General features: G+C 40.8%; 5 protein-coding genes across 11 annotated transcripts in view; 4 read left to right on the top strand and 1 right to left on the bottom strand.

Annotated features, from left to right (window-relative positions):
* Positions 1-3,259, top strand: part of LOC103473848 (inactive phospholipid phosphatase 7) — an 8,408-nt gene extending 5,149 nt beyond the window's left edge. Inside the window, exon 3 of the mRNA XM_008424418.3 lies at positions 2,017-3,259. Coding sequence (XP_008422640.1) covers positions 2,017-2,405 — 389 coding nt within the window. The 3' untranslated portion in view covers positions 2,406-3,259. The remainder of the gene's footprint in view (positions 1-2,016) is intronic.
* Positions 3,260-7,472: 4,213 nt separating this feature from the next.
* prrc2b (proline-rich coiled-coil 2B) lies at positions 7,473-31,268 on the top strand. Of its 4 annotated transcripts, none has more exons than XM_017307909.2 (31): positions 7,473-7,680; positions 11,827-12,004; positions 12,104-12,281; positions 12,743-12,845; positions 13,298-13,361; positions 13,535-13,678; positions 14,579-14,892; positions 14,999-15,123; positions 15,215-15,378; positions 15,911-15,992; positions 16,082-16,250; positions 16,604-16,937; positions 17,017-17,195; positions 17,345-17,540; positions 17,718-17,922; positions 18,257-20,269; positions 20,389-20,552; positions 20,731-20,846; positions 21,247-21,391; positions 21,544-21,620; positions 21,772-22,059; positions 22,210-22,308; positions 22,782-22,971; positions 23,056-23,153; positions 23,245-23,372; positions 23,496-23,736; positions 24,132-24,299; positions 24,383-24,462; positions 26,797-26,878; positions 27,132-27,341; positions 28,873-31,268. In XM_017307909.2, the coding sequence occupies exons 2-31, from the start codon at positions 11,890-11,892 to the stop codon at positions 29,038-29,040; spliced, it is 6,639 nt and encodes a 2,212-aa protein (XP_017163398.2). In that variant the 5' UTR covers positions 7,473-7,680; positions 11,827-11,889; the 3' UTR covers positions 29,041-31,268. The 4 variants fall into 4 exon arrangements, with proteins under 4 accessions (XP_017163398.2, XP_017163397.2, XP_008422641.2 ...); XM_017307908.2 differs by having other exon boundaries at positions 7,475-7,680; positions 12,107-12,281; positions 20,386-20,552; XM_008424419.3 differs by having other exon boundaries at positions 7,475-7,680; positions 20,386-20,552.
* A 483-nt stretch (positions 31,269-31,751) lies between these two features.
* Positions 31,752-34,250, top strand: LOC145554411 (uncharacterized). Its single transcript, XM_081614077.1, has 4 exons — positions 31,752-32,187; positions 33,121-33,265; positions 33,364-33,468; positions 33,605-34,250. The coding sequence occupies exons 1-4, from the start codon at positions 32,057-32,059 to the stop codon at positions 33,764-33,766; spliced, it is 543 nt and encodes a 180-aa protein (XP_081470203.1). The 5' UTR covers positions 31,752-32,056; the 3' UTR covers positions 33,767-34,250.
* Positions 34,251-35,017: 767 nt separating this feature from the next.
* edf1 (endothelial differentiation-related factor 1) lies at positions 35,018-37,937 on the top strand. Of its 2 annotated transcripts, XM_008424423.2 has the most exons (6): positions 35,018-35,129; positions 35,211-35,320; positions 36,285-36,336; positions 36,496-36,656; positions 36,816-36,909; positions 37,312-37,937. In XM_008424423.2, exons 2-6 carry the CDS (start codon positions 35,243-35,245, stop codon positions 37,371-37,373), a joined length of 447 nt encoding a protein of 148 aa, XP_008422645.1. In that variant the 5' UTR covers positions 35,018-35,129; positions 35,211-35,242; the 3' UTR covers positions 37,374-37,937. The 2 variants fall into 2 exon arrangements, with proteins under 2 accessions (XP_008422645.1, XP_081470204.1); XM_081614078.1 differs by lacking the exons at positions 35,018-35,129; positions 35,211-35,320 and adding an exon at positions 35,832-35,905.
* Positions 37,938-40,795: 2,858 nt separating this feature from the next.
* Positions 40,796-63,575, bottom strand: prag1 (PEAK1 related, kinase-activating pseudokinase 1). 3 transcript variants are annotated; one of them, XM_008424426.3, is made up of 6 exons: positions 62,135-63,575; positions 59,324-59,668; positions 57,505-59,231; positions 50,236-50,381; positions 48,535-49,301; positions 40,796-43,692 (listed from the first exon to the last, which is right to left on the bottom strand). In XM_008424426.3, exons 2-6 carry the CDS (start codon positions 59,585-59,587, stop codon positions 42,532-42,534), a joined length of 4,065 nt encoding a protein of 1,354 aa, XP_008422648.2. In that variant the 5' UTR covers positions 59,588-59,668; positions 62,135-63,575; the 3' UTR covers positions 40,796-42,531. The 3 variants fall into 3 exon arrangements, with proteins under 3 accessions (XP_008422648.2, XP_008422646.2, XP_008422647.2); XM_008424424.3 differs by having other exon boundaries at positions 57,505-59,234; positions 62,135-63,574; XM_008424425.3 differs by having other exon boundaries at positions 57,505-59,234; positions 59,324-59,664; positions 62,135-63,574.
* Positions 63,576-66,923: the final 3,348 nt, after the last annotated feature.

Below are 66,923 nucleotides of genomic sequence, written 5' to 3'. Positions count from 1 at the left end.
GTGCCGATCGTATTTAATTTTAATACATCAGAAATGTGCCGTTGTAATAAACAATGCCACAGATTAAACATGTTCTTATTGTGTTTATTCTCTAACAGTTTAGACTTAGATATGCGATTCTATGAATCATAATTTCAGGGATGGAAACATCTTGTCTCCTGTCCTAACATAGCATGAACTTTATTAGTGGCATTTATTTAGAAAGAAATCCAACTGAAAGGGGATGTAAAGAAGGTGTGGGCGGGGTGGAGGACATGCAACCAAGGAGCCATGTAGCAGAGTTGTAGTCAAGACCACCGAACCCGAGACCAAGAGCAGCGCCCCGCGCTAAATGACACAATAAAATTAAGCTTACCAATCAAAATTGGTTCTCAGATTGATCTGAAAGATCCACATTCCCATAAGAACACCTAGATATTAAATACTTAGAGCTGACCAGTAACAATTAAAACTCATTTCATTCCGTTTTGCTTTCATCGCTGAGCTACAATCCGCAGAGGTCTCCTGGCATCCCTATAAAATTAACGCCCTGGGCGGTTGCCCATATTGCTCATGTCAGAAACCTCAACTGCCTGTACCATTAAACCATGAAACATAGCAATTAACGATAAACAACGTTCAACTATGAACACTGTCCAATGGCGCAACAAGCAAGAAGTAACCAAGCAGAAGGAGCATCGTGACTGTTCTCATCCTCCCTCCTGCTGCAACGTTTGCCACCATGACAGGAGACGAAATCAATCAATGAGCAATGAGCATGCTCTGTGTTCATACATTCAACTTTTACTTATTCCGCGAATAAATAAATGTGTGTATGTACACACACACACACACACACACATATATATATATATATATATATATATATATATATATATATATATATATATATATATATATATATATATATATATACTGCAGTATACACAATAACAAAGAACGGCTCTCAGTGAGGCTTCAGTCCCATCAATCTTAGTAAATATCCGTCCAGAAGAATCGGATCGTTCCTATATTGCAGACTTTGGTCACAGCGTTGACCCATATATGCGACACCTCAGTCAACACACAATAATTCAGCGCATGAGTGACAACTTTTTTTCATGCAGATGCAACATGTGTCTCTGTACAGCTAGCTTTGCTAGCATCACGTCCACAGATCTTACTTTTCTTTAAGCTTTCCTTCCAAGTGACGCTAAAAGTTGGACCAAGTCCCACCGTCTGTGAAAGCGAAGCGCTGCTGATTTTACATGTCGCCATATCTATGATTTATGCAGCGCTATTATATTACTGACGCTCAGAGGAAACCACTGCGCATGTCTGGAGCTCCGCATGCAAGTAAAGGTGGAGGCGATGGGTGACAACAGACACTAAGTCACGTTATTGCTCGGATTTTACGGCGCCGCCTTAAATCCCTGAACTTCACATTTTAACGGACAAAAAACTCAACGTGACTTGGATGTAACGAGTAACGCGACAGTTTTGTAGAAATGTAGTGAAGTAGAAAGTACAGATACTTACTGTAAAATGTAGTGGAGTAAAAGTAGAAAGTATCCATTATTAAATCTACTTAAGTAAAGTACAGATACACAAAAATTGTACTTAAGTACAGTAACAAAGTATTTGTACTTCGTTACTTCCCACCACTGGATCTGCCATCTATGTCGTGGATATATACTGCTCAAAAAAGTAAAGGGAACACTTAAACAACACAATATAACTCCAAGTAAATCAAACTTCTGTGAAATCAAACTGTCCATTTAGGAAGCAACACTGATTGACAACGGGGACCCTCGTCGGGTCAATCAGTGTTGCTTCCTAAATGGACAGTTTGATTTCACAGAAGTTTGATTTACTTGGAGTTATATTGTGTTGTTTAAGTGTTCCCTTTATTTTTTTTGAGCAGTATATATAAACTAACGACTCCCTTTAGTGGAAACCTTTATGCAGTGAAAATCTTTGAACACTTTATGCACAGCATTAAGATTTTGATTCTTCCACTCTCGTTTGTTCTCATAGCCCTCATCCTTGATGTCATGACGGTTGCTGGAGTCCAGAGACTGGTGAAGCGCAGAGGACCGTGGGAGATGGCGCCAGGCTTCCTGGATTGCGTCGCCATGGACGTGTACTCTTTCCCTGCCGCTCACGCCAGCCGGGCCGCCATGGTCTCCAAATTCCTGCTGTCTCACCTGGTTCTGGCCGTGCCGCTGCGCATCCTGCTGGTGCTGTGGGCCTTCCTGGTGGGCATTTCTCGAGTGCTCCTGGGTAAACACCACCTAACTGACATGGTGTGCGGCTTTGCTCTGGGCATGTTTCACTTTAGTCTGATGGAGACAGTGTGGCTGTCCTCAAACACCTGTCAGACTCTTATATCCATAAGTACACTCAGCTGGAGCCCTTTTTATTGAGCTTTGCTCAGCTTACATGACGTTGCAACTGATATTTCAACTGTGCAATACTGCAGACTTTGATCTTTGGTCTCAAGGAGCTATTTATGCAGCAGTAGGGAGGTTTTACTAAGCTGTGACCACAGAAAGCTGATATTTTGGATGCAGATGCTGACTTGCATGCAATAAGCAAAAAAGAAGAAAAAAAAGTCACACGGGCCCCTGGGACCTTCAGGATTTTCATACAGCTTCATAAGCTCTAGATTTTATCTTTAATCCCCAGTTTTAACAAATATTGAAGACAAAAGAAAATGAAAATTTTTATCCTGTTTTTTGGTTGTATCTTGCCTCCATTCAGTTTTGCTATGACTCACTCTTCCTCTTCTTTTCTTTGATTTTTTTTTTTAACTGACATCGTGTTGAACAGTGTAGGGAGTTGGTTGTAGAACGTATCCTACATTTCATTATTCTTATTTGGCACTGATGTAATATTTGTATATTTTTGATGGATTTTTTGCACTTTTTATTGTGAAGTTCCACTCTTTACCCTTTTTTATGCAGCTGATTTGAACCATTTATACACAGATGCCAAGGAGAATTCAACACTTTTCTTGTACTTTCAAAAACTAACCTTACAAATGGTATTGGTTTGTCATTAAAGGCTCTCTGCCTCACTGAAAAGCTGCAGCGTATGCGTGAATATGAAGGGGGTTTTGTTTATTTTCTTTCTTATTTTTTGGTGGAACTTGTTTGACATCTGAAATGAACAATGTATAGTGTACATGAGTTAGCTTTGTACTGTGCAGAAATCTGTGTACAATGTTTACACTTTGTTGCTGCATCTCAAAAATAAAACCAGATATACAGTTGCAAAATATGTCTTTGGGTTTTATCAATTCTGTGGTACAAAATTTCCAATAACAAAAACTGTTTGTTTTTTTTGTTTGTTTGTTTGGGTTTTTTTATGTAGAAATGATAGTGACTTGAGTTTCTTGAGGTTTTACCAATCCTATCCAGGAATAAATATGATTAATGAGATGTTTACCTGAATCCTAGGGGTTCATTCGAATACATTCATTGGCTTCAAGCATCACATGCACTTCACTGTATCACATGTGGTTCAACAGGGTCAGCAAAAAGACAAAAAAAAGATGTGTGGTTCATTGAAATCCTAAGTTACAATACCTTCTCAAAGCTTTCACACAACTTGAAATGTATGTGCCGGAGAAACAAGCACATACATTTTTCTGTGTAGCTGTTTAAACTTCTCACTGAATTACTGCACATGCAACGAGATCTCTCTACCATGTGGAATGTCGGACATGAGCAAAATTGTATTCATCCATACTAACTTCCAAAGGGGAAAATTATTTGTTGACCTTTGAACCGTATGTATGAGGGGTTCTGCTGACGTATAGCTACACTGACTTCTTATCAACAGTGAATTTCAATCTGTTGTTTCTTCACACCTCAATTATACTTGTGACCCAAATATTCACAAACTAAACAGGGCCTGGACAGAAAGCTGTATTATTTCACAATCACACAAAAAGAAGCAGCACTAATGCAAGGCTTTGTGGTTTTTAGCACAGTTATAATCAGGAACTGAAACTACTTATTCTACTTCCTGAACCTTTACAGAAATTATTGCATTACAAAGTTGTCTGCCAAGTTGGTCTATTAACAAAGAAAAAATTCCAATGTAAAATTGTTAGGTTTTGTTGTTGCAACATGATAAAAAGTGAAAAAGGTTCACATCCTGTTGAAAATGTTTGTAAGGTTCTGTTGTTATGTTGAGTCAAAAGAGACAGAGTGTTTCCTCGTATGTTTTACAGCAAAAACTTTTCTGAAAAATCTTTTCAAAAAATAGTTGAGGGGATCCATCATTGTACAAAGATGATCCATCAGTGTCCAACAACTGAGAACATTTCATAGATAAACCAGAACAACAAACAGTTTCTTCCAAACTAAAACATAAAAAGATAAGGAATTTCTAAACAACTTGTTAAAATTCAAATTCAAATTTGCTCTAAAATGGCAGAATTTTTGCAGCTCTGTATGAACAGAATGGTTTGTTTCTGAACATGTGTAAGAGTTGTTGCTTCAAAATCAAGGCCTTTCGGCTTGCCTGGTGTGATACCAAAATATTGTGCCTCTGGACTATATCTGCCCTGCTCATGCAGTTGGTGTTCACAGACCCCACATGTCCCTCTATTGTGTCTTTCTCCTAATTTTGAGCTGTGTTTCAGTTAGATTAAGGTAAAGTCAGACTCAACAACCTTTAGGTGCCTCATACCTTTGAGCATATCACATCTGAAGTTCTATGCATGTTATTATGTTTACTATTAAATTATTTAGCCATATTTTCACAATATGGCTACAGTCATATTGTGAAAATATATGGATGATAACATCATCCTCAATAATATTATCATTGGGGATGATAACATTATTGAGGATGATGTTATCATCCCCAGTGATAAAATCATCCCCAATGATAGGATGTGAGCATCTCCAATGTGATTTACAAAAGCTGTTTTGAGTTTTAGATACCGATACAGCTTCCAGATAAATTATTATTTTGCTGGTTGGAGGAGAGTGCCCTCTGGAGGACAGTGACAGCTCTCACTTGGCATTTTTGGAGTAGTTGTTTTTGTGTCATAAAAATATTGTCAGTGCTGACTGAAAAAAAAAAACATCCAAAAATAATAATAATAAAAAAAGATTTTGGTAAAGCTGTCTGAATGCAATGTTGTCAGACAGTTCTCTATTCCAGACTGCAGAAAATGGAAAAATAAACAAATAATAATAAAAGAAAAGTAGCAATAAAGCTATGCCTTATTATGTGATGTCACCCAAGGACTGGTTGCATAAAACTTGTTTTCGGATAGTTAGCTTTAATCTAAATTAAATTATTTAAAGCAAAATAGCAAAACAAATAGAAAAACTCACCATGACGTTTTTCTTTATCAAAGACAAACTAAATCTATGAGTTTGATTTTACAGCAAAGTCAGCTATGGAGTGAAAATAGTCTCAAACTTTTCACTCCATAGTCTGTTCATTAAATTAATATATATTTATCTCATGTTGCACATGATAAGAAAGTAATAGCTACTCTTACTCTTCAAACTACCAGCACTTCTGCACAAACATGTATGTGTTTAAGCTTAGTTTGGCATCTAAGCTTAAACACATCTACTTTAGTAGATAATAATAATAATAATAATAATAATAATAATAATAATAATAATAATAATAATAATAATAATAATAATAATAATAATAATAATAATAATAATAATACATTTTATTTGTAGGCGCCTTTCTGGACACCCAAGGTCACCTTGACATAAAAACAAGCAAATTATAAAAAAACATACCGGTAATAAAAAAAACATAAAAACACAAACAAGATTTATAAGATAATTAAAAGCTATATGCTAGTTCAAACAAATGGGTTTTGAGTTTGGACTTAAAATATTGCAAAGACTCGATGTTACGGAGATCAGGTGGGAGTGAGTTCCAGAGTTTGGAAGCAGAGCGGCTGAATGCGCTGCTCCCCGTAGTGACAAGACGAGCAGGGGGGACGGTGAGATGGACCAAAGAAGAGGATCTGAGGAGACGGATGGGTGTGGCAATGTGAAGAGGAGGTCTGAGAGATATGAAGGTGTGAGGTTGTGAATTACTTTAAAAGTTAGAAGAAGTATTTTATAGTTGATGCGATATGTGATTGGAAGCCAATGGAGCTGTTGTAAAATAGGTGTGATGTGATGAATTAAAGGGGTCTGTGTAATGATATGAGCAGCTGAATTTTGAACCAATTGTAATTTATGCAGAGTTTTCTGTGGCAGACCAAAAAGTAGAGAATTACAATAGTCTAAACGAGATGTGACCAAACTGTGGGCCAGAACAGCAGTGGAGTGCGGAGTGAGAGAAGGACGGAGACGGTGAATATTTCGGAGATGAAAATAAGCTGATGATATTATTGACATGGGAGGCAAAAGAGAGGGTGCTATCGAGGATGACACCCAGACTCTTCACCTGAGGGGAGGGAAAAATGGAGGAATTATCAACTGAAATGGAGAAATTATCAAGGTTACTCAGTACTGAATTAATACCAATTAAGAGAAGTTCAGTTGCCAAACAATCAATTTTATTATTTGTGCAGTTAAAGACAAATAAAAATAAAAACAGTAGTATTTCAGGGAGTGACAAATCATCTTTGGAAGTTCTTAAGGATTCCATTAAGAAAGCAAAATGGTAAAATTGAAGCATCTGTGTGTTTAATACAAAGTTGAATTTAGTAATATTCAGTTTTATCTTTGCTAATTTCATTGCATGGTAAATAGAAATCAAACATTGAGTTTCTAGAAAAAAACATAAGACCAAATAAGACAAACTCACAAAAACAAACAAAAAAGTTGATTTTCACACCATGGAAATCTCCTCAAAAACGTTTTAAAGTCAGCGTCATCCATTCAAGATATCTGTTTCCTTGTGCAACTTTTTCTAACACACCTTTCCTTCCACTTAACTTTCAGTCAACATGATTAAATACACTTATCTCTCAATGACCATGAGGGTACCATTGACTGCATCCGTGACATCTGTAAAGTTAGTAGTCTTCCCCATAAATATGTAAACAATAAAATGCATAAAATAACTTCCCTGCATTAAAAGTCTTTTTTTATTGGTCTAATGTTTTGTTGAACTTTTTTTGCCTATAAGCCATAATCATCATTAACAAAATAAATACTTAAGCATAAGTATATCTGTCTGCGTGTAATGAATCTGTCTAATATAAAAGTTTCACTTTTTGAGTTGATTTACTGAAAAAAAAATTGCTACAATTCTAATTCATTCGTTTTTGTAAAAATGTATTAGCTTCAGAGAGTTTGTGCTGTTAAATGGAGGTCGCAGTAGTGCTTGACTTTACTTAAAAGGTGTTTTCATCAAGTGTTTTATCATTTTATCAAACATGAAGTTTTAATTTTGATCCTTACTATTGTTTTTTCTAATAATTCAAGTTGGGTGTTTGTGTAACGATTAAAATTGACCAGCAGGTGGCAGCCGCTGAACTCGCTTCGTTTACGTACGCCGATGTTAGCCGAGTCAATCCAGCCTACACCGTGTTCTTCATTCTCAGGCCGGGTAGGACCCCAGCAACAACTCTACGGTCGGTTCAATCTATGAAGATTGAGCTTTATAATCGCAACCCATCCTCCGAATAGACAACGTTTTGTGGAACTATATCACTGTCACTGAGCAGAAGACATTCTTAAATTGTTTAATCCGGTGAGTCCTAAATGCACAGCTGTGTCGGATTGTCTGCCTCGTATTTTTCTCGGCTGCTCAGTTTTATGGTTGCTTTGTTCTGGGCAGCAGCCATTTTTAATCGCCTTGTCCTACATTCCCCGTCGCCGTCTACAGCCCGTTCAAAAAGCCCAGCAAAGGTTGAAAATTATTGCTTGGATACAAGGGCTTTACAGCGATTAAAACAAAAAATCCACATTAAATTATATGTTCTTGAACTGAAATGCACTGTCAAATTTCTGGCCTGTATGGGGTTGGATTTGCAGCAGTACGCTGGAAGTTTAACGGGATTGTCGTTTCGCTAGTTTTCCTCCAACAAGCTTCGACTGTCGAAGGCAATTAGCCGAAGCAAAATTTCAGCTCTTTTCGTCTTTATAAAAATAAATACAACAAAAGACAATAGAGTTACAGTAAAATTGATGGATCTGCAATAATAGTTAAAGTTACAAGGGACACTCGCTAGCATTTGATGTTTACATAGCGTTTCTGATTTAGCCGTCAAAATAGCATATCCAAGGTTAGAGGTTTAACATTTAAATATTCTTATCGATTTTAAGTGTCATATTTAGATATCATACTAGCTTGTCTATTACGGTTATAATTCAACATAATATTGTCCTTTGAAAAATAATTGTTCGGGTTTTTTCCAGCTAAGTGTTTCAGATTTCAATGCTAACATTAGCATTAGTGCTAGCTTTCAGCTAAACAACTGACAAGTCGATACGAATTGCTTAAGTGGAGTTATTATGATTAATTATGCCATACTATATTCTGGTATGTGCTTACGTGATTTTTAAATGTGAAACCTATATGTTTTTAGATCTAAAGCGTTAGCTGTGAAGTTTCTAACTTACAAAAATGAAGCAGCTGCTAGCTTGAAATTTGGTATTTGTAGATATTTTTTGTAAAATAAAATTTACAAAATTACTTGGGAGAAATAACCGCCATTTAACCATTTTAAATATACATTTGAAATTCTTTGTTAATGGATGTACTTCGTTTTAAGTCCCAGTGAAACGCCTATGCGGAGTCTAGTCTCGGGTGGCCTCCAACACGTTATTGACTAATTCTCGGATTAAATGCCATCGTGTCCCGTTATGTTTACAGCTGAATAAGGAATATTTTAGTCTCCTATAAAGGGCCAGTCTGTTGGCGACTTGCTACCTGTGTTTATATTAGCATTTGATATTATCACAAATCTCCCAATTTTTTTTCTGGTGCATTTCATGATGTAATGCATGTAGTTTGTGTTCCCGAGTTTTATTGTAGGTAAAGGTAAATACTAGTTGCTGAAAGGTATCAGGATTCTTGCTTTGCTCACACCACATATTGAAATTGTACATTGATTAATAGTTTGTATTTTTCTAACAAAAGTAAAGATATGTCTTTATAGTGAATAGTCTGTATGTCACTGCTCTTCTAGACAGATCAAGTTTTTAATATATGCTGAGTCTGTTTTTGATAAGTGTGATGTCTGTGAACCTGTATGGTTTGTTCTGATTGGAAGTCAGTGTTTGCTTTGTCTTACTTTTATAGTTCATTTAAACATGTTGCAATGACTTTTGTGACACATGTTCGGTAGGTCTCTAGATATTTTATTTCAAAGCAATATTTTGATACTTTGGTATGCCAAATAGATAATTCTGTTTTCGGGGAAATGTTCAGGACAGTCTTATCTCTCTGGATGATAAAAAGTTAAATTGAGCAGTTGAAAATTAATACTGTGAGTGTGGCTGTTTCAAAATGTGCATTTTGTTAACTCTGCAAAAAAAATAAATCAACACATTTAAAAACTACACAAAACAATTATTTTTGCCCAATAATAAGTTTCTGATTGACAAATCATTTGCAAATTATTTGTGTCACCCTTAATGCACAAAAACTAAAAAGAACATGTTTGCAGAGATTAAATGTAACACAATAATGGGAATAATAGGCTTTCTTTGTTGTTTTCTTTGCTGATTTCTTGTCTAGAAGTGGAATCTGAGTTGAGACGAATGCCTGGGCCTTAGAACAATTTTCAGGGGAAAAGACGTGTTTACAATCGGTGTGATAAATCCTATACTTGTTCTCGGGGTATATCTACTATTTGGCAGTATTCCAAAAGAATGAAAGCTCATGTGGTTCCAGATACATGGCAAATTGTTGTGTTGCAGTCAATTGCAGCACATCTTGTGTGTCGTGTTCAAAGCTGCACATTATCAGGAGAACGTGCTTTTGATACTATTGTGGAAAACTATATTGATTAAAATGTACCTAGATTTTCTGACTCTTTCCATTCTTTTCCATCACTGCAATTTCTCCAACCTTCTTGAGAAAATTTTTAAATATGTCAGCCATTAAATCTGGTGTGGGTGTAACAAAGGCATTCAACTGGCCAAATTCACTATTGGCATGCAAAGTTTGAATGCATGGCATTTAAAATTTGCTATCAAACCACTTACTGAATGCACTTAGTCCTGTTTGATTGCAATAATGCAGAGATAATTGCAATTTGACATGCTATGGAGCTGTAGACAGACACATCACTTATGTCTGTGTTCTTTCAATACCTGCGATTTACACTGATTCAGTAATATTTAAAACAGGCTGAGTACAGTTTTCTTTAATTTTTTTTTACAGAAGGTAGAAGTAAGTTTTTGGTATGATTTCCTTGTTTATTTTGATTCAAAACAGTCCTGAACAGTGAAATCATTGCAATAATTTGAACAATGAACTGAACTCTGTTTGATAATTAGGATTAATCGGAATGTGATTGAAAGTGTGATTGAAACTGAATTGAAATGAAATGTTTGCAAAGAGCCTTGAGAAAAAGTTTGTTGTGAATTGGTGCCATATAACTAAACTGAATTGAATTAAAACTTCATTAAGTTTAACGTCATGACATTGAGTTTGCTTTTAATATCTGTAACCCAAGGTTAATGTTCTGCTGCTAGTTAGGACAGCACAATATTAGAAAACCATGCAATCTTGATAATATTTCGATAATATCAGTTGCGATAAATGCTAATTTTCTTCTTTCTCGTCCTTATCATCGGACACTCCATCTCTCTGTGAGCTTTAGCATTTTGGTTGTTGTGTCCACTGTTAGCATTCTCTGCCAGGAGATTTTTTTAGTTTACCAGGAAAATCCAAATGAAATTAAAAATCTCTTTTGCACAAGATGGCTGTCCAACTGTCTAAATGTTACTTCAGCATGTAATATGAAAATTTATAACACTTGGAACATATTAGCCAACAAATATTGCACTCCAACAGTCCTTTGGGGGAATTAATATCGTACATACTGATATTGTGATGTCGATATATTGAGCAGCCTTACTTCCAGTTCAGTTGTCCTGCTCCATTTTTGTATTGTTTTGTTTTGGGGTTCTGTTCTGATACTGCTAAAAAGTCTGGAATCTTGAGTTTGTAACACAGGTGCTGCTATTTGTAATGCTATTGAGTAGTTTTGTGTAGTTCTGAAGTGTCTGTACAGGAATTCTGCGTCATTATTTTTGTTATGGGATTCAAGGGATGCACTCTTTCCTACTTGGGTGTTTTTCTTTTTTTTTTTTTTTACACTCTGTGTTTCTTATACTTTTTCAAAATGGCTTCAATCGGACACCAACTATGTGTCAAACATGATGGCCCGGCGAATACAAACTGGAGTCAAAGGTCGTGTTCACACTGCAGACTGAAATGACCCAATTCCTATTTTTTATTTATTTTATTTAATTTTTTTGACGTAATGCGACCTGTATCTGATCTTTTCATGACAGTCTGAACAACGCAGGTCGGATTTTTTTGAATGCGACCCAGGCCACTTGGATATCCGATGCGTGTCCTTTTCAAATGCGACCTAACGTCCAGGTCGCATTCATCCGACCTGAACGTCACCGATACTCGACAAACATCACTATTCTGTGTCCTGTTACGCACGAGAGGGAAGAAAAATAACAACCATGATAGATTATAATGAGGATTAAGTTGTTAATACGCTGGCTCTGGTCGGACAACAACTTCGAATGTGTAAACTGTGCTCCACCTTTAGCATCCAGGTTTACTTGAAAATCTGACTTTTAAATAAACGCTGAAAAAGAAATTGTATAAATTTCTTTATATGATTTACACTGTTTCTCTCTGCAGAATCAGAAGGCACTGGAAAGAGGCGCAAAGAAAAATTTTCATACTCGATGACATTACATCGAAATGTCCGATCGTTTGGGGCAATTAACCAAGTCCAAGGATGGGAAAAGCAAGTATTCCTCACTCAGCCTATTTGACAAGTACAAGGGAAAATCAATAGAATCTCAGAAAAATACAGGTGGGTTTGTGTGCACGTTTTTTTGTTGTTTTTTTTTTACTCTCAGCGCTGCTCTCTTTAATCTTATATTTCTTAATCGGGTCCCGCTCTGTCTCCCAGTAGTTACGCGACATGGCTTGCAAAGTCTTGGCAAAGTGGCAGCAGCCCGGCGTATGCCCCCACCCGCTCACCTGCCTAGTCTAAAGTCTGAAAACAAAGGAAACGATCCCAACGTGATTATAGTGCCCAAAGACGGTACAGGATGGGCGAACAAGCAGGAACAAACCGATCAAAAGAGGTACATGGGCAAAAATTTACCAGCATCTCAAATCACCATGTGTCAAGCAAATCATAAGCAGTAGTTTTATTTCTGATTGTTTCAATAATGCATTTAAGCGGCTTTCTGATTTGTAATTTGAAAACAGAATTTTACAATTTCCAAATTTCTAATATTTAGGTACATCCATTTATTGAAAGAGATTAATACTTCCTAACAAAGAAGTATTAAAAAATGGGTTTAGATCGAGCCAAGAAAACCCTACAGAAAAATATATCTTGGTAAGCAAGGACATCTCTCCTAAAACGGCATCACTTAAACCAAGATTTCTTAAGAAGAAAAATCTGAATAGACGAGGTTTGAATTTTACCCTGGTTACTTTGTAACTGGGCCCAGTACACCAGTCCAAAGACTTTTGACTCTTTCTGTCTGTTCTGTCACCTTGAATTTTAACACTGTGCTTTTCTATTTTTGCCTTTTAGTTCCAGTGCATCTACGCCACTGCTGCCGGAGTCGCAGCCGCAGCTGGCTTTACAGAAATCTGTCTCCAATCTTCAGAAGTCCTCACCAGTAACCAACCAGGAGGTGCGTGTGTACCTATGGCTGATTATCTTTCTTTTAAACTGATACCAACTGCTTTAGCTTCTACCTTGGTTTTTTTTGTTGTTGTTTTTTTCTTTTACACGGTTTGATTCTCTGAGTTCATTTGTACTTAGGAACTTTGACGTTTTGAGTTCAATATCAGAAAAAACAATTGGAATATCTTCATTAACCGTAATTTCAACAATCCTCCTCGTAAAGCGCCTGTAAAATGTAGCCATAATGTCATTTTCAAGCTCCTAGTTCTTGGAAAAATGAGATGCAGTATAGAAGAAGTTGATATTTAGACTCAACTTCTAAACATCAAGTTGAGATGTTGAGATGAACATCTTTGCCTCCAAAGATGGCAAAGGTCTTTGCCAGGCAAAGATGTTCATTCTTTGCCTCCAAAGTCAACAGAACCTGGGCTAAAAGCTTCTTTTCATTCTTTTTCACAGAACACAAACACAGGTGGACCAAAGCAATGGGCCCAGCTAAATGGAAAGGCAGTAGAGCAAGATGGTGAGCAGTGTAATTTTACTTGGTCATATGTGTAAATTAAAGTGACGTGCTTTAATTTAATTCTGGTGTGAAGAACAATCTGTAGTTGATTTATGTCACATTTCCTATTAAACATTCCTCCACGAAATCTATAAAGCTGAGTTATGCTAACATGTTTTTTGGAATAACTTCAGGTTCAAGGGCCTTAAACCGACTTCAGCCCTTCTCTCACGAGGAATTTCCCACCCTGAAGGCAGCTGGAGAACAGGACAGAGTTGGCAAGGAAAGAAGCGGCTTCGATCCGTCGTATGGGCCCGGACCAAGCCTCCGCCCTCAGAGTAGGTTTAGCTCGTACTTACAAAGCTCATGTATTGAGGAAAGCAATGCTTTGGATTACCATTTTCAAAACTTGGGACATTTTTGCCTGTAGACACTCTTAAGATCTGCATTTAAAACTCCAAATTATGAGCCCATATAATTCTGCTAAATAGCAGAATTATGTAACTTATTATTGGGAAAAAAATGGGTTTAGATCGAGCCAATAAAACCCTACAGAAAAATATATCTTGGTAAGCAAGGACATCTCTCCTAAAACGGCATCACTTGAACCAAGATTCTAGACCTGCAGAAAGAAAATATCTTGATCAGACTATTATTTCAACTTGATGTATAGAAGCTTCTTTTTGAAGACGACTTCTACATGAAGACTCAAAAGCATAACGTAGAAGCTCATGAGTCTAATGAGGGATCTAAGGAGGTTTTAAAATAAGTTTGAAGAGAACATTCATTTACCAACATTCCCATGTCTGACGGTTAAAAACAAACCGCAAGATTCTAAAATAAGTTTCCAATAACCCTAAAAATGTTTCCATGAGACCTACAGCAGGATTTGGTCATCCAAATGCTAATTATAAAGGAGGTTGGGTGTAATAATTTGTAATAAAATGCACATCTGTGTTTTTTTTTTTAAATCTTCTGCGTAAGGACAAGGTAATTTTCTTTGTTTACCTGTAAATAAATGACAACTTTTTCCACAAATAAAAGGGTTAGGGTTAGGGTTATCTGAAATGTTCACATCGATATGTGAACATTTCAGAAACAATTTGAATATTTAATTTTGTCAGATGACTGTATGTAACAAGATTATCCTAAGGAGTCACATCAGAAACATGTTGTTTTTGACTTTGAGGGTGAAGCGCGACTACCTAAAAACCTCTGGTTTTTATCTTGCTTTGAAGATGTGACGAGTTGGAGGGAAGGTGGCGGCAGGAACCTTCAGCCCTCCTCCCTGACCCTCAGCCTGCCAGCGGATCCTGAGGGTAAGACCACTGCCCTGGGTGAGACTGGCTCTCCTCCAGCCTCATCGCACCCTTCCTCTGCCACCGGCATCACCTCTGCTGCCGCGGTGACCGCTCCGTCACCGAGCCTCGAACCTAAGGAGCCCTCCCTCAGACCCGCCCAGCCAGTCCGCAGACCAGCCGTCCCCACTGCCCTCCAGTATCAGCTTCATCACACTTCAACCGCCGTCTACCACGACATGCTGCCTGCATTTGTAAGTACTTTTTCTTTTTTGTCCTTGACTCTCTAGGCCTTCGTGGACAGACTCGCAGAGAACTTGGTTTACAGCTGACGCCATATATTCCATTTGACATTTTCAGATGTGCGCTAAAGAGACGCGTGAAACGCCAACCGCTGACAATGTCACTACCACCGCAGCAACCACAGCACGATTTGACAGCAAACCCACTTTTAGACCAAGCTATGCCAAACCTGAACTTGTCAAGTAAGTACAATATGTAAACTGTAAAGATTATTTCTTTCAACTAGGTGAGCTGTTGTTAATTAATTATTATTTTTTCAATCTGTGATTACAGCGGCGACTTAAGAAGAGAGAACCGTTTTGTCCGTGCTCCACCTCGTCTTTCTTCTCAGCCCATCCGCAGGCCCAGCGACAGACCAGCGCGTCCAGCCATCATTAACCCAGAGGACTTGAAGGATCTGGATGACCTCGACAACGACTGTGAGGACGGATGGGCCGGTCAGTATTTCTTCTGCTAATATAATACTGTTGTTTTTTCTATTATTGGAGGTGTAATTATCCTCTCTGTGAAACCACTCGTTGGTCTTATCCTGAATTAAGAGCAATCATCTGGACAAAACGAAAAGTTGGATACTGTATAAAATCATCCTCTCTTTTATTCTAACTGCTTCACATTAATTCAGACCATTCTTTTCCTGTTTTAGGTCATAAGATTTATAAGATTTTTATTATTCTGGGATTTACCCAAAAATATGTTTTGTAGTCTTAATAGACATAAAGTTATATGACATTGCCTTGTACATTGTAAATGCATTATGTTATTGGTTTAAACAACAGCCGGCAGTTTTGTGAATTTTGTCTTTCTTTACTTTGTTTTTGTTATTTTTATAGCTATTAGTTTAGACGCCCTTGTTTTAAATAAGTAATTTATACTTAATATAAATTAAAATCATTGACGTATCATGAATTAGGTGACGTTGCCTTTTTTTTTCTGACATTGCTTTTTTTCTGGTTTTACTTTTCCCTTCAGGTCTTCATGAAGAAGTTGACTACAGCGAGAAGCTCAAGTTCAGTGACGATGAAGAAGATCGTAGTGATAAAAATAAAATGTGGTATGAGCTCTTGCTCCGTTGCTTAGCGTTGCTCTGATGTGCAGCCACAATCTTATTCAGAAGTTTTTGGTTCAACTTTTGTATCTTAGGGTTGAGTGGGAGAGAGAGAAAGAGAACCAGCGAGACTGCCAGTCCTCTCTTAGTTCTGGAGAAGCACCTTATTCTCAGGAGGGCGCAGATGACAATTATTCTTCCCAACATCATCACCATGAGTCCCACAGGAAACCCATCAGCAGATATCTCTCTACTGACAGTCAGGTAACAACTCACAATACAGCATTCCCCCTACTTTGATGTAACTCTTTTGAGATTAATTCTGTGTGATCTTATTTAAAAAAAAAAAAAAAGTTTCTATTATTAGTTCCTTTCTAATGACTGAATGATGGAGAACTATAAAGCTTAAGGAAAAAAAAAATGTTAGCTATAATTGTGAAATAAGAGATGATGTTTGGTTAGTTGCTGGGTACAGTAATTTCAAAAACGCAGAATTAAAAAGGTTTGTCACTTAATCATAACCAGTTTTGTATACACTTGAGAAATGTGTCAAATGTAGAAAATTCAAACAAGGAAGCCACAAATTGTCTGCTTTCAACTGTGTTTTTGCCCTGCAGAAAAACCACAGCGAACCGCCAACTGACTCAGACGATCACCAGCGGTCTCAGAGTCAAGCACCAGCCAGGGCAAAATACGTGTCCCCCGAAGTATCCGAGGCTGTCGAGAGAGCCCGGAGGCGGCGAGAGGAGGAGGAGAGGCGTGCTCGGGAAGAGCGACTAGCTGCCTGTGCTGAGAAACTCAAAAAGTTAGATGAGAAGTTTGGGAAGTCTGAAAGACCTGCGTCAAAGACAGAAGATATTCCGAAGGAGGCCGAGGGGAAAGAAGCCCCACTTTCTCCTAACCGGGAACACAGTAAAGGCCATAATGAAAACTGGCAGTATAGCACAAAAGGTGGAATAAACAAAAAAAATAAAATCATTTAAGGTTACCAGGTGTTGAGGATTGTCTTTTGTCATTTGATAATCTGCAGAAGGAAGTGAATGTCTGCCGGTCAACTCCGTTGGCCATAGTTATCGTGAAGAGCACCATCGTAGCAGTGATGATGATGGCCTGGAACCTTCCTCCCCTTCAGACGATTACAGTGGACGCCAAGCCTCCAAACCAGTTCCACCCCGCTTTCAAAAGCAACTACAACACCACCAGCAGCAGGTCCGAACCAGATTTATCTCCATTGAATAATAATAATAAAGAGATTTTTTTTTTCTGAGTCTTACTTTGGCAGAGAATTCATCAGACTTTGAAAAGCTTTAGTGCTTGGAACATTTCTCAACTTTTTTTGTGTTCTGCACACTCTGTAGGAACAAACCCCCAAAATGCAGCATTGGCAGCAGTCCAGTCATCCTTCAAGCTCAAGTCATAGCCAGCGGGGCTATTATCCCCAGCATGTGCTCGGGTTTGATCCCCGCTGGATGATGATGCCACCTTTCATGGATCCACGCATGACACAAGGCCGCTCTCCGGTGGACTACTACGCTGGTTCGATTCAGTCTTCAGGTAAACAAATAAAGTGGTTTAAAAATCTATGTTATGTGATGGATTAGCAATGTCGTAAAATTAGCTATTGGACTCTGAACGTTAGAAGAATCTCACAAGCAATCGAAGTTGACCTCATGAATATATTGCAACTGTACTAAAAACGCATTTTTAAACTTTTTTTCATTGCCTTTTCAGGAATGGTAAAACCCATTGTGCATCAAGACCACCTGAACAGTCCTACTTCTGATGAGGGATGCCATTCCAACCTTCACCAAGAGAGACGGGCCCCGTCTACTGAGCCTTACCCAGTTTGGAATCAAGATGGCTACCCTCTACGCAGCTTCACTCCACCCTATCAGAGACAGCATGAAACTTCTGATAGTGACCTGTCAGGGGAAAGGTTAGTTCCCCTGAGGGATGTGTTTAAAAAAAATTAATTTAAATTTAAATCCTTTAAATCGGAAAATGCTTAAATTAATATGTGAGGACTGTGCAATTTCCAGAAAACTGTCAAGGTAGAAATAACTTGTCTTCTATGTTTAATCGGGGTTAAAAAAATAAATCAAATTTCAAAGAAGACTGCTACACAGTTTTGAAATGGATTAGATTTAAGTATTTTCAACTACTAAAAAGCTAAATACTATATCACAGTGAGAACCTTGTTTCTAATTGAAAAGAAAAAAAGTGATAATTGATTTTGCTTGCTTTTGTCTCCCCCTTTTTTTATTTTATAGAGGTCATATTGCCCCTTCACAGCGGGACTCTTTTGAAGATGGGACCAATCAGAGCTTGACGCATAATAGTGACGATCATCCCCATAATGCTTACTATAGCCGAGACGCTGATAAAGAACGCAAACACCATGACACCGGCCTTCTCACCACCGCTCAAAACCTCTGCCAGAAGAGTGAAGGCACAAAGCAGGACCCAAGAGACAAACACCTGAAAGATGCTCTTGACTCTTATGACACCTTAGACGGGTCCAAGGACAACTGGAAAAGAGATGGAGGAGGCCTCAGTCCCCCAAGCCAGTGGCCCGAAGCTAGTTCTAGCAATAGTGTCAACCAGACATCTGAGACTAGTGGCCGGACATTGATTCGTAGAACCGGACCCATCAAGAAGCCGGTCCTTAAGGCGCTCAAATTGGAAGACAAGGAAAATGAAAAGCCTAAACCTGAACCAGAAGAGAAGCCTGTCCCCTATCGTCTGGAGAAGGAAGTTCTCACTAATGTTTATGATTTGAAGAAAGATAACCAGCCTGCCAGTAACAGGCGTCCAGCATCACCTGTCGTTGAGAAACAGCCTGAGGAGAGGCTGCGGCAGTCACCGGCTCTTAGCAAAACGGACCGGCCTCTTAGCACCCACAGTGACGACTTCCCTAAGGAAACCCACCTGGGCAGTGGCAGGAGCCAGTTACTTAGAGAGGGCCAGGAAAATAACCGAGATCCTCAGGCCCCCCGGCGCAATAACTGGATATTCATCGATGAAGAACAAGCGTTTAGTTCCGTCAGAGGAGGAGGAGGAGGAGGTAGAGGTCGCAGCCGAGGCTTCAGGGAATTTAGCTCCAGAGGTGGAACCCGTGGTGGCCGAGGTGGGGATAACCTCAGAGGAGCGTATAACACCAACAGTGGTGGCGCTCTGAGACCTGCTAGAGGTCGAGGACCACCCAGAGACCTCTTGAAGGTTGACGAGTTCCAGAGAGGCAAACCTCGCAGGCGAAATGTCAGTGAGACCTTGAGCGAAGCATCGGAGTACGAAGAACTTCCCAAGAGGCGGCGCCAGAAGGAAGCGGAAAACAGAGAAGGTTACACGGAGGCCGGCGAGGTTCGTAAGGCCGATAGAGACTCTTGGAGGTCCAACAAGGTGTACACTGATGACCAGACAGCCTCAGATAACAGAGAAAAGGCAAGGATGAGGGGCTTCGGAGGTCGCGTTCTGCCCCCCAGGCTGAATACAACCAACAGTTACAATCGAACCTTTGGAGGGTCGAGGGACGCGTCTTCCTGGAGGGGCCGGGGACCCCAGTTCAACAGCAACAGCAGCTCGATGCAAGAGAACGGTTACGCACCTGGAGCTGAGGTCGCTTATTCCCGCAGACCTCCAGTGGAACGCGATGCTCTCAAGTATGCTCCGAAATTTTCAGGCTCTTTCACAGAAAATGGTGGCGAGGACCGTGAAGGAGAATACTACTTTGAGAACGACAACCCCGACAGACAGATGCTGAGACGGCGGCGTCCCCCGCGTCAAGACAAGCCTCCCCGTTTCCGACGCTTACGACAAGAACGGGAACCCGGTTCGAATCAGTGGACGAGCGATGAGTACGTCAACGGAGACTTTGCGAATCCCTGGCCCACTCGCTCCAAAGGCAGCGGAGATGACCACTGGCCCGGTGGTCACTTCTCAGGACGCTCCAGCCAGCATGGTCAGACTGAAGAATGGGAGACGGGATCAGAGAACAGCGACTTTGGTGACTGGAGAGGGAAGCAAGGTGGCAGCGGGAATCTAGGTGTGCAGGGACACGTTGACATTCCCTCAGACTCTGGTCACAGTGAACCCGGCTCTGGTGAGAAGAGGGAGCTTTCAAAGAGAAGCTTCTCTAGTCAGAGGCCGCTGGTCGAGCGACAGAACAGAAAAGGAGAGCCTTCCCTGCTAGAGGCAAGCAAGATGGTACGCACACCTGAAAATCTCTCCACTTCCTCGTCTAACAGGAGTGACGGTTGGCAGAACGGAGGGACATCTTGCAAGAGGTGAGGCGAATTCTAGTTATGCCATCTTTTGTTTGGGTTTATGTAATGCTTTTACATTTTTGATCGTCACTGGCATCAGTTAAAATACTTCTTTATTGCCTCTGTTTATACATCAGCAGGAGCCCAGATGAGACCGGGGCAGTCTATAGCTTAGAACCCCCAACAGAGGACAGGGTGCCCGGTGAGCTAACAGGAAAGAAATTAGACAAAGAAATGAAACCTGGATCAGTCAAGACGGACATTGTTGAACCGCTCACGCAATACGAACTCAGCAGCTACCCCAGTGAGTTTTTTTTGTTGTTTTTTTGTCTTATGTTAATTGAAATAAAGCTGCGCTTCAGGTCAGATCCATGGTCCACTTTTGCTTTGTTTCTTACATACAGAAAGCATAGGTGTTAATGAACAGAAGTAGTTTCTTGTCCTCGGATAACTTTGCATTGACTGCCAGCCTCTTTTAATAGTTGATGCAGATGCAGTGGGACAAAACGTGGACCCAGACGGATACCAGGATGCCTTGTCAAAAAAGCAACGACGCCCTCAGGAGGATGAGAGGCGGAGAAAAGAACAGGGACCTTCTGTAAGTTAAACATATTTATGCTAAAAAGAATGGTTGGAGACGATACTTTATTTATTTAGAGAAAAGGGTCACTGGTTAATAAATATTTCAGTGAATTAGGCTACAATGTTGGATTTTTTCCACAACCCAACTGTAAAGCCCACTCTTGCATACTTTACTGCTCACCCTGACAGGCTGCTGGGAAGGAAAAGTCTGTTAGGCTTTTTCATAATAACTTCAAGAACTGTTTTCTGCATTCTAGCCTCTGAAAAATTGGCGGGCTTATTTGTGCCTACAATAGAGGTCTGTGAAAAGTCAAACAAGCAGAATAAATTAGTTTGGCTGCAATAGTTATGCTGAAATTTAGTATATTGTCTAGCTTAAAACAATTTCCTCTGTTTCTTTCTTTTTTTTTTGTTAGGTGCAGGTCAAGAACAGAACGGCTTCTTCCAAGATGCCACCGCGCTTCGTCAAAAAGCAGGGAAGCATGAGCCTCGAGCAAACGGAGGAAGCAATTTCTTCACCGAACAATCTAGGAACAGAAATCTGGGAGACCAACAGTTCAGGTAATATTTATTTGTTTGTTTGCCGTTATAATGACATATTTTCGTTTGATCGGCAAATATTATACTAAACGAGGAAACAAAAACAATGTCAGAATGTGATTGCGTTTTGTGTCCGTAACCAATAATTTCCTGTGTTCTTGTTTCTTTTGTAGCTCTCTCTGTGCAGTCTTCAGGGGGAGACTCATGGACTAAACAGGTGTCTTACACTGGGAGTGAACCCAACTCTGAGGTAGCATGCATGTAGCTCTGTGTTTTGAATACAGTTATTAGAATGTTAATTAGGTGTTTCTGGTGTTTGTGGCTGATTATCAACTAATAGATCGCTTTTAGGATAAATCTCACTCAAAGAAATGTAAATATAACGTCCCCTCCTCCACCAGGATTCTGATGCTGGTCCAGAACAGAGTAAAGAACAGCACAAACCAGGACCCATCGGGAACGAGCGCTCCCTGAAGAACCGCAAGGGCTCAGAAGGTGTGGACAGACTGGAAGGTGGCCCGATAACATCAGTCAACGGTGTGGACCTCCACGTGGACAGTGTACTTCCCGTGCCTCCAATCGAGTTCGGTGTCAGTGCCAAAGACTCTGATTTCAGCCTGCCGCCGGGCTCCACCCCAGTACCTGTCTCCAATCCTGTTAACAAGCTTCAGGATACGCTTAGCACTGATGTGAGTAACGTGACACATTACATGTCAAAGAGTGAGAAATTCAGGAAAAATCAAATATGCAACTGTTATTTTTTTATTTTATTTATTTTTGTGTGTGTGTGTGTTTTTATGAAGGTGCAAATTAATTAAATCTAAACTTTTCCAAAACAGACATCTCTAAATCAGAGCATCCCAATGCTGCGTTCCAACCACCTGCAGCCTGGCATCAGCCTGAATACCATCTTCCCCACTGCTGACCTCACTCTCAAGGTATCCGAGTTTGATTTGTGTAAAGACAAAGCAGCGTGTATATTTTGTGGGGCTGAAACAACTCATCGGAATAATTGTGATGAATCGATTATTGAAGCAACCACTTTTTTAAATGATTAACTGGAGTATACACACTCAAAAAAAGCTCTTTTCTGTAGGAACAACATACTCAGAGCAGTAATTTTCTACCAATGTTGGCAGTATTTCTGCTACTAATGATCAAGTGTGCGCTGAAGGAATGCTGCGTTATTACATTTTAGGCAATAAAATATGTATTTTCTTATTTTAAAAAAGGGATAACTTGTTTATTTGGGTCTTTTAATTTTTTCTAATATTGTATAGGACAATCTGAAGTGGTTGCATTAAAAAAATCTGCAGAACGTGACAATTTATTTATCTGATTAATCAGCGTACTGATACATATTAGAGTACTTATTAGGTGTGAAATTCCACTTCGCTTCTTTTCTCCGCAGATGGAGTCGGCGCGTAAAGCCTGGGAGAATTCTCAATCTCTTCCGGAGCAGGGCTCCCCCGGTGGTAGTGCCTCAGGTGGTCAGCCTCCCTGCAGTGGTGGGTCATCCACCGGAGTCAGCTACAGCTCTTTTGGGGTTTCCATGCCTCCAATGCCGGTTGCTTCAGTGGCACCTTCGATGTCCATGCAAGGTATGATTTTTCTAAGCTTAATTATCCACCAGTGGCTCAGTCAGAACTGAACTCAGAACTGTTTGCTTCCTAACCTTGATGTAGGTAATCCCATTCCTCCGTTGTATATGGACGGTCATGTGTTTCCGAGTCAGCCACGCCTCGTTCCTCCCTCTATGACCCAGCAGCAGACCTATCCACAGGTAAAAAAAATATATATATAAAAACAAACCCACACACACACACCTGTGCGTCAACACGCTGCTGTAATGTTGCACTTTCTCACCCATCCAGGCGGCAGCAGCTCAGCAGATTCCCATCTCTTTGCACACATCTCTTCAGGCTCAGGCTCAGCTGGGGCTTCGTGGAGGTCTGCCTGTCTCTCAGTCACAGGAGATGTTTAACTCCATCCCCCCCTTCAGGTATTGGAAGCTGAAGCGTTTCATTGACCACCACTCATTCATTTATCATAAACCTTCTCTCTGGTATGCCATGCAAGTTCACAGTCCAGTTTGACGATGGTCCATCTTCCTTCCTCGGTTCAGGTCCCAGGTTTACATGCACCCCAACCTGTCGCAGCCCAACCCAATGGTGCTGTCTGGTGGGGCCCCCCTCAAGGGTCCTTACTCTGCTTTTCCTGGCATGCAGCCGTCGGACATGGTGAAATCCCAGTCGGGCTCACACTACCAGCCTATGAACGGCAACCAGCAGCTTGTTTACGACGGTCAGATGAACCAGGGGCCTGGTATGGGTTCCTCACAACTGATGGACTCCCAACTCATCCAGGTGAACTCGGTTTGGTAACACCTCAGCAAACAGATATGAATTCATGATGAATTTAAGATTTCAACATAACCTGGATTTGTATTCACCTACTTTTATTCTGATACTTTTAACCAGTTGCCTTCAGATCTTTAGATAGTAAAAATTGTCCACCTATGTTTTACTTAATCTCAGTATAATTATAGAGGTTTTTTGGACTTTTACTTTGAAATAAAAAAAAAATATATATATATATATATATCAAAATTTCCTTCCATTTTATCATTATGCACTACTTGTGTCGGATAAAATGCATTGCGTTTTGTGATTGTAAGCTGAAAACGTGTACAAGGTGTTGCAGCGTTACTTTAAACAACATTGCTTTGTTGTTAATGAAGTGGCCCGTTTTATGTCACCAGGTGACGATGCCCCTTCCTGGCTCACAGCTGCGTTACGGCTCAGCTCAGCAGCACCTCATCCTTCCCCAGTCCATCCAGTTGCAACAGGGACAGAACCTGTCGGTGGGAGGGCCGCGCCGGATGCTGCCACCAGGCTCCCAGGCCGCAGTCATGACAGGAAGCAGAGAGGCGGGTTTTTCTTGATTCTTGTTTTGCATCCTTCCGTTCTTTACTTTTTTTAAAAAAAATTATTGTTGTGTTGTTTTCATCAGGGCTCACAGATGGAAATGAAAGGATTCCAGTTCTCCGAGAAGCCCAATCATTCCCCAGGTTTATCTGGAGGTTCCTACAGGTGATTAGAAGTTTATTATTATTATTATTATTATTATTGGGGCCTGCCATGCAATGAATGGAGGCAGTGAAGGCCTTGCAAGGCTTAGTCAGTCACTGCCTCCATGTATTGCATGGCAGGCACCTACTGTTCTACACCCAATAGAACGTCTGGATATTATTTTTCTTTCGTCAACCTTGATGCGGCTTGTACTGCTGCGTGCACCCCCACAAATGTGGTATTAAAAAATGCGGCTCGATCATGGGAGGGTAGCTATTACTTCTGGTGGGATTCGGATTTACCATGGCAACAGAAATTGCAAACAAAGACCCCCAAAAATCCCATTCAAGTCAATGAAGTGAGGGGAAAGAAAATCTGAAAAATACCCTATTTTTGACTAATTGCTATTCGTCAAAATTCGTCATGAATTCACATAGAAGTGCCATTCAAACTTCAGTTTGTAGATACATCTAAAGTGAAGACGTATCTGCAAACGTCTTCACTCTCTCCTAAAGTGAAGACAGTACGTTGATACAAATTGCGGTTTTTCCACAACGTCTCTCCAAGGGACCCAAAGTTTTTGATTTTTCGGAAAGTTAGAGTGCGAGTGCCGCTCCGCTAGAGTAGATTTCTGACCCCAAAATAATTTCTAACTCGCCCTCACGCCCACAAATATAGCTCGATTGGCCTCAAAGTCGGTCAGGACATAGATACCCATGCCTGCTGTGGTAAAATGTTTTTCAAATGTCCCTAGGGTTTACGGTTTTCTGTCAGGTGCTTCCGACCGATGTGGTGCGATAGGACAAACTTACACTCAGACCCATGTTTTTCCATATATTTCTGAGAAATGTCAGACCTGAGCGCACATCATCTTTCTCTCATCGCTGTTAATACTGTGAGCGAGGTAGAGATATGAATCGTGAGAATATTGGAGACGACAAATAGCCCTCACGTACGCTTCGAACGGTTTTCAAATACGTATCACGGTTCCTGAACGGGAAGGCGTTGTTCGAAGTGCTTTTTATTGTGAGAAACAGGCTAGTTTGAAAAGAGAATTATCTCACCCTCTGTGCTGCCTACAGGTGCAAGGCATTAATTACCGTAGCAACAGAACACAGAGCAGAGGAGCTGCTTAGAATTACAGAGGTGCTCCTGAGGACTACAAACATGCCATCATTGTAGTTCTATCTATGGCCAAGACTCAGTTAAAAGAGAGGCCTGAGCAGCATGTAAGGACTACAACATGGCGGAACTGTCTGTCACTAGAGAGGAGGACTTGGCTGGTATTGAGAACTACTTGTGTTTTGAGCATTATATAACTGATTTAACACAATCACTATTACACATGGGATTAGTGTGGCAATGGCCAAATGAAGCTTACTGAAAATTTCAAAATAAAAGCCTTGACAATTTTTGCATCATGTAATTGCTCTTCTGGCCATTAGATAACTGGTTTAACAAAACCACTGTTACACCTGGAATTAGTATTGCAATTTCAAATTAAGCTTAATAAAAATTTCAAAATAAAAGCCTCAATAATCCTCTCAGGTAAGTGCACCGCCATAGGTGGTGCAATAATATTAGCATTTATATTTTTCCCTTGAGTTAGTTATAACATTAGATTAGAAGATATAATATTAAAATGTTTTCAAAATTTTCCTAGGGCCTATATGGTTTTTTGTCAGGGTCCTTGAGACCATCGCTGGGTGTGTCACAAGTAAAGAAACTATGTCTCCAGCATACTGTCTGACAGAGAGCCAGCCCAGGTGCAGATCATTAATTTTCATAGCAACGGGGCCCAGAGAGAAGCAGTGAGTAGTCTCACAAACAGGCGCAGAGACAGGTCTCACAATGCATTGTGGGAAGAGTACACATTTCCTGTGACTATTCATATTTTGCTTCGATAAAATTATTATTTCTCAGAATTTTTGAGTGTGAATTAAAATCCTTAGTATGAAGGTTGAAAATTTCTACAAATAAACAATTACCCACTCTTTATTTTTTATTTCGGACCGTGAGTAAGAACCACATGTGCGAAGCTCATAGTCGTCAGTCTCTGACTGAATTTCATTGTGCATTAGGTTCAGCAATTGTACTGTAGTGAACCATGTCAGCCCTAGCAATATGGTGATGAACCATGTTATCACATAAGTACTGCACTGATGTGCTCCTGGGAAAGTCCAGCTGTGCAATCTATAGCTACAATGCCGAGTTTATATTGACGGGCACACTTTGGCTGCCCCTGGTTAAATTTCTTCAGGAATTTTCTAGCTATTATTATTATTAATGTATTGTGTATTGTGATAAAAGTAAGAATGCATCATATTGCTCTTCATAAGCGTCTATCCTTGTCAGGCCTGGATCTGCGAGCCCCAGTGGAAAGCCTTCCGGTCCTGGTGGGCCTGTCGGTCCTCTGCCTACGCTTTTTACTCAACAGGTGTGTATTTTATTTTATTTTATTTCTTTTCATGTTATTGTTTAGATGCTTTTGTGTCCATATCACTTTTTGTTTTAAACTTCGGCAGTCCTAAAGGTTATTTCTTTGTATTTAAAATAGAGAAAGTATATGCAGATTGGATACATCTGATCATGGAGTGTGCAATTCTCTAATGAAATGGTAAATATATGCTTTTTATTTCCCGCCACTAATCTATTTTTTCCTCCTGCCCTCATTCTTTCATAATTACCAGGTGTCAGCTGCTCAAGGCAGCATGGTCATGCACATGCGGCCCCCCACCACCGGCCCTTTCCCCAGTCCCATTCAGAGACCTGTCATGCAGGTCAACAAGCCCGTCATCATCCGCTCCCCCCCTTACCCTAACCATGGCCGCGACCCCTCCCATTCCACCCCCCCTTCAGTCCTTGAGCCCACAGTCAAGGGGCCAGAGGATGGCATGAAGGTGAGCCACCCACTATAAATATAGGTAATTTATTTTAATTCTTTTTCTTTTTCTCTATTCTCAATGCTTTTTGTATTTTTCTTCTGAAATAATGACCAGTTTTTAGTAGCATGGTATAATTTTCTTGTGTCTGTATTAATTCTAGTTACTTGTCTAAGTTATTAATATGATTGTGCTCAATTTTTAACTGTCTCTCTCCCTTTGTTTGAAACAATTTTTTATTTTAATTAAATGCTACTAGCTAATTGTTTTTAAAAAAAAGTAATCTGATATAAGGAATGCTTGTGCATGGTTAAGATTTGATGAGATGTCGTCGTAGTTTTGTGTCTAAACTGCTTTTTTGTTCCTGCTTTTGATTAAACCTCCTTGATTCACTTTAGGTTTGCGGTGAAGAATTTCTGAACAGTTCATTTGTTGTCCTGTTAATAATAATTAAACTAAACGAAATCCTAGATTTATTTTGTCGGTAGAGAAGCACTGATGTTTCTTGTGTTTGAGCTCCTGGCTTTTAACATTTCTGTGCTATTTCTGTTATGTGATACTGGTGTTGGATAGTTCTTGATTTCCTTTTGGGAAATTTAAATACCGTATTTTCCGCACTATAAGGCGCACCTAAAAACCTTCAATTTCCTCAAAAGCCGACAGTGCGCCAATTCGGTGCGCCTTATATATGGACCAATATTGAGCCACAACAAGTCTAGCAACTACGGTAAGCAGCCGCCGACTTCATTTTCCCCCGTAGAAGAAGTAGTGCGCGGTGCATGCTGGGACAGTTGTCAGAACGCTGGTTGGTTAATAAAGTTAGATAATACATTTAAAGCCAGGGGGCGGAGGGGCGGGGGAAGAGAGACAGAGACTGCTGTGGCAGCGTGTCGGTTGGACTGTATTACCCAGAAAGCAGTTGGGCACAATATCGCAACACCAACACCGTGAGTGAAACAACAACTGGGGCAGCCTACTATATAAAGCACTCGGGGACCTTTTCTTTACTCATGTGGATGTGTTAATAATGGAGTACGGAACAACCCAAACTGAAGCGTCTATTCTATGCGCCTTATATATGAAAAAAGTTTTAAAATAGGCCATTCATTGAAGGTGCGCCTTATAATCCGGTGCGCCTTATAGTGCGGAAAATACGGTAACATTCAGGGGGTTTTTTTGCTTCCAAGACCTGTATGAATTGACCATTTAATGCGTTAATAATTAAATTAATGAGAAAATCATCATCATCAATTTGGATAATTAAGTCAGATAAACTACATCAGTTATCTTTCACTTCATATATTTTTGGACACCTTTAAACATGGACTCGCACCATTTCTCAAAATATATCTTTCTTTTCTACGGGATCGTTCCATATTGAGCATAAGCTCTATCCAAGCTAGTTTGAACTTCAGATGTGTTCAATTATACATTCACTTAACATGAAGCAGTCTTTACATTTAAGAGACATTGTGCTATTGACTATTAATTATATTAGTAGCAGAGGTTACATCACTGTGATTTTTATTTATTTATTTTTCTTGTTTAGAGCAAAGCATTGCGAGAAGTGCGCAAAGCGGTGGGGGAGGGCAAATCACCACCAGGGGGCATGACCAGCAAACTCCAAGAGCCCTTGCCCTCCACAGGTCAAGCCAAACCAGCACGCACTGGAGCCATTAAACCCCAGGCTGTTAAAGTAGAAGAGGGCAAGGCATAACAATGGACCTTGAAGATCCTCACCGCCGCCAAGCCTGCCAACTCAAAGATCCTCGACGAAACGTGCGAGTCTTTGAAACACCGTCATTATCCCGCGGCTCCGAAGCATACGGGGGGTAAACATGCAGTTACAATTAATTAACCATGGACTTCCAGAACTGGACACTATTATTTCACACCAATCATAGAGATATATATATAAAATTATGAATATATATTATACATACACACAGACCATCTTTTAAGCTGATCTCTCCAAGGTCCACTTTAACTTATTATTAGACCCTTTTAAGGAGAGATTGGTTTGGGTCAAAAAAAAAATATATATATATACTTGTTTTGTGTTTTTTTCTTGGTAAGTGTGGAAAAAGAAAGACGGCCAACTCAGATGGTTCACTTTTCATGCTGTTTTGCCAAACTGTATTTGCTTCCTGTATATGAACTGTAGCCCTCCAGAACAGACCGGACACTTGATAACATAACCTACTGTAAGAAGCAAAGTCTGTTACTTCCTATTTAACAACTTTGAAATGCAGCGGGGCACTTTTTTTTTTTTTGTCATTTCCTTTCAGAATTTGCTAGTAAATAAAGGTTACCTTCATAACCACCCGTTCAAGCCACTTGTGAAAGACTTGTTTTATTAATTCATTATTTGAAAAAAAGAAAAACGATTCCTTGCATGTCAACATTGTGCATCATCCCAGAATTGCATCTATGGGCGTACATAACAAACCCCATAAAGCTGTCAGAACTTGCTTAGGTTAGTAGAAAGAAACCCTTCTTTTCTTAAAACTGTTTTTTTTTTTTTTTACACATTCTGTTGCTCACTGCGCTCTTTTTGTGAAATTAAAGGAAAATGTCGGGACTCTTGACAAAATCATATTTCTCCCATGGAAACGTCGCTGACATTATCAACGACGTGGGCATGCGATGAGCTGACCATGTGTGATATTGCAGGATGCATTTGGCAACACCTGAGCTGGCAACAGTATTTTTCAGAAAGGGATGGGAGGGCTCAAAGTTGATGTAAGAAACCCTCCAATAGCTCAGTGAAATAACTTCCCCAGTTTCTTTGCTTTGGTTATAATGAACTCGCTTGTCTACGTGAAATGATTCTTTTCTCGACATCCCTCTGGCTGGGGATTCGCTGAACTTTCCTTGGGAGTTTTTTTTTTTTTGGGCTTCTGGGAAATATTTCTTAAACTAGAATTGAGATTCTATTGAACAGCCCAGTAGGGAATTGTGAAGAAGCAGTTCAATTAATTAGCATCTGGTCTCTGAAGTGGCTCTAGCAATAAAAACTTAAAAAAAAAAAAAAAACTAAACCTCATCTAACTGTAATCACAATCAGGGGGCCCATTTAGACTACTTTTCTCTTTCCTTTATTTTTAAACTTGCTACAAGGGGCATCAAGCATTGATTGCTGCAGGAAAGTAAAGTCTTTGTGTTTTGCTTCTTTTAATGTTTTATGTGTGAGCTCAGCTGTACCAGTGGATTTCAAAGGTATCCTTTTTTGTTTTTTTTCTTTTAGGTGAGAATCGGCACTTTGGAACTGCACCAATGTCATCACTGATTAGATGTTACTATCATGCTCCGTGACACTACAAAATGTTTCTTTACTACAATGTTTCACTGGTTTTTATGTAAATGCATACTTAACTGTACAGTCATGCTTTATTGATTGGGGTACAGGCCAAAACTCAACGTTTTATTTTAAACATTTTAAACAAAGGATTTGATGTTCAGCAAGTCACTGTTCTTAACATGAACTGCTTTCCTTTGGATCTGTTGGACTTGGAGTGTTTTCATAGATATCTGCAAAAATTCACCTTTTTCATCATTGTATCTTCAAGATGCTGCCCTGACATTTTTTTTTGTACTTTAGTGATACATTGTTCTTTTTTTTCTTTCTTTCTTTGTCAGAGGACCACTGCATCTCATTCAACATTTTATCGCTATCTTTTCAGATATTTGGTCAGTACTTTCCCTTGATTTGAAAAAAAAAAAAAAAACGGCTTATTGAAAGAAAAATAAAGCAGTTGTGGTTTCTTAAATGCATTGTTGATTATATGAACTCTCAAGAATGAAAATCAATTTTGCAAAATGTCCTGCACCCATGATGAAAAAGATTACCATATGATTATATATTTTTACCTTTACTATAAAGTTTTTTTTTCCATCTATGACCTGTGGGAAACAAGAATTGATATTAAATTCTTGTAAATTCACTGTCACTTGCTTTGAATATTCCCTTCACAAGTTCCATACTGCCTCAGAAAATACTAAAATCGTTTTGAAATTCAAGAAGTGTTGTTTTTTGATGGTGGTTGTTTTTCCTACAATCGGCATCGGCCAACAAAAACCCGATCGGTGCTTCTCCAGTCTTGAAACATGTCTACCTTGAGGCATGGCAGCAGTAGTCCTGTGTGGATTCTGTTACAAAATGCTAATAATTGCTCATTTTCTGTTCCTCTTAACTTCTTATTCCTGAATCTAGCAAGAAAGCTATTAAAAGATTGCTACATTCTCTGATGAAATAAAGGTGTAAACATAAAATTGTTGCTATAATTTAAAGTTTTTTAACATCTGTATAACTTAAATTATGTTCGAAAAACAAAACACATGTAGGCTACTACTGAGAATTTGGCAGGTTCATAAAAAATAAAAATAAACCAGTTTCTTAGCAGCTGTAAAAAATAATCGCATAATATGAAGTGCCATTTCTCGTTGCAGGTTATTAGAGAGCGTGTTCTCCTGGGACTTATTTCCCAGAATCTTACTCTGTATTTATTTATACCAGTTGCCAAACCATGTCATAGGTGCAACACTGCCACCACGAGGTTGGACAGAAAATTGTAAATAGGAGAAACGTGTTCTTTACAAGAAAAAGATGAATCTAGCTTTTATTCTAATATATCTGAATATATTCCATTATTGTGTAATTAGGATAACTAAGTCCATGCTCATGCTATTTTTCACATACTCCACTTTCCATAAAAAATGATTCTGAAGAGTCCATGAGGCATGTAGGCGGGAGGACGAAAGTTTTTCCTTCGGGAATGCGGAAAAGGGGGGTTCTTCTGCAGCCTCTGTATTGTAGTGATCGACCCCCAAGCATTCTGAGTGTGTTTACCTCAGGAACAAAAAGGTAATTTGGTTTTTATTTAATACTAATTTTCCTCGCGGTTGTCGACATTCTGCCGCGCCAGTGTATTTGATGTTTTGCTGCTCGTGCAAATAAAGCGATGGGTTTAAAAATGGCCGTTTTTAGCGGCGGTCAAAACTCAAAATTAGAGGTCTCACTTGAGATGTTGTGAATAAACTATCGATGCAGTCTGCATAACAGCTTCAAAGTAAGTACAGCTCGGCAGCTCATAGGCTGGGAATTCATACTTCTTTATTGCTTTTGGAACACTGACCCGTTTGCTTTGACTATTTTATGTTTTGGTGACCATTTTACATCCAACAGTCATCTAACACATTATTTCTCACCCCATAACTTTATTTGTGCTTTAAACACCTGTTTCTGATTGGTCTAATGTGATATTCTAATCTTGAACTTGGAGCTGAAGCATGGTTAAATTAAGTTTAATATCATTTTAACATCCAGATGGGACACATTAGAATCAGATTCAAGGTCATTGTCATCCATCCATCCATTTTCTGTAAGTCCTTGTCCCTAGTGGGGTCAGGAGGGTTGCTGGTGCCTATCTCCAGCGAGTTAGAGGCGGGGTACACCCTGGACAGGTCGCCAGTCTGTTGCAGGTCATTGTCATCCACTTCTACACAATTAACTGTTAGCATAATACATAGCAAAATGTCCTACTGAATAGCATGATAATGTTGCCCAAGTAAATTTAATTGGCAAATGTCTTTCTCTAAAGAAACTGGCTACTTTCTGGAGTTGCTATGCTGCATCTTTGACTTGTTAATGAGTTGAGTGAAATATAAGGTCAGATGTTTACCAATGTGTTTCTGAGCAAAATATGCCCACCATAAAACAACTTGGCAGCAAAATGTTATATATAAAAAAAGGAAGAACAGGTTGTGATCTTTGTAAATAACCAGTCATTTGTCCTAGACCCAGGATGGCCGCTAAGAGTTCTGTCAGAGCAGACGAGGGCCTGATGATGATGCAGGAGCTTGATGATCGGCTGAAAGAACACATTGACAAACTTGAGCACATTCGTCTTGCTGCGGTTGAAGTGAAAGACAACTTGTCTGGGGTGCGTTTCTTTGAATCCTCATTTTTAATAAATACATCTAGCTAAATTCATGTTTGCATTCCATGTGATGCTTTTTTTCCCCCCCTCTCCTAAAAAAGAGCAACAGCGATCTGAGTCAGTCTATCAGTGACCATCTGGAATGGTTAAATCACTTATCCGATCGAGTTGAGACTCTTCACATGAACACAGCTGTTTTTGTTCAGGTAGGAAGCAGATTGTCACACTCTTTTTGGGAGCTTGAATACTGTGAATGCCTTCTTCTTGCTTGTAGATCTATCTACAGCCAGGTGCATTGTGCTTTTTCTTTTTTTATTGATGAATTTTTCTCAATGTTCCCAGATGAATCCAAAACCTCGGGCGTGGACATCCAGACGGGGTTCAAGACAAAGTTTCCGTCTGGGACGTCAGCAGGCGGACGATGCTCTGTCCGAGTTCGGCTGGTCCCCAGTTCGTATGCGGCGTAACAGCGATGCTGCCTCAGAAATGTCCTGTAATTGGTGAAGGAGAACCTTGAATCTTTTACATACCAAAGGAGTAATGTAATCCAAAAGTAGAATTATAATTTAGCTAATATTTTCCTTTAGGCTCTCTGCTTTTTCAGAAAAAGTTTCCCCCTGTTTTGTTTTTTTTTTACTTAAAGTAAAAAGCGCTGCCTTCATCGGTCAGCACGGTGTTTCCCAGCCCTGGTCTTTGAGTCACACTGCATTTCTTTAGGTGTTGCCCTGCTTTGATACGCCTGATTCGGACAGAAAAGGCCTATTAATCAGTCATCAGTAGAAATCGGGTGTGCTGAAGCAGGCACACCAGGAAGTAGCATACCTGAATTTCCATAAGAGCTCCTGCATATGGTTACTATAAGCACTTCCATTGCTGCTGTCTTCAGCTGTACATTAACAATGTTCCACTTTAAGAGTATAGATTTCTGAAAGTGTTGCTGTATACTTACTGTTTAATTCTACAAAATAAAACAAGTTAGTTTTTCAAATTGTGTTCTGTTGGATTTATTCGGAAAGCAGCTAATCAATATACTTACTGTTATGAATAATTTTGTAGCAATTAGATAAGTAGAGGTTGTTGCTTTTTTTCACTTTCTGATGTAATGTTCACTTTTAAAAAAGAAACTATCATGGTGATGGCAATCAACTTTCCCATATAATCAATGGGCCAATGGTAAAAAAGCTGACTGGAACATAATCATACCTGAAAGGTCTAACAGTGATATCAGACCAACAACGAAAGCTTATTAGCAGTCTATTACATTGGACTATGGAAAAAGTCCAATGTACTATGGAAAAGTCCAATGCTGTTTACTTTCAACAGCTATTGTAGCCTCCATAATAAGTATGCAAGCTACTTATGGAAAGTTAACAGCTACTGTTGATTGCATAATTTGAGGAAGAGAAAAATGGACAATTTCATTTGAAAAAATTCAAATTATAATGAGATCCTATATTGAAGTTATAATTAAGAGAGCAGCAATATTTTAAAACCCCAGATCTGAGGGTAAAAGCATAGTCTGTAGCAACAAATATATAATAAACACAATACAACAAACAAAAAAACATTGTGGGTTTTAAAAGAAATAAACATAGATATCTATAATCCTACTGATATTATTAAGTAAATTTTCGTTCATTACAAAAGCCATTTTGTCGGAGAAGTGTCATCCATGTCATAAATAAATATATGGGACTAGTGCTTGATTATATGTTCTAATGACCTGCCATACACAAGCATTACTGCGCTCAAGCAGAAGAGGGCGCTGTTGTTGACCCATCGTGACGTCGCTGTTAACCGTCGGTTATAAATAAAGGTTTGGCAGAACGCGTGGGGTGATATTTCTGGAAGGAGTTGACTCGCTGAAGTACTACTAGTACATTGTCTTATTTAAAAGGTTCACTTCCAGACAGATTGAGTGCATTTGAACTTTTTTAACGATTCACAGATATCACAAAAACAGACTGAATCCTTGAAAACATGGCCGAAAGCGACTGGGATACGGTGACTGTGTTGAGGAAGAAGGGCCCTACTGCTGCCCAGGCCAAGTCCAAACAGGTCAGTATAAGTACACGTAAAACCGTTTGTTTGGTTTGTGTTTTTTTCCCCCTTGGATCGTTTTCTTGCGAGAAATGGCGCACTCTAGTTGTCTGCGTTTGTTGTCGTGGAAACCTGGATTTATTCTTGTTGATGTGTCCGCGTGGTGTGGTTTAAAGACAACAGATGTAACCGTTTTATCCACAGGGGCGTATAGAGATATTAATGTTGCTGATAGAAATGTTTCTTTGTTTGCTAGACAGCTTACAGGCTTGACCAACACAGATTAATCTTTGACATATGTGAAGTGTGGAAGTGAAAGTACAAGCAGTGCCGTTTCGTTTTTAAGTTTTAGACACATTAAAACGGTTCACAAAACGTTATTATTGATACGTCATAGTTCTGGAGACAACAACCAGATTAAATGAGTATATTTATCTGAACCAATCACACATCTGGTTTAAATTCAGTTGAAAATCTGTTGCTAGGTTTGAAAAGGAAGTGTCCACATGATTAGGCTGAACTTGGTCTGTCACAAAAGTTTGTAGTTATAATATGAGAAAATGTGAATGGCCTGACGTGGATCTAAATACATTTCAATACACTGTAAGTATCATTTAAATGCTATTTAAACTGTAAACAGCTGTAGGCGTACATCTCTGCCAAAATGACAGATGGCTCTGATCTCTCATGTGAAAACATATTTTTGTTTTGAGTGAGCTGAGAGATCGTGCTGACTGGGTATAAATGTCAGATTGTGTTGAAGCAATGTTGGTGACCATGGTGCCATGTCGTTGCGTCGATACACCAAGATAAGCAGATTTATTATTTAATAGCCTCGTGCTTGAAAGTAATAAACAAAAGCAAGCAGATAAAGCTTACCATAAACATAGTCATAAGGCAATTTTACCACCAATAAAACAGCCATTAGTTTTGGAGACTTATTGTTCACCCTTCTTCCTTTGATTTTTGTTTTCCCCTCCAGGCAATCACTGCTGCTCAGAGACGTGGGGAGGATGTTGAGACGACTAAAAAATGCAAGTATCTGCTATTCGTTACCAAAAGACAAGTTTTTAGCAGCTTTAAATAATGTTTGTGAGCTCATTATTTTTCGCTGATCAAAATTGGCACCAGATAAACTCAAAAGCTGCGCTTGCACGTCTGCTAAGTGCCTCGAACCGCTCCTTGTCACGCAGGGTCTGCAGGACAGAACAAGCAGCACCTCGTGACCAAAAATACTGCCAAACTGGACAGGGAGACAGAGGAGCTACACCACGAGAGGGTTCCTTTGGAGGTGGGCAAGGTCATTCAGCAAGGCAGACAGGAGAAGGGAATGACCCAGAAAGACCTCGCCACAGTGAGTACTACACGCTTTGCGTACCGACCTTCTGTGGCGACTTGTGGCGTTTTACTGACGTTCACTGATAAATTCACTTGTAGATATAGGAGTTTAACACATTGTTTTAATTTTGTTTGTTTTTTTAAGCATGTTTTCTAACCTGTTTTTTGCCCTCAGAAAATTAACGAGAAGCCTCAAGTGATTGCCGACTACGAAAGCGGGAAGGCGATACCCAACAACCAGGTCATGGGAAAAATTGAGCGAGTCATTGGTAAGAACGGTTCTTGATGCACCTAAACACGAGAACAGCGCACATGGTACACAATATGTAGGAAAAAAAATACATGTGGCGTTTTAATAATGGGTTACTTGAAAAGGGGAACAAGATTGCTGTCTAAACCTTTTTTTTTTTTCATTTTAATATTGAAGCATTAGTTGAAATCAATAGACACGTCACATTGGTATTAGGACCAGAACTGAATGCGTAAATGGGTTGTTTGCCTGTTATATCTGATACCTAATCCAGAAAAATCTCGTACTGTGTTAATGGAAGTTTAGGCTGTAAATTCTTAGTTTCAGTGTGCCTAATGAATATGAAAAAATATCTTCTGTTCAGTATTGGGTTTTCTGTCTTTTTCATTTCTTATTTGTAATTTATTTATTTTCCTTTCAGGCCGAAAGCTGCGTGGGAAAGATATTGGCCAACCCCTAGAGGCCAAACCTAAGACGAAATGAACACAAAGCCTCGAAATCAGCCCTCCCCGTCCCCATACCTGACCCCTAACTTAACCCTGAATCCTTTCCAAGGATTTCTTGGAAACTTCTTCCAAGAAATCCCTATTCCTCTACCCATCTCCCATCCCACCCAGCCAAATATCCCACTTCTCCTCTCCAACCCTCTCCCTTACCTGGGCTGATCTCACCTGCGTCCCGCCTGAGGACCTGGTGATCGACTGACTGTACCACAGGCTGCGTACGAACGGGTCATCTGCAACACTTAATGTAAAACAAACATGATTGAATGCATTTTTTTTCTCAGTCAATTTCTTTCACCTTTTAGGCTTTTTAGCATGACAGTGGTAAGTCATTCAGAGGCTGACTCTTTTCATGATCAAACAAGTCTAACTTTCAGATCTGAGCATGTTGTAAAACCACAAATGCTTGATTGCATCTTTTTTTTATTTTTTTTTCTCACACTTTTAGGACAACTTGGTGGATGTTAATACCGTGCTTGAAATGTTTTAATGCTGTACTTTGTTTTGGTTTAAAAAAAATAAATAAATGAAGTTTAGCAGTTTATGTCAAGTTTTAAGATTTCAGAGCAAAAATAATACTCCTATGTTCATTCCTAAAAATGAATACTTATGGGATGTTATTTACTTGGTAGAACAAACTTTTTTTATATTTTCAAAATCTGAAATCTTGAATGTTCTAACAAATGTGATCCACCAGGTGGCAGAATAAGATCAGAATGCTTTTGTGTGGTCCTGTAAAACTCATAAGAAGCCACACAGAGTTGCAAGGCTATTTATTTGCGCCACACACACAAAAAAAAAATCAGATAATACATTAAAAGAAGGCCTTAAAAGTAACCATATATTTAAAAAATATGTATATCAATGAAGCTTGAAAGAAATATTCAGTTGAAATGAATGACTGTGGATGGTCTGCAGATTATTTTCCCCTCATCCAATTAAAGGCTGTTCCCATAGCAAAATTGTAAATGAAATGCAAGAATTTGATGTAAAGGCTGCTGGAGGTAGAGGCGGCCATGTTTTAACTCGTGTAATTCTGCTGCAGTTGGCTTGTAGGCATGTTTTGCTGCAGAAACAGGAAAAGCTGCAATTCCTTTAAGGAAGAGGAAACATCCAAAGGAAGCTGTAGCTGTGTGGCATCCAAGCATGGATGACACTGTATCAGAGCGAATGACAATAGGAAAAAAATCTCATCACATCTATGACTGAAGTGTAGGAATTAAAGAATATCTTTTTTTTTGGCTCTATAGTGGCCTTTATTTGATAGATAATTGACAGGAAAGTGGGTAATAAGAGAAGGGGGAAGACATGCAACAAAGATCACCAGGCCAGGAATCAAACCTGTGACAGCTGCGTCGAGGACTAAGGCCTCCATATGTGGGTTTGTATTTAACCCCTGCGCCACCACAGCTCACCCAGAATGACATCTTTTTATTGCCATACATTTTTTCACATTTTCTGTTTAAATATTTAGCCATAACTTGCAGGCTCTTTCATATGCCAAAGAAACGGCCCTAAAAAAATGAACTGGAGTAGGAATGTTGAGACTAGCTGTGAATAAGTATTTGGCCCTTTACAGGCTAATTCTAATTTTGCTTGTTTTGTTGCCCAAAAATATTTCAGGTTAAAAAGTTATAAAATACAGTTTTGAAATGATTTCCTTAACGGAGGTGAGGGGAAGTGACACATATCAACCTGGCTCTATGATGTGGAAAAGGTAATGGCTGCTCCCTAAACATGACTGATGGTGCCATTCTTTGTATAAAATGCATCGAGCATTTAATGTTTGTGAAAACTGGTCTTATTAATATTTATACAGGATTTGTTGAAGTTTTGGATGCTGCATGACCTTAAGTTCAAATGCATCCCAGGACATGACCTCCATGTTTTATTGGCATCTCTTTTTTGTTGTTGTAGTGCTGTAAGTTTTATGCCAGGAGTAATGGGGTGCATAACTTCCAAAAGGTGGGTGGGTGGGGGATCTGGTGGGCTAGTGGGATACTTGACAGACTCCTTTACTTGGTGAGAGAGAGAGAGAGAGAGAGAGTGTGTGTGTGTGTGTGTGTGTGTGTGTGTGTGTGTGTGTGTGTGTGTGTGTGTGTGTGTGTGTGTGTGTGTGTGTGAGGGAGACAGACCGACAGTGTTCCTGGAAATGCCACTCCATTGGCCAAAACACCCTAGCAACATGGTTCCACCTATGACAGAGGAGCAGCCGGTGGTTTGAAGGAATGATGTGAAGCAGAAAGCTGTGGGGTGGGCCGGTGTGAGGGGGAGTCGGTGGCAGCACGGAGCAGACTGGTGGGTGGGTGAGGGGTTAGGGGACAAGGCTGAGCTCTGCTTTGGCCTGAGGCTCCCAACTACAATTGAGTTTCCTCAACACGACCAACCTGTTAAAGGTTGAAGGGTAAACGAGTGATGCACCTGAGTCTTTCACAACAGCAAACATTTCCACTGTGAAAATGCTACTTTAATTTTTTTTTTTTACGTTTGTTTCACCTTATAACTTTTATTCAGAAATTTTAACATCTTTTTATTAATTCAAGAACATATCTCCAGTTTAGTCATTATTATACAACTTTCACATAGTCTGTAAAGCACACACCTGAACTAAAACGTTCACTTTATAAACTCTAATTTGTGATCAAACAAAAATGCCATGTACATATTTGCATAATAACTCAGCTGCATTAGCTTCTCACAGTCACTTTCTACCAACACTGACAGAATATAGTTCATTGTTGGAAGCATGTTTATTATGTTGGCCAAAATTCAAGCAACAACATTGACAACAATATGCAAAAACATGCTTGTTTAAATGATCAAAATGGCTGCAATAGAAAGATATTAAATTGAATATAAACACATTGTTTTAAGCATCTATTCTTGCTACTTGTTGAACTTTCAGTAGCAGCTAACCGAGATGCTCTGCTTACACTTTATTGTGCATGAACAGAATAAATAAGTGAAAATTCAGCTTATATTTTAAGGTTCTTTGTTAAAACACTACACCTATCATCATGTCGCTATGATTTGTTTGTAAAAAAATTATCTTTACCAGAGTATTAGAATACTCTTCAGGTGCAATAATCTTCAGCACCACCAGGTGGGGCTGCACCACAGACAATCCTACACCAGTGCCCGTTTTTAAAATATCAACTTGGAGACGCACAAAAAGAAAAAAGTCAAAACACAGGATATAACTGTGGGAAAATATATTCACAGTTTATTGAGCGATGCAAGTAGGAGAGACACACACACACAAAAGAAAATCAAATCCATTATGCATTAGTCCAGAGCATGTTTGTTCTTGTTAGAAATCTAAATTAGTTGTGGACAAACACCTGCATGCAGGCTGTTTACCGAACAGTTCATTTGAACATTTTTATTGGGGATTTAAAAAAAAAAAGCAGAAAACAGATCATTTGAGCCTTTTTCTGCACCCAACAATAGTCACAAAAGGAAATTTATACATATATATATATATAAAAAAAAAGACAGTGAACTCAGAAAAACTTCCAGTGACTTGCGTAGGAAAACAAAAATACGTCATAAATAACACCTGCTGCTCATATTCATGGCTTTTTAAGACCTGCTTGGGCTCACGTTTGCTTTTGAAAATCATTTACAAATAACTGTACAAAGTTGTTACCGGAACATTCTGTGAAAGGCCAGTTTCACAAAGGACAAATGAAATATATTTACACTTGGTTTCAAATCACTGGAACATGTACAATGAACAAAAGGCACCTCAACAAATGTCAGAACGTTTAAATATGCGATGGAAGTCAGTAGGGCTTGGGAAAACTTTGTCAGTCAATACAGAAGCAGGTGTGTTTGATCGTTTTGGCCAGTAAAACCAGTATCCAGTTGCTTTCACAGTAGAGCACTATGTGCCTGCGGCTTAGAGTGCGGAGGAGAAGGTACAACAGGCTCAAATCGACAATCAACATCTTATTTTGAGAAGAAACTAGATGTAAATGGAGAAAAATGAGCTGTACGTTTAGACAACTACGCGTTATAGACAGACACATTATCGGGTTATAAGTTAATAAGCTTCCACAGTGCATAAACTGTCTCCACATCTACTTATTAAATACACAGAATGTTAAATAAGAAACTTTGGTAATGATACTTTGTCAATCACTTTTTTTTGTAGCGATGAAAGTTGGCTGAAAGCTTGGTCGGCTTTGACCAATGACCAGCCAGATCAGTGAATACGCCACAACAGAAGCTACCAGGATATGCTGACAGCACTATTTGCCGAGGAAGTCGTTACAGGTGGAAATCGTCTTACAGTTTGGCATCTTTTGGATCAGCGTGGTAACTATAATCAGGAGAAACAAAGATGTGAAGAACGTTAAAACTTTCTACAACATGGTTTCATCTAGTTCTGCAAGAGAGCAGATAACGGGGATGCTAATTGAGTTACAACAAAGTTGCAGTGGTTTATCCTTTCAAGCTTTTAACTGCTGCCTGTTGTAGAAAATGCTGCATTTGGAAACTTTGGCAACCTCAGAGAACCATGGAAACAGCAGTGTCAGTTGTGTCTGATCACCAATATATGATGCTAATGCTGGTAGAAAATGTTAACTATGTAACCCTTTTTCAGATGATAGTAAACCTGGTTTGCAGCAATTTGTCCCTCTCACACACACACACACACACACACACACACACACACACACACACACACACACACACACACACACACACACACACACACACACACACACACACAGATGAAGTCTTTACTCCTAATATAAAGGATTAAACAAACACTCATGGCAGAATACTGAACTCCTATTTTCTGGTCTTTAGAGAAATCCCTATCAACAGGTCCAAGCCTTTTTTAAAAAACAAAAAGCAAAACAGATTTTGTAAATTAGCCCCCAAATTTTGATTGGTGCATCTCTACTTCTTCAGGGTCCTCTGATCCTGTCTTCATGGGGGCTGCCATTGGTGAAGAAACTCCAGCACAGAGTGTGTAGATGGTTTGATTTCTGGCTCTCATGCGCGCAGAAGTAACATTATCAGGTTCATAGCTCAGTGCGTAGTGTCTGGACATTATCTTTGACTCTCATTCGCACGTTCACAAGTTAACACGTGATTTTGACGCGGCGGCTCGCACGCGCGAGCCGTCACTTTAGGGAGTAGAGCAGTTCGGCCGTGTGGCAGAGAGACAGCGGGTGAGCCGTGGAAAAGTACTGACAGCACAGCCAGTCCTCCAGCTCTGCGTTCCTCTCTGGCTCCAGCGAGCGCTCGGCGAACTTCATCATCAGCAGGGCCCGTTTCACATCCAGCCAGTTGAGCAGGCCTTCGTTTCGGGACCCGTCAACAAAGCCCCCGCCTCGCCTGTGCCGCTCCCACTGCTGCTCCATCAGGTCTTTCCGGGGGCCCCAGAGAAGGCTCTGTAGTATCCGCTTGGCCTCCTGGATGTGGATGCGCTTGATGGGGTCGGGTTGCAGGAGGAGCTGTGCGAGCCTCTGGAGGCCCGAGGAGTAGATGGATATAGGGGGCACAGGAGGCAAGTCCTCGCAGCGGTAGTCCTGTTCCCTCAGCGCTGGACTCACCTCAAACGGGTTGGGCAGGTGGAGAAGCTCGTAGATCAAGATGCCGGCCTGGAACTCGTCGAATTTACGATACTGAGCAGCAGAGACGATCTCGGGCGCCAGTCTGGCGTGGTCGCGCTTGACGCGAGGGTCCCCGTTCGTCGAAGCGGCGTCCTCTGAGGAGCGCCGCTTGGCCTTGGCGAAGTTGCTGATGAGGAGACGGGGGAGGTGGCGCTGAACGTCTCCAGCAGCTGCACCGTTGCAGGCGCTGCCGTCGGCGGCGCTCTGCTGAGTTAGGTGGGCGGGCCTTTGCTGGTGAGGGATCAACAGCAGGTTTTCTAAACACAGGTCACGGTGTGTGACCCCATGCTCCTTCAGGTGCTCGAGGCCATTGCAGAGTTGCAGAAGCAGGAAGCAAACGCGGCGCTCGTAGACCTCGGGCTGAGTCTTATGGAACGCCTCCCACTCCCGAACGAAGTCAGCCGTGGTCTGATGGGGAATCTCAGGCGTGATGACCACCACTCTCTCTTGCTCCGCCTGCTGACCCTGAGCAGACGCTGCGCACTGGGGCGATGGAGGAGCCGGCGCGGCAGGCAGAGAGACTTCATTTGAGGGCAGCATGCTCTGAGGAACACAGGCGAGGAAGTGACCACAATCCTGCTGGATGTTAAAGTGAGGAGGGATGCTCTGTTGCACCGTCAGGCCATAGAGATGACCCTGTTTGGCATCATTGGATGAACTCTTACAGATCTGTGAGGCAAGCGACATAAGGCGGAAGTGAGAAAGGTCAAAGACAGATTGGATGTAAAAAGGTACATATGCTCTTGATAATAAAAAAAAATTATTAATGGAAATAGCATTTCCCCCCCCCCCAATTTCTGATTTATATATGCACAATATTTTGATTGCTGTAGGTCACCATTGTTTATTCCTGCTTATCTTTGCAGGATCACGAGGGATGGAGATTGCAGTGTACAATCATTGGTTGAGAACCTGGACGGGTTGCTGGTCTTCGCTCTGAACCTCGAGAGCTACCGTCCTGCAACTTTTAGATGCATCCTCACTCCAACAGACCAGGATCAGCTCTGAACAAGCCATTCATTTGATTCAGGTGTGTTGGAGCAGGGAAACGTCTGAAAGTTGCAGGATGGTGGCTCTCGAGGACTGGACTTGAGCAACCCTGAATTAGAGTAAATACACATTTGGACCCAAAGGTTGAAACCTGTCTCCAAAGCAGACTTTTAGGAGCCCAGAGGAAAAAATAAAATAAAATCTGTTTTAGTAAACAATGTTTAATATACCTATGAACAACTGCCGTATATCCATCCGGAATATAAGCTGCTACTTTTTTCCTACACTTTGAACATGCGGCTTTTATGTGGATTTTTCTACAACCACCAGGGAGCTCTTTAGCAGGAAGTGAATCATGGGAAGTCAAAATTGGAAATCAAAGAAGAACGCGCTAATTTTCATTTAGAACAAGCACATGCTAGCAGCAGGCACGACGGAGAAATGTTTTCAAACTCATATGATGCAGCTTCTAAGTTGAGGAGTATCGATCAGGCAGTACAGGAGGGAAATAAAGCCGCTGCACGTAAACTCGGCGTGAACAACACCGGATTTGGAGACAGAGAACTGCGTCCTTAATATATCCAGCAGTTATTAGGACACAGCCCTCTGCTGCCCTATGCTGGGTCCTTATGGGAAATAGAGAGCGGCAGAGATACCAGCAGCCTGTAGCCCGGTGTAAGTTTCCGGGAAGCGGGGGCGGAGGGGGCTTCAAAAATTTTGAAGGTACGGTTTATAGTATGGTGTGCTCATAGTCCGGAAAATACGGTAATTGGTCTTAAAATATTTTTTGAAAACTAATTAATTATCTGCAAATAATGCCATCTTTGAGTGTCTTTGCCGTAGCAGTGACTAGTGGCGTAATCATGTAATTCTATCACCACTAGATGGCAGTAGGTACAGAGCATTTTACATTAAAACAAGAGAATTAGTGATGCATGAATGTTACTACAGTCATGCATCACACGACAGTGTTTCACTGTTCAGGTGTATTTTTGAAGTAGACATGTTAAGTGCAATTTGAAATAAGAAATGTAAAATATAATAAAAATAATTTTTGTGTTTGATTCTTATTCAAGACACTTTGATAAGAATGACTATATATGTAATATAGGCGGCTACAGAGTATCTTTGTTTACATTTTTGGTTGGTGGTGTGCCTCGTGATTTTTTCAATTAAAACAATGTACCTTGGCTCAAAAAAGGTTGAAAACAATGCATTAGGTTGTGATTAACAAATAAGTTAATGATTTACACAAGAAAAGAAGGGTGGAGGTGATGCATCACTTCTTGTGAGAACCATAAAGAATGAAACATGTAAACCATTTAACATAATAGTAAAGCTGGGGAGGCTGCACAGTGACACAGTTGGTAGAGCTGTTGCCTTGCAGCAAGAAGCCTCTGGGTTCGATTCCCGGACCCAGTCTTTCTGCATGGAGTTTGCATGTTCTCCCTGTGCATGCGTGGATTTTCTCCGGGTACTCTGGTTTCCTCCCACAGTACAAAAACATGACTGGTCAGGTTAATTGGCCTCTCCAAATTGCCCCTAGGTGTGAGTGTGTGTGTGCATGGTTGTTTGTCCTGTGTCCTGCGACAGACTGGCGACCTGTCCAGGGTGACCCCGCCTCTCGCCCGGAACGTTAGCTGGAGATGGGCACCAGCAACCCTCCCGACCCCATTAAGGAAAATGGATGGATGGAGTAAAGCTGGGGTAAAAGCAATGCTATTACAGTTGTAATAGCTTTGCTCAATGTGATTTTGTTGTTCATTAGTTTTTTTCTGTACACTGCCTCACTTTTCTATTAAACTCTGCATCTTCGTTTCTCAGTATTCGTTTCACACAGGAAGATTAATGGTGGTGTACTGCCTCCAACCTCCATTTCCACATGTAAATAGCCCTTTGCTTCTTCATGAACCTCCCAATGCAATCATGATGGAGTATTTAAAGGTTCACAAAATGCCGTTAGATATACTGGAATAATTTTGAGATCGGAATTGTTTTAAGGTTGCTGAAGTCCACTTTGGTCTTCAGCTATGTAGTAGCTACTAGCTTAGCATCGCAAATAGCACTGGCAACTGAAGTTGTGTTCCAGAAGTTTCTCTTCAGAATCTCTATTCCGTTAGTTTCACACAGGAAGAATATTGGTGGTGCACTGCCTTCTAGATTAAATTTCTTTGTTCATAATAATCCACTCCTTTGTAAATAATCGTTCAGTGCAAACATGATGGTGGTCATGGTGCAGAAACCACAACAATGTTTTTGAGATCGGAGTTGTTGACTAAAGTCTGCTTCGGTCTTTGCCGCCGCAGACCAGCCATTAGCTTGAACCTCTTTTTTTCCCTTTATAGGCAAGTTATTAACTGCTCGCATTCTTTAAAAAGACACTTCAAAAAAAATAAATAAATAAATAAATCCCGGACCTTTAAGTATTGTAAAAAACTGTCATGGGAAACACTCAACACCACCAAAAACCCTTCTCACAAAATCTTAACAATGTTTTTATTGTGGCTATGGTTGGATTGCTAATCTCTCCTAAAAACATTTATTGGGAACAGATTTTAAGAATCAACATGTCTGAAACATAAAAATAATTAAACACCACAGACAGCCTATTAAACACAAAGTGGCTGCAGAAATATATATCATCAGCAGTTCTGAAGGATGCTCTCATGCTGCATTGTATGCATGTGTGTGTGTGTGCGAGTGTGAGTGTGAGTGTGAGAGCGGGTTAGCCTTGACAACAGTGGTTTGTCTGACTGTAAATCCTTCCTGGAATGTAAAGATTAATTGTGGCTGGAGATATTAAGCAACAGTCTGGGAGGCTAGTCTGTGGTGTAACGCATGCAGCACAAAGAGCTGCTGCTTTGCACTGCAATAAAGACTCAAGCACAAAGATCAATGAGACTGAATCCACGCCCTGCTCGCTGCTTGTTTACTTTCTGGGGTCTGAAGGTTTGAACAGCATCGGGAACCATCCCATCTGTAGACCAACAACACTGCAACCACATGTTTTTCATTTCTACAGCTTTTCTTTAAACTTTCAAACCGTTTTATAACATTCACACCCACTAGACAATTGCTAAAGTAACAGGAGTGAACAGGCTCGACACAGCAATTGAATGTCTAATGCTTCCTACATTGTCCTGTTTTAACTTCCCGTAATCCTGTCAAAAAAATGGTCAATAGTCTTTGAATTCACATCAAAGACTATGGATGTGGATAAAAAAAAGGGATTATAATTTTTATTTTTTTATTTTCTCCCTACTTTAAAGCTTCTCCTATTGCTACATCAGACTGTGAGAACAGATCGTGCATTTCCTCAGAAGCATTCAATGATGAGACAGATATTGCTGCTGAGACAAAGCTGCGTTTTACTTCTATTTATTGTGCTTATATACATTTCTCGCCGGAGCAGCAGGAGGGAAGCTCAGTCCTCAAACTCTCTGATGTTTTTTCAGCTGGATGTGTCCGAGAAACCTTCAAAGGGTGACTTGTATTAGGTATCCTGATCAGATACCAGAAACACCTCATCTGACTCCTTTTAATTCTGGAGAAACATTAACTCTACTGCAGGCTGACCCAGGATGATGGAGCTCTTAACCCCAAGCAAACATCGATCCTGATGCTGTGGTTTGTTTCAAAACCCAAAGCGGTAGTGAAAGTACTTTGTTCAGTTAGTGGTTACTTGGAGTTTTGCTACAGTGCAGACTGAACACAAGATCGTGGACAAACATTACTGATCCAGATCACTAACTCCCTCTGCTGTTGGGTGTTAAAACATCCAACTTTCACACCTGAATTAGGGCATCAAGAAACCTTTTTTTTTAGCAAGTTCTCTTTTTAATCGTTGCGCTAAAAAAAGTTAGAAAACTTCTGCATTAAGTTACTAATTTAGTAAAAATTTTCAAGGTGTAGCAAAAACGGAAATTTAAGAAGATTTTTTAAAAATTGCACTGAGGCGAAACTGGCAAATTATAGGTGATAAGACTTTTTCGCTTTTGATACAATACCGATATTGCAGCTCTCACTATTGTCTGATACCAATATTGACTCAATATGTTACCAGTATGGATCATATGTAATTGTGTTACTTATTTTGTAGTGTAGTGTTAAAAACGCCTTGATCACGTGACAGTGCTCGAACAGAAAACAATAGTCAACAACAAGAGGTAAGAGTACAACTGACCCATTGATTATTTTCCAATGGATCTGCATGCTAGATACAAGCACTGCAGAAGAGAAATGTTGGGGCAGACTAAATGCTGGAACGGAGAGCTTTTGTCGGCATGCTTATATCGGAGATTTTGGTTGCATGATCCAATACTCCTTTTTTTTGGTTGACAAATCGGACCAATTTCCAATATCAATATCGAATCAGTACACCCCCACTATGTCCTGAGGGCTCTGTAATGAAATAAAACTCTTTTTCGTTGGAAATTCTCAGACAGTTCACTAGCTGTTCAGTTGTCAGTTGAACCAAGAGTATAGGACTAACACTATTTTATTTCAGTATTCAAGGATTACCTTCACAGCATAGGAGTTCCTGGGGTCCGAGGCGCAGGCAGCAGAGTAGTACACAGCATCTCCTGCGTTGCAGCTCGGCTTGTTGGAAGTAAGCCTGAATAGCGACCAGTTGCTCTCGTCAAACCTAAGCGGATTCTTCTGGGAGCGAGTAAAGTGATCTTCACATTTCAGGGCCAAGCGTCGTAGGGACTCCGCATATAGGCCACCCAGTTTGGAGTACACCCCTTCCCTGCTGTCGATGTTGCTCAGAAGAGTCTGGAGCTGCATGCTCGAGCCGAGGTTTGGCGCTGAGCCGGCTTCCGAGGCCGAAAAGGGCGCGCTAAGCTGCGGCGAGGACAAGCAGGTGATGCTGGTTCGGCAGTGCACGCCTAACCGCCCCTGGGTCTTTTGCTGCTCATCCAGAGTCCGGGACCTCGAGGGCCTAGCCAGAGGGAGGTGGCAGCGCTCCAGGGACTCGTTGGAGGAGAAAACAGGCCGGGGGTCAACGGGGCTCGACAGCAGGCTGGTGCGGGAACCGGCATCAGCGGAGCGACACATGTTGCTCTCCGAGCCGGCAAACGGAAGTCGCGGGTAGGCTCGGATGAAGGATTTCCCATTGGTTGTGTCTGGAGCCGACACGGTGCGGTTGACCATTTTCTTCTCTGGCAGAGGAGGCGGTTGGGTGCTTAAGCTGCTGAAGGAGGACAAGTGAGGAGAACCAGGAGCTGATGCCACAGGAGTTCTGGGAAACGGCGAAGAACAAGACATCCGCGTAGCATCTCGAGACCCTAAGAAGGAGAAAAATTTACATTAGTGGCTTCTGGTATGATCTCAGTCTGATTGAGTATTCTGTTTTTTATATTACCAAATGTATTTATTTTCTTTGAGTGTCTTTGCAATAAATAAAGAAAAATAATTTCTTGTTCTGTCATTCCATCCAGGAATAGCTCGTCAACCTAGAAAACAAGCCGAATTCTAAGTATTATTCCTATTTCTTAGAAATACTAGAGCCATATCTGACTGATTCATATATTTCTTACTGTAAACCTCGTTAGACCATCCAACCCCCTTATCTAACTGCTTAGCTATAAACACATACCTCGTTTCCTCAGAAGAGCTGGAAATTTCCACAGCCTCTGATTCAAGTCAACACTCAAAACATCTTCCACCCGATTATGATCCATTCAATTCAATTAAAGGCTTCGCATTACACTTGAGGAGGCAGACGACAAGGTAATTGCGTTGTGCAGTCTTCAATAACTGCTTTCACAGTGAGGGGAGACGCATAAAGGCAGGAAAAAAAAAAAGACGTACTCTGTAGGATGTAGCCAAACCCTTTTTTTCCCCTCGTTATCAGAGTCCATAATTATCTCTTCAAACAGCATTGCACGGGAAGTTGCAGCAATTACAAGCGTCTGAGAGCCACCAAGGTTTACAGCCGATACGCCAAGGACAAATGCCACTCACTGTGCGAGCCACGTCATATGTTTGAAGACTTTAGAAATCTCAAACGCACCCAGTCATAACAAAATAAGGAAGGCAAGAGATAAGTGGGCAAACATAACCTCGCAGCAGAACATCTCCTCTTTCGGGGGGCTGAATGTGAGGGAGCAGCAGTGCAACTAACCCCTATAAACACGAGACAACGCTTTGGATTCTCTGTGCACATCCCTGTTGGAGTAAATCCTCTTGACTTGACGTGATTTGTTGTGACCGACTTACCGGTGTCAGCTGTCAGGTTGTCAGTGGACGCAGCTGTTAGGCTAATGCTGCCCAGGCTCCGTACAGACGACTCGGGGCTCTCTGCTGACCCTCGCTGGCTGTTGCAGTTCAACTCCACGGTGCTGCCGCTCATCTTACCACTCACCCTGTAAGAGACAACGTAGCAAATTAAAGTAACAAGAGGGGAGAAAAAAAAAATTGTGTGAACTAATTTCAAAATGATTGGTGAGGGGAAACTGTCAGCAAGGCCAACCACGGTATTTGCACTTTTGCTGCAAAAATGGTAATGTTTTGATGTGACCGTTTGTAAATGTGGAACTGATTCGCTTCCTCTTGGCTGTTTTTTTTTGTTTTTTCTATGTTTTGGTGCTGATAAATCTAGGCGAAAGAGTACATTTGTTTTTACTTTAAATGGTCAGGAGTAGTTCCACTTCCTCACAGCGAGGTACACTTCTTTGTTCTGAGCTGATTTATTGCTGAAACAGAAAGATCCTCATGAATATGTTGTTTACAAACTTATAAAAACTGCAGCGTGAGACTAGTCGAAGCTCTGGAACTTCTGCTGAACTCTAATCACTGTGGCCACAAGTTGATTTAAAAACAAAAAGTAATGCTTACAATGTCCTGACATTCTAAACATGAAGCATCTCATTGCATGAGAAAAAGGAAAGGCAATTTCACAATTAATTAAAAGAAACTCAAGCAAAAAAAAAAAAAACCCTTAGTCACTTCTGAAGACAATTGGTACATTCTTTTATATGTACCAGAGTAAAAGTGGCTCAATGCTATTGCAAATATTTTATAGATTTTTGTTTGTGAAAAAAACAAACAAAAAAAAAAACAGAAAGCCAGTCACATTTTTCCTTCTTCACAAAGAAGATAGCTGCTGTGGCTCCTCTGTAGCTTGGCACCATCAGCGTGTGGATGTGTGTGTGTGAATGAAGCACTAAGTACAAGCCATTTACCATTTACTTTGCACATAAAATACCCATAAAAAAACCCTCTGGTTTGTAACTGTTCTGTGACAAAATGCGGGAAAACATTCAACCTTGTAGGTACAGAGCTTTTGTTTCATAATCCCATGTATGACATAAAACACGACCCAACATCAAGACTTATTCCTTTTCATATTTGAGGGAGAAGCATTTCCTTCCTCCTTTTTACTTCCTGACTGACATGATGGCCTCTCACAATGCCACCAAAAAGACTCCATGAGCAGAGTTTTAATCCAGAAGCTGACCAATTAGGCTGACTGACAGCCATTCACTCGTCTCATTATACACCTAAATGGCTCGGAGGGGTGGAGGGCTAGAACCCGTTCCTCTCCCTTATCGTTCCTCTCCGTCATTTCAAACTGACTCCTCCACGACTTCAGTTCCTACATAAATCAGCAGAACAAACAGAACAGGAGGACAGGAGGAGTGGAGTGCAGTGGGGGAGACAAAGGGTGAGGGTATTCGCTCAGTGGCCAGTGCGCTAGCTAGAGGATCCGCTGTCGTTTTGCAGACAAAAGAGGTGTGATGAAAGGCAGGGGAAGTGCTGAGGCACGGGGACAAATGGTAATGAATGTACGGATTGCAAGTCCATGAGTGTGTCTCTGCATTTATCGCTCAAGTTGAGCAAGTGTGTATTCAAAACATGCATAAAAAAATTTAAAAAAAACTTCATTCTTTGCACGTGTTTCAACAAAATGGCAAGGATTGAGAAGTATTCTCAAAACGCTATGATTTGCCGGTGGATTTCACGTTCATTCCCACGAGTGGGATGCTCACTTTTAGCCTAAACATCCTTGCTGCCCGTTTCCTCTCCGTAGATTTAATCATCCTTCCTGCCGGGCGTGAAGCACTGTGATAAACTCGTCAAGTGAGGTGTCTCCGCTTATCAACCCAGAAGCCACACAGACGCTAAATATCAACAGATACCCTTACGGTGCATGGCAGCCTCTGTCTGTTTACACACACACAGAGTCCTGACGTTGTCTTTAAAAAAAGCAGGGCAACAGGAGGCTGCCTGACTTTAAAAACAGACCGGAGTGGAGTTACATGCAGCTGGCTGCAGATAGCCCTCTGGGTTAAAGGAGACACAGACTAAAAGCTGCAGCCATGGTGTTGTTGTGACTCACTCAACTGGTTTCACTTCCTGTATTGAAATTAGAGGCCCCAGTTTGTGGTAAAACAAATGACGTGACACCATCAAAGAAGCACTTTTCTCACATTTGGGAAAGTGCGCAGAAGTTCAGCAACTCATCAGTTATTAATACACAAATTGCCTGCATGATATGTTGAATTGACTTTGCATGGCAATGACATATCCAGTCTGTTGGATGGACCATGATACTAAAGACCATTGAGAGTTGGAAGCACATTTGCACCAAATGTGGATTAGTCACATCGTTGAATGATTTTCTAATATCCCAAAGATGCTATATTAGAACAATAATCTTAAATTTATATACAGAAGAGATGGCTTCAGATTCTCAGAGTAGGACACCCTTGACTAAAAACATAATGGCTTCAGGGAACAACAATAGCAACACAAAAACTTGAGGTAAAAAATGTAGAACGTGATCTGATTGCTTTGACTTAAAATACAAACACAAATATCATTTCCACAGCTGCAAAATAAGAGCTGTTATAATAATGTATCATCGCCCAAGATAGAATCACAAGTACAAAAGAAGGAAGATGAAAAATAAAAGGTTCTGTGAATTCTAACATTTCTTTCCCTGCACCGCTGTGGTTGAGGTTTCAGCTTGACAGTTTGAAGTAAGAAACAAAAACTACCATACGAGGCAAAGTGTTGCTTCTGCAGTGATACTTAAACACCAAGATTGTTCTGTTCAAATGCTTAATCAGTATTGAAACTATGTTTTGCTCTGCTATCAATTTTAATCCCGAATTACATAGTTTATTATCTTCCGTGTTGGATTACATTTTACCCTTGTTGTGGAATTCCCGTACATTACAATATGGTCCAGAGAAGAAAGAAACCGATTGTTCCTTTGCTTTGACTGTAGTAGAGTCACCATGGCTATCTAGTCATATAAACCAAAGATCCATTAATGTTTGACACAAATCCATGTTATCTTTTGTACAAGGCTCCAGTCTGGCTTGTTATCGCCCCCTCAGTCAGACGTCTACTTCTTAACTGCACTCTAAGACTTTTCTGTACATTTTCCTTTTGTCACTTCTCATCTATAAGAGCAAAAGTACATATTTTACCTTTCAGGTTTTCTCCAAACTTACAGCTACCTTAACACCCGTGCAGGTTGTGAAAACAAAAGTCAAGTTCTGCTTTGGTAACCAAGCTATTGATAAAGGTGTGAAAATGCAGACGCTTCTGAAAAAAAAAGTGGTTTACTGTAAATGTTTTTTTTTTTTTTTTAAGCCAATACTGAACCACAAGAACATCACCATTTCCCATCATGAGACTGCTCATAAAAAAGTCCTGTAAATTTCCATCTCCAACTGTAAAACATAAGAAGAAAAAAAAAAAGAAGCAGCTATCAGGTGCTTACCTCATGCTGCCGAAGCAGAGGTCCTTGCCGGGTCGGCAGGCACACAAAATTGGCCCCTGGATCAGACTGGTGGCTCTCTAAAGCCCTGTCATGTGTAGTAACACAACCCTGGTTCCACGCGAGTCATGAGGATATTTAAAGTGTCTCAGCAGGAAAAAGCAACTGCGTCCGTTAGATGTGTGGAATATAAGCACTTGTTTCTTATATTTAGCATTCCCTTGTTCAGCTCCACCAGTGTGGAGTAAACTCTAAGTGTGTCCGGCATCAACAAGATGCTATCTGTTGTGCTGCAGAAAAAAAATAAAACATAAAACATGTCAGGGTGGCTCTGTGGAGGGAGGGGCAGAGCCTTTTGGAACATGTGTTTGCTGAGTAGGAAGCAGCTCAAACCCGAGTCCAACTCAAGTGGACTTGAATCCAGGAGGCTGGTCTATAAATTCTACTTCTACTGGCTGTAACCGATAGCCAAGCCGGAACAGTTTGGGAGCTGCCAGGGGCAACAATCTGCTCACTTAAGCCCCGCCTCTTGGCAGCAATCGATGGCCAGCTGACACACCTTCTTAGTTATGAAGACTACGTAGGACAGAGGGCACAGGTACAAACACGGTCGTCTCAGTCTGACGCACCACGCAGTACGGTGCCGGATAGAATAGATAAAGACGACGAAGTACCATTTACAACCATGATAAAACACTCTGGGAGGCAGATTCTTCAAGCCATCTGTGGCTTTTAAATGATTCAGAGAATCAAAATGTTCTTTCACAAGAGAGGATGTACATGTGACTTTGGGTGGTGGTCAAGAGTTTCCATTCATTAAACAAATATTAATACAACTTCTGCCAATAAAAATCTGCAAAAAATAATATAAAAAGTCAAAATTTATATCCTATGACCTATTGTTCTGATAAACACCAAACTAAAGGCTGAATATCATTTCCATGTCCTAAGGCCATTCTCACACCTCTCTGTTTGCCTTGGCACTTAATTCAGGTAGGGGGTTAGAGATCCCACTGAGAAATGGGACACTCCTTCAAGAAGCTGGTGCATCATCTGTTCTCAGTTTGCTATGTAAATGTGGTCAACTATTTATGAATCCTGCAGACTTGTAAATCAAAATGTTTTATGCTTCTCAAAAATGTAACACAAGATGTATCCAAGTGAAAAATCTATCCAATTTGATTTAAAAAGCATTTAAATCTTATATAATATGTTGCCAATATGCTCACCAAATTTAAAATTACAAAATGGTAGAGAACAAGAAATCTTCAAATATACTTAAATGACGTTAATGATTAGAGAGACTTCATAAATGTCAATATCTCAAAATTGAATATACTTAGTATAACATTTTATGTTAGGGTAATGCATCTATTATCAGACACATTAAAGAAATTGCAATGCCTTTTTGCATTCTGGATCTTGTGACAGATTATAGTTTTCTTTTATTTTTTTTACTTTAATTATATTGGTGTGCATCATCTACATAATGTAAAAGTTGTGACTCAAATATTTCAAATTAAAATATTTGAATAGTTTTTTCTGCTGACCAACAATCAAGAATGATATCAAATGTATACTGGAAATCATAATGGATATTGAAACACTAAGATATAAAATAACCAAATAACCCAAAATACACTCCACAATCACTTTATTTGGCAAAGCTGCTCAATTGCTTGTGGCAGCAACTCATGCATTTTGATACTTAGTGGTGAAGATAGGCTGCTGAAGTTAAAATCAAGCACCGAAATGAGGAAGGTGGCACATTTAAGTCACTTTGAATGTAGCATTAGACAGGTCTGTACATTTCAGAAACTGCTGACCAGGTGGGATCTACATGCGCAGTCATTTCTCGGGGACAAAGAAAATGATCAAAATACGAGAGAAAATATTCAGCGAGAGGCAGTTGAGAGTGCAAAAATACCTTTGATTTCAAAGGTTGTTACACTCAAGGTTGGCAGAAAAGCATTTCGGAAAGCACATTTTGAACCCTAAAGCAGATTGGTGGGAGGTTTTATGGCCTCTGTCATGAAGCTCAAACGATCTCGAACTGGGTTCTTGAACATCTTGAGGAGTTCCCTATACTTCAGCTTCACCAATCACCAGACCTCAATCAAAAAGACACCACTGAGGTGTGTTGGAACAAGAGATTTGTGTCATGGATGATCCCACAAACCTGCAGCAATTGTGTATTGCCATCATGCCAAGATGGGACCAAATGCTCTAAAAAAAAAAAAAAGGTTTCCAACACCTTGTTGAGTCTATGATAAAGCAGTTCAAGAAATTCAGAGAGGCTAGTAGTGTATTGGCAACAGTTCCTACTAATTTGGATCAACTTGAGGCCTTTTATAATTGCTGGTGTAAAGGTCAAAATGATATTCCCCTCAGCCCTCGCTCTACTCCACAGAACATGATCAGCCATTTTTGACAATAGCAGGCTTTTGGTGTGTCTGATTCAAGTGGACAAAATGTATTATTAAAAAAACAGTTGGTTGGAGGCGAGTTACACCTCATCTTCACCAGCCCAGACAAAGAAAAGTCTATTTTAAGGGAATCATTTGATCCTCTTTTAAACACCAAACCGAGGGCCCCTTCTCTTTTTCTGTTGTGGATTGCTGACTCAGACTGCAGAATGTATTCTTATCCACGTGGTAACTGGGCAAAATTACAAACGTTAAGTGGAAAAAAAAACCCAGATGTTTACTTCACGAACATGAAGTATGGCTACAGTGCAAATATGTTGGTTAATATTGAAAGGCTGCAAACGAATGTTTAAAAAAATAAATAAAAACTTTGTGTGTGATGAACAACAACAACAAAAAAAGAATAAAAAGCCAGTTTATTTGACAATGAGACTTATTGTTCGGAAGCCTAAACAGTTTATAGCAACGTGACACAGCAGTGGACTATCTACCAGGCCCATTTTGTGCATTAATTAGAACTGAAGAAGTCACAATACCAGTAGGAACAGAACAAGGCATGCATTGAGGATTATGCCCCAATGGTTTGAATGATCACACAGCGTCAGAATGGAGGCCAATTCAAGGCTGAATAATGATGCTATGAAAGGAGAAGGCACTGGAGGTTTCACATGGAGATGACTGCAGTAAGGTGCATTTAAATGCAAGAAGTGAGCGTGTGCACTGTAGCAGCAACGCAGCTATATATACACGCCAGACACGGGAGAAAATCCCATATCTGAATTTAGACCTACTGCATGGGGAAAGTGCTAAATTATCTGCCGAGACCATTTTCTAGACTTGTGCATGCCATAGTGGAATAAAAATGGGCTCAAATAGGCAATGGCATCCAAATTGTGTTTAAAGAGCTAGCGGATTTTCGATAACGCCGCTGTCTGAATGTAAATAATAATTTAGACTCACTGCTGCTTAAGATGTCTGAGTTTTAATGCAATTTTCCCTCCATGTGGATAAAGATTGTTTATACTGCAACAAAAGTTTGAGGAATGGAAAACTCAAATTTTCCTAAAAGTAGAGATTATTTTTGGAAAACAAACATCAAAAATTGTACTTTAAACAGTGACGCCTCATTATCTTTATAGTTTTGACTCCATATTGTCCCTCTGCTAACTTCGACTTGCCAATCAACATTATACTTTTTTAAAAAAAAAGTAAATCAGATAATTATATTGCTTTTGGATTTATGATATTTAATAAAAAAAATAAGATGACATGTTTGTGTGCATTATTGTCCCATAGCATAAATCCAAACAAGATCTTTGTTATTCTTACCTGTGCAGCTTTTTAGGTGGGGGAGGTGGTGGGTTGAGGTCAAGGTTGGAAACTCCTTTGCCCCCAGCCAGCAGCTCTGTCGAGCCTCCATGCAACGGTTGCCTGGCCGGCATGCTCTCGCTATGCTTGCCCTCCTCCTCTGTGCTGGTGCCCTCGGTTTCCCGCTGACAGGCATCATTGTTGGAGGCAGCCGGGGGGGCCGTGCCTGGCTCTGTCGTCGGAGGGGGACTGCTGTGGGTCTTACAGTCATTGGCCTCCTTCCAGACAGCAGCACCATTGACGAGTCCCGTCCCCTGGGACGTTGTTCCCAAACTAGTGGCAACTTGCTTCTTCTTCTTCTCCATCCCTTTCCGGTCTTCCTCCTCCTCTTCTTCCTCAATGCGGCAGTTCCAGCCAGGGCTGTGGTGGCTGAACTTGTGTAAGCGTTCGGATGTTGCGCACTGGTTGTCTGCGGGGCCCTTGAAGTGTCCTTCTCTCGCAGAGACGAGGAAGAGCATGGGGAGTTCTGGGAGCGGGATAGGGGAGGACAAGGATGCCGAGAGGCTAGATGTGCCGAGTTTAGGGAATTCAGGAAGGAGGATTGGAGAAGACATGGATGGTGAGAGGCTAGAGGTACCTAGTTTTGGGGAGCGAGAGCTTCTCTTGGGAGGAATGGGTGGGCTAGACTGGGGCTTTGGGTGCAGGTTGGGGGACAAAGAGGGTTCTCTGCCAAGAGAAGGTACACTGTAGCTGGGACTGGGCCAACGGAAGGCTGGGCTACTGGGGTCTTTGCATGCTGTAGGGCTAAAGTGGCACTGGGTGCCGACACCCGAATCTGGGCTGCTTAGGAAAAAAGTTCTGTTGTTTTCCTCTGTGTGAGCAGCCATTACGGTGATGGTGGCGCGCTGACTTTCTCCAGAACGTTCAGACTCCGAGAACTTGGATTGCTTAACCTGGTTTTGGGACTCGGGAGAGGAAAGCAGTCCATTTCCTAGTGGCTTAGGCTTCCTCTTGGTGCTTTCAGCGTATATTGGTTCAGAGTCTTCCTGAACACTCGGAGAGCTTGGAGTTGACTCTGGACTACCTGTGGCTGATGGACTTTGGTGTATCCCTAGCCCGTTCTGTTGTTCTATTGATCCATCAGGCCCAGGAAGGGAATCAGTACTGCTGTGATAGGAAGAAGGAGAGTCTGAGAAGCTGTTCTGTTTAGACAGAGCAGGAATAGGACTGAGGGATGTTGGACTAATGTGATTTGTAGACTCCACGCTTGAAACTGTGGTGTAGGCAGTGGAAGTGCTGGGTATTTTTGTGCTGATGTCACTACTGGAAAAAGGGTTGCGATGAACTGTGGTGTGTTCAGAAGGAACACCATCCACTGACAAAGGGACCTCCACTGTTGATTCATTTGACTCCCTAAAATTACTTCTTTCATTATAAGTGCTCTTTGGCCCAATTGCTGGCGCATTATTCTGCTGCCAGCATGATTCTCCATTGGCATTTTTCTTGAAACTCTTCGAACCTCTTCCTTCCTCCTGGCTGACATAAACATTACTAATGAAGAAAGAGTCTTTGGGCAGGATACTGGGGGACAAGGAGAGGCAGCTGTTGTAGTCAATCTTGGCATTAGGGCTTTGAAGACCCGCCTCTTTATGGGCCTTGTTGCAACCATTATTATCATCAATGTAGAGTGGTGACATGTTTTGGAGCTTCTTCAGACCCATTCGCTCACTTGGACTCTTTGGGTTGTCCTGCTACAAAAAAAAAAAAAAAAGACCTCATTAAAAGCCAGGAAAAAAAAACGTCAGAAAGTGAAGTACAGGCAATCATTTAAGAAGCTCACCTGTTCTATGTTCATGTTCACATCTTTCGTCTCACTTGTGTCAAAGCTCATCATGGTGGGTTTGACAGCAATGGTCGGCTTGCTATAGGGCGAAGGTGCAGTCACTGCACCCTCCTCATCACCTCCCAAGCTGCTCTTCAAACAAGCTGGCGGGACGTTGTCATCGGAGACACGGCCAGTCTTGTGTGCACTGAGCGGGTGGAAGCAGTTCTTGCAAGAGCCGGGTTTCCACACGTGTTCTGCAAAGTCGCCACAGGCTGACATCTTCGGTTTGCTGAGAGTCGGATTTGGTCAGAGGAGGTGGCGAAGGAATCTTCCAGACAGAGGATCAGCTCTCATGGCTGGCTAGGAGGAACATCAGAAGATGGTAGAAGATGGAAACATAATTAACCAGGAGATAAAATTAGATCATTTTTATTTTGAGTGCCAGAACAAACTATTGATGAGCTCATCCTTTACATTTTGCTGCTAATAATTTTACAAAACAAGTCTAAATGCCAGGTTTAGAACAAAGACGCCAGTGATTAAAAGAAATTGAGTGAAACAGGCCACGACAGCCAAGCGATAAGAACGTGAGGGTCATCCCAAGATGTAACTCAAGATGACCAAATATGTGCTCTGCTATATGTTCCCATGGCCTCCTAAATTAGAGGGCATGTGGTCTCCGTTCAAGCAAAAGGCTCGCCGAAGTAAGCCCAGCAACATGAAAGCCCTACAAAGAGTCCTCAGCAGCCCCCCGACAAGCAAGAAGAAGACGGAGGAGCCTCAAACATCCCAGAGGTCGGCATGTCAGGAATGTCTAAAGGCACAAGTCTCACCAGGGTGAATCTTGCACCCAGAACAAGCTCCCTTCCCCCGCCAATGTGCAACAACACACACGCCCACATCTCCAACTCCACATGCATCGCTCCCTTGCTAACAAACAAAACTGAGCCGCACATAACTCCTCCCTCTGAGTGGTCATGTCCTGTTTGACTGGACTGACAGTGAGGCGAAGAGCCACATTTCAGAGGACTTGTCTCCTTGTAACTGGGGCTCTTTTAATAATCTTAACACAGTACAAGTGCTTCTCAACAAGGTGCTACTACAACTCATGTCAAGATCAGCTCACTATTCAGATGCTGAATATTTGAGAAAGGGAGACGATAAGCAAAAACCTTTCCGAAAGAAAGCTGTAAAAATGTATTTAGTGAACATTTATGTAAAAAGTAATGCATATTAAAATAATACAGTTAAGTGTTTAAAAAAAAAAAAGATATAATCTACGGCACCAGCAGAACAATCTTGAGATCTACTAATCCTATCGTGGTCATAAGGAGTTTCTCTGTTGGTAAAGATAATACCTGTTTACATTTTCTTTGTTCTTTCTGACTTAGTATGAGCAGGAAAGCACCCACGAGCTCACTGTTTGTTTAACCGTTCCTGCGACAACAGAGGAAGCAGAGCGCTGCCCAACATCTCGTGGCCTTGTCCACGAGTCATGCGATGAGATATAGAGACTCGCACATTTTCAGAGCACCGTCACAAAGAGCTGATAGACCTAGAGGGGGTCCTGGACTTCACAATCTATTACGAGTTGTCTGAAATGCAGCCACACAAGACTAAGACTTTATCGAATGGTGTTCCTGCTGCTTGTTGACCGTGGACAGCGGTTCTTGTTTGAACAAAGATAGACCCCTTATACTACATTCCCCACACCTTTTCAAGCTCAAGGTCCAGCATTTCTCACTTCCTCATATAAAGCACACACACACACAGACAGAGAAAAGCAAAAATATCAGCCTTGCAACAAGCCCTGACGGATAAAAGAAATAAAAAAATGTCTCGCTAGTATGCCAGGAGTCACCAGCTTGATGGTGGATGTGGGATTTAAAGCTTTTGGTGCCACTTGAGGCAGACATCATGAACCTTGAAGTGATCGTCCTCATTCCTCATGAGGTATTCAAGTTTTGCATTGCTCTTCGCTAAATGTATGCATTTTAAAAACAAGATGTGGCAAGTGAGGTGTCTTACAGCAACGCTCTAAAAACAGATAAAGTTATACCTTATCTAAATATTAAATCTGTCTGCACCAGAAAGCATGCATGCACTAGACCCTGGGGGTCATTTTTTGAGACTTACAGTGTATGTGCTGCAGTGTCCAAGAAGCTTAATTGTTTTTTTTTCAGAGAGTGTGATGTCCAGAGTCTAGTCATTCATTCATGATCACAATAATTGGACGTCCATTTGTCTATGTTCCAGTCTGATAACCAGGTCACGACAGTGTGTGTGCACACACACTCACTTTGAACGGGCGCTGCATTCGTCACGCCTGCTCACCCACACAGCAGCCCCTTCATTCACCAAGAAAGAGGAGGAGGGAGGGGGGCGCAACCTGTTCTTCTGCTTATGGTCAGAGAGAGGGGAAGGGGGTGTCCGCCAAAACTTCTCAAAAACTTCCAACTCTGAGCTGTTTTTAATCTTTTCAGTATCTGACTAAACTTCTCTTAGGTATGCGACGAACACACTCCACGTGTTAAGAGGGTTGAGGCTCTGAAAAATGAGGTTTTAGATCAAATTGCTTTGCTCCAGTGAGTAAATTGGTAAAATAGTCCCGCCTTGTAATTACTTAAACAGAACATTTTTGATACGTTTTTTCCACCCACCCACCCCTTTATCACATATAATCAAAGCAGAACAATGAGTGTGGCTCAGTAAGGCAGGTATGTTGGAGGAAATAAACGAGTAGAAACAAATAAATAAAAAAATAAAAATTGCAGCTGCAACATAATCGAGCGCTCAAGGTTATATTGTCTGCTGCCTGCTGCTTACCTGCTCGGACTTTCTCCTCCCTGGCAACACAAAAAGCTTTTCCGTGAGAAAAAAAAATAAAAAAGAGAGAAAACGTGCCCAATGATAAATGGTCCTTTGATTTTTCCACTGTCCTTACGGGTTTCCCTCCGGCTACAGAGCCGGGGTAGAGTGCGTTGCTACGGGCTGGCTTGCTCTCCTGCCCTGCATGCCTCTGGTGCTGCTGCTGCTGCTGCTGCCGCCGCTAATCTGTGCAGAGGTGAAATGCTGCTGGAGAACAGCTGAAGTCCTCTGCTGCAGCGTCAGGGGGAGAGCAGAAGAAGGTGGGAGGAGCTCCTTCAACCAGCCATGCAGTCTGGCAAGCGGCCACACTCACCGATCCTCGTTAAACCTCCTGCGTTGCTTCGCTGTCATTAATGTTCTGCACACAATCAGGTTTCTTCAAATATTTACGGACAGAAAATTTAGACTGTTGAAGAAATCTAATACAGCCATAATTTATCCGTTTAAGTTTAGTTGTATTTCTAATGCAAGCAATCAATCTTGATCAGAGGGCTCTTTGAAGTGGGCAGAATTTGAAGTGCCCCTCTCTCCCCCGGGACTGCTCCTGTTTCTGGGTGACAGTGATGGGGGGGGCACGCTGCCACCGCTTCAGAACCAGTCTGGACCCCATGCTGGTCTCCATTACGGTCAGCAAAAGGGAGAGGCAGAACTCGGGGAGGGACAAACATAGAAGAACCAGTCATCTGCAAAGGTCAGCCATTTGACTTTGTGTTTTCACATTCTGCTAACAAATAATACAACGAACTGAGTGCCATGCAAAAGTATAGCTGCACCTTTTTTTTGTCACTGAATTAAAATGCAATCACAGCTTCAAGTCTTTTTGAGGGTTTGTGTCTGCGCCAACTTTGCACATCCAGAGTGAGATTTCTTTCCAGAACAGCTCTGGCTCACACAGACAGGATGGAGAGCATCATTTTCCATTTCATGGCTACAGATCCTCAGGTTGAATTAGGGCTAGACTTTGACAAGGCCATTAAAGCAGACAAATGAGGTTTTGTATAAAACATTATCTTGTTGCTCTGGAGGTGTTCAGGACTGTTGTGCTGCTGTAAGGCATGTAGCAGTTTTTCCTGCAGACTTGCCCTGTGTTTTGCCCCATCCACGTTGTCATCAGCTCTGCTTAACTCCCCTGGGTTCAGGATGATGTGCATTTCAAGCTTTATGTCACACAGAGAAGGCCACAAAGTTTAGCTTTACATGACCATAGCACATTCTTCTACATTTATGCTGGCTTTTTCATGATCTTCCTGATTAACTGGATGCCAGACTCTTTCTATATTCAGATAACAGACTGAGCAATTCTCCAGGAGATGTTTAAAGCTCGGATACTATTTTGTAACCCAAATCTGCTTTAAAACTCTGTATAAGTTTGTCTTCCTTGGTGATCATAATACTGTTTTCTGAATATGCTATGGAAACCCTAAGGGTTTGTTGGTGATAAAACCTGAAAAAAACTACGTATATGGATACATTTACAAACCACTGTATAAGGATCCATTTTCATCATTTTTGATGGGTTAAAAGGGTTAGAAAAAGAAAAACATAACCCTTTAGATCTCCTAAACCCTACAAAATCAAAGATCCCACGCAGTCTGCTTCCTTGCGTATGGTCCGATTCAACGCGCATGAATTGATTGGACACAGTAACGCCGTTTTCTTGGACCTCGCCTGAGGATTTATAGCAGAGCTGAGACAATCAGCATAAGTAGCACAACAGAGACTGGATCCAGGAAAAGTGCTAACCTTTACAAGACCACCTGTTGAATCTGGAGATGGATGCAGTCCTCTCAAGAGGATTAGGGGCTTGTTGCGCTTCATCTATTTTTTGGCAAAGGAAAAGCTTGTCATAATTCTGCTAATGGGATGATTCAAGCAGCTCTTGCTTTGCAGATAAAAGGCAGGATGACACCCGGAAAGCTTTTAGATGCATTTTGAAAGAAGACATAACTCCAACTGCTAAATTTCTTGCCTTTTTTCGTGGGGGGGTGGGAGGGGGTTCATTTTCTAATTTTAGTGTTGGAAATATAAGTTTCTGATTTAGGTGGTGGATGGTGTCTGTGCTGAGAGAACCCCTGATCATCTACATGTGTTTTCATTCTGTCAGGGTGGGTCTGTCAAATAAAACTGAAATGGTATGTACATATTATGAATAAACTAGGTTAAGGAGACTTTTACTCTAACTCTCATGTAGAGGTTTTTTTTTTTTTTCATCAAGCAAATATGCATGAGAAAATCTAATTTGCAAACTGCTGCAGTGTACGCATAGTCCCTGCATGTGTTACATAGTTTTACCAAATCGTTAGAAAACAAACAAACAAACAAAAAAAGAGCCATGCAGCCTTTTGAGCTGCTCAAGCTCCTTGCTCCTAGCTCTTACCAAGCGGGCTAACACAAATGTCGCTGGCAACAAAAGCCTCTGCCAGGATGAGCACATTGATGATTTAGCAGTTTGTTTGCTGTGCGGCACGCTGCTGTGGGGTTGGACGTGAGGCCGAGAGGCAGACGGGGACAGGGTTAACCTCCCTGCAGACTGCAACATGAGGATGCTGTCCCAGAGGAGCCAATCACAAGCTGCGCTGGGCTCAGATACAGCATCAGGACGGTGAATTATGTGTCGCATGTCTTTGTACTCCTCAAACATTACAGGTACTCAATTCAAAAATAATTTCATAACAAAAAAATAAATAAATTTGTGTTGGCCAGATAGTAGTGATTCATACATTCAGGTTTTCGAGACAGTCATTCTGCTCCTGCATGGGAACGCTGCTTTGCCAGCAGTCACCCTTCTCTACCTGCTCCTTCTTCTTGTGAATTATTAAAAGCGGCAATCGTCTGAGATTAAATTCAGTCGGGAGATTAATGAGCTTATAGATATAAACCTTGCAACGAAAAGATGGGGCTTCACTTCATGACTGACGGCTCGACTGGTATCAGATAAAACCTGCAATCATATTTATTATTTATGGAAGGGAGATTAAATGTGCAGGACACGACTAGCCCGGTGCTGTTCCCCTGTTTTTAGTGGGACTTCTCGTGCACCTGTTTTACTGTAATATCTGAAACTATTCTGTCAGGATAATTGCTGGGATTTTCCACTCACCTGTTCTGGTGACTTCCTCGGGATAATAAACGTAGGATCTTCTCCTGAGCCACACGGGGTTTCTTTCTGTTTTCATTTGCACCATCAATAGCAACGCCACAGTAACAGAATATATGCCTGTGGTTTTTTTGTGTGTGTGTTAACCAGTCACCACACTGTTGTGTCACACCATTTTGCCTCATTCTGGGTAGAGCTGGGTACTTTCAGCCCTCCATGGCTTTTGACGTTCACAGGAATTGCTATCCCTTGCAATACGTAACACTTTGTTTATGTGGCTTGCTTCTACGTAGGAAATATCTGAGTGCAAAGAACCGTTTTATTTGTGTCCATTGCATTGACATATGCAGATTATAAGTTTGGCTAAAACCCTTTTTTTTTCTTTTACCAAACTGAGCCATTTCAGATTTGTCCTCAAAAACAGAAAGAGAGCAGAAAGCCTATGAACCTCTTTGTAAAAAAAAAAAAAAAAGGTTTCTAATAGAAACACGTTACTTGGATATTTTGCTGCTTACTAGGGAGACACAAAAATACGTAGTGAGTACTTTTGTTACAAAACCTCATCTCTGCTATGTGGATGAGCTCCATGGAAGCAAACAGGCAATACAACAAAAATTGTCTTTTTGAAACAAAAAAACTATTTTTATACAAGATTAAGAAAGTGTTCCTAAAACTCGACTCAGCACAGAAGGTCTCCACAGCAAATGTATCAGTTTCCTTCATACCAAAAATGTCAGAAGGAAAAACAAACCATGACTCAGTTTATTTGAGCGTTTGTGTTTACAAGCCAAATCTTCGCATGACTTATCCCTACCTTAAATTCACAGACTAATCGTCCGTACGAGTCCAACGAGAAATTCAAGTTCTTAAATACTTTCAGGCTTTTCTTCATGAATCTTGCTGACATAGAAACAATCATACAAAAATGAAGGGAACGCCTTGTTAGATCAGTTTGTGATGTGGGTCACACAAATCTCTGCCGAGGGCCGTGTTAATGTGAAACATCCAAAGATCCCAAGACTCCAAAGTTATGACATGGCAAAGAAACTAAATGACCAGCACCCACATCAATTTTGTAGGTGGACCGTTTCATTTACAAAGTCAAAAGGCATGGAAACCTTAATTTTGAATGGTCATTACTGTTTTTAACGATAGGACCTTTTTAAACTTACCAAACTCTTAGCCAAAGGGAAACTTTTGCCCTCTTTCTCTGTTTGTTTGGGCTAATTGACAAACCAGGTACTGTGTTGCTCAGGTTTCGGCCTGAGTGTAACTTCCCCTACTACAGGAGACCATAAAGGATTTCCTGCCACAACACCAAAAGGTCTTTGTTTGAGTTTGGCCCGCATGTTAAGAATACTCTTTAGTCATCGGAGACATTAGACTTTTAATTTGAAACCGTGTGCTTATCTCAGGTTCTCCTACGCTCTGTAAGCACACACACACACACACACACACACACACACACACACACACACACACACACACACACACACACACACACACACACACACACACACACACACACACACACACACAAAATTGGAAAAAAAAGTGAAATCTGAACATTTTCAACAGGTGTTTGAAATGAAAGATGAAAGAGCAGAGGAAGTGCTGTTTGCAGACAGTCTGTTTACTGCTGGTCGGAAA

This window comes from Poecilia reticulata, chromosome 12, assembly GCF_904066995.2.
Source record: "Poecilia reticulata chromosome 12, P_reticulata-male-v2, whole genome shotgun sequence".
In the NCBI taxonomy this organism is placed as follows: Eukaryota; Metazoa; Chordata; class Actinopteri; order Cyprinodontiformes; family Poeciliidae; genus Poecilia; species Poecilia reticulata.
The sequence above is the reverse complement of the archived record's forward strand: the minus strand, read 5'-3'. Positions and strand labels throughout refer to the sequence as shown.

Excerpts from the sequence above, each read along its gene's own strand:
- edf1 (XM_008424423.2), top strand. The coding sequence starts at position 35,243 with ATGGCCGAAAGCGACTGGGATACGGTGACTGTGTTGAGGAAGAAGGGC. Across the intron at positions 36,337-36,495 it reads TGTTGAGACGACTAAAAAAT|GGTCTGCAGGACAGAACAAG; the intron begins GCAAGTATCTGC and ends CTTGTCACGCAG. Across the intron at positions 36,657-36,815 it reads CCCAGAAAGACCTCGCCACA|AAAATTAACGAGAAGCCTCA; the intron begins GTGAGTACTACA and ends TTTTGCCCTCAG.
- prrc2b (XM_008424419.3), top strand. The coding sequence starts at position 11,890 with ATGTCCGATCGTTTGGGGCAATTAACCAAGTCCAAGGATGGGAAAAGC. Across the intron at positions 14,893-14,998 it reads ACGACATGCTGCCTGCATTT|ATGTGCGCTAAAGAGACGCG; the intron begins GTAAGTACTTTT and ends TGACATTTTCAG. Across the intron at positions 23,737-24,131 it reads TGGACTCCCAACTCATCCAG|GTGACGATGCCCCTTCCTGG; the intron begins GTGAACTCGGTT and ends TTATGTCACCAG.
- LOC145554411 (XM_081614077.1), top strand. The coding sequence starts at position 32,057 with ATGAGGCATGTAGGCGGGAGGACGAAAGTTTTTCCTTCGGGAATGCGG. Across the intron at positions 32,188-33,120 it reads TTTACCTCAGGAACAAAAAG|ACCCAGGATGGCCGCTAAGA; the intron begins GTAATTTGGTTT and ends CATTTGTCCTAG. Across the intron at positions 33,266-33,363 it reads TGAAAGACAACTTGTCTGGG|AGCAACAGCGATCTGAGTCA; the intron begins GTGCGTTTCTTT and ends CTCCTAAAAAAG.
- prag1 (XM_008424424.3), bottom strand. The coding sequence starts at position 59,587 with ATGTCAGCCTGTGGCGACTTTGCAGAACACGTGTGGAAACCCGGCTCT. Across the intron at positions 59,235-59,323 it reads TGAACATGAACATAGAACAG|CAGGACAACCCAAAGAGTCC; the intron begins GTGAGCTTCTTA and ends TTTTTTTTGTAG. Across the intron at positions 43,693-48,534 it reads GGAACTCCTATGCTGTGAAG|ATCTGTAAGAGTTCATCCAA; the intron begins GTAATCCTTGAA and ends CTTGCCTCACAG.